At 42.6% G+C, this 52,282-nt stretch overlaps 1 protein-coding gene and 1 long non-coding RNA gene across 5 annotated transcripts; one reads left to right on the plus strand and one right to left on the minus strand.

The window, feature by feature from the left end:
- Positions 1-1,666: 1,666 nt before the first annotated feature.
- Positions 1,667-29,351, plus strand: IMMT (inner membrane mitochondrial protein). Of its 4 annotated transcripts, none has more exons than XM_020796044.3 (15): positions 1,667-1,838; positions 6,808-6,878; positions 8,103-8,292; positions 10,694-10,817; positions 11,078-11,185; positions 13,454-13,561; positions 14,354-14,490; positions 15,908-16,011; positions 17,154-17,289; positions 18,673-18,802; positions 19,607-19,621; positions 22,711-22,934; positions 25,439-25,570; positions 25,778-25,907; positions 27,431-29,351. In XM_020796044.3, the coding sequence occupies exons 1-15, from the start codon at positions 1,797-1,799 to the stop codon at positions 28,036-28,038; spliced, it is 2,259 nt and encodes a 752-aa protein (XP_020651703.3). In that variant the 5' UTR covers positions 1,667-1,796; the 3' UTR covers positions 28,039-29,351. The 4 variants fall into 4 exon arrangements, with proteins under 4 accessions (XP_020651703.3, XP_020651706.3, XP_072860136.2 ...); XM_073004035.2 differs by lacking the exon at positions 1,667-1,838 and adding an exon at positions 2,428-2,568; XM_020796047.3 differs by lacking the exon at positions 19,607-19,621.
- A 12,203-nt stretch (positions 29,352-41,554) lies between these two features.
- On the minus strand, positions 41,555-43,083 carry LOC144583600 (uncharacterized). The gene is made up of 3 exons (XR_013537489.1): positions 42,958-43,083; positions 42,437-42,507; positions 41,555-41,883 (listed from the first exon to the last, which is right to left on the minus strand). It is a non-coding gene; the product is annotated as an uncharacterized LOC144583600 (long non-coding RNA).
- Positions 43,084-52,282: the final 9,199 nt, after the last annotated feature.

The following is a 52,282-nucleotide window of genomic DNA, read 5'->3' on the forward strand; positions in this document are numbered from 1 at the left end:
TATGTAGAAAACTTACTTTCCACTTGTGCAAAATGTATTTTAACCAAGGTACTATGCTTTTGGAGAAAAAGATCACAGGGACCTAATCCAGAACATGCTCCTTATCTTAACTGAGGTTACATACATTTTCTCCATCCCCTGAAAATTCTCCCTAGATATGCTTCGAAGCCAAAGGTAGCATTTGCAGGAAACATGTCTAGGGCCAAAAGCAGCCAGGGAAGTTGTGCAGTTGTTAAGAAATAATGCAAAGTTTGTACATAAGATATTCGTGAAGGCTTTCACGGCTGGGATCTAATGGCTGTTGTGGGTTTTTCGGGCTCTTTGGCTGTGTTCTGAAGGTTGTTCTTCCTAACGTTTCACCAGTCTCTGTGGCCGGCATCTTCAGAGCACAGAGTGCTGTCCTCTGAAGATGCCGGCCACAGAGACTGGTGAAACGTTAGGAAGAACAACCTTCAGAACACAGCCAAAGAGCCTGAAAAACCCACAATAACCATTTGTACATAAGAACTTGAGTTTGCGGTTGTAATCACATACTCTCTAACACGGATGGGAATAAGCTTCGCTGAAGTCATAGGGCATATATTTGGATGGACAGTATACAACTGTGTTTCAAATGAAGACTGGCAGCTGTGTTTGAATCTTTTGTTTAAAATCAAGCATTTTTAGGTAAAATTGTTTTGTTTTTGTTTGTATCAGGAGTTCTGATACAAATAATAATAAACAAAACAAATATGTGGTAGTTTCTGACTTATTTACTGTATTTCTAAAGCCTGCAACGCTAGTTCTTCTTGCTATAGATTTTATTTTTTCTTCTTTAGCACCGTATGTCACTTCAAATTCAAAATTATATGGTTAAAATGGCGAGTGTGAGGTCTAAGAGTGTAGTAGTGCCCGAGGCAGTTCAGGAGAGCATTGTACGCATCAATAACTTATTATAGGCTCCTGCATGGGCAAAAAGCCTTTTCAAAGGCGCGGCACCACAAAATTCAGATACTGTATCTGGTCAAGATCATCTCCTAAACTCTCCTGTTTAGATGAGACGCAGTATGGATGCTGTCCCTATCATTAGTGCTGAAAATTTCACTGCCATCCCTGATCGCTGGATTTGGAAGGGCACAACCTCACGGCAGCAAAACATCTTGAGCCAGTCCCGGTGTGGTATTTGTGGACAAATACTTTGTGTTGGTGGAGTAAGTAGAAAAAGGACAGAATAATTGCGAGCGGACAACCTTTCTATTGGTTCGAGTACAAACAACAATGGGCGACTTCTCAAGCCACACTCAATACTGACGGACACTGAGAAGCCTCTTTTTGAACGGCGAAAGTTGTGAAGCACGTTTTCCACATAAACAAATCTCGAAAGTCAACCTTCCACCGCCATTCAATCTATCGCCTATAATCACTATTCGTTTCTGCTGGCAAAAATCACTTTCTCCGGGGAGGAGGAGGAAGGGAAAAGATGGCGTCACAAGAAGTCTATTTTCTGAGGAGTTCCTCGGGCGGAAACTTAGGAGTGTGTCACTCTTTATTTTTTCCTCTCTCTTTGTTTATTTCCTCCTCTGGGCAGCCGCCAACCGCACTTCTTTTCTATCTGTGCGCGTCCAAGACGGGCGATTATTTGCATGCTCTCTCCCCCCGCCTTCTGATTGGTGGATGTAAGCTCCGCCTCTCACGCAGTCCAGCCCAGGGCGGTTACGAGCTGAGGGGACGAACAGGCGGCATTTCCCCGTGGCGCCTTGTATTATCGCTGTTTGGCCACCACCCTCCTCTTTCTCCTTCGCTCGGAGGCCGGGATCATGCTGCGGGTCTGTCAACGCGCCGGGAGTACAGCAGCTCAGGTAAAAAAGGGGAAGGGGGAACCGAACAGGGTGGGAAAAGGACCGCAGGTAGCGACCTCGGTCCTGGTACTTTCTTCTGGCTGAGGAAGGGAGCCGTGCCGAGTTCGCGGTCAGGCTGGACGCCGTTATTGGTCGCTGTGAGGACGAAAAACACGTGGGAGTGTCTTGGTTATTCACGCATATATATATACAGCCACGCTCCTTGGGCACGCTATATTCTATATATATGTAAGGCCAGTGGAGGAAGAGAGCGGCGAGAAGGGTAGCGGCGAGTAGGCGGGATGAGGACGGTTGGGTTTAAATGAAGCCTACATTTCCCATCGTGCATTGCGGAGCGATGCCTTTTCTTTGAGGTACTTGGCTGGAAACCAGCCCGTTGGTGGCTGGACGACGGGCCGCGCGTGAAAACACAACAGCGTGTGGGGGGGTGGAATGCGTGTGGGAACGCTCCGTCACGTGCAAGGAGGGCTCGCGCTCTCGTGGTTTAGGAGGCGAGGTCCAGGGTCACCGGAAGGAGGGCCGCTGCTGGGACTTGTAGGCCCCTTCGTGTCACCTCTAAGCGGAGGAGGGCCTCCCCCAACCCCACGCGCTCTTCCAGCTGTGCCACGGCTGCGTGGCTGCCGCGCGAAGTCGTTGGGCAGTCGCCAGAGGGGACTTTTTTGGCACCAGCGGCATTCAGATTATTACCACCAGAGGCCCTTCATGTCGCCTCGAAAGGCATGACCTTGCTGTAATTCATCTTTCCTCCGTATAGTTTAATTTTGGGGAAGAAAAGGGTCTGGAGGTCGTGCTGCTACCTCCCTGGAAATGTCTGCCCCTGTTAGGCATGTGTGTAAGGGAGGATGTGATGGTGTAAGAGCATTCTGTACACAGTTTGGAGCATTATTGATTCGATTTTGTATGTGGCATACTCTAACCTTAGTGCTGGAAAGAGTTTCTAAGGGTCACTGTCGTTGCCACAAACAAGGGGGAAAAAGGAAAGTCTCAGCTGCATCGTGTTCTTCAGTTCTTTACATATTTAGTTGTAGAAGAAGTGGCCAGGTTAGTACCTCGGTTTACAAATTTCATGCATTCTCTGGGACGTTTCATAATGTGATAAATTTGTAAACCAAAACACGATTTTCTATAGGAATGCATGCACAGGGGCAGCACTATAAACCTTCCGGGCACAATGCAAACTTGTTTCGTATTGCCAAAAAAATAAAAATAAAATAAAATCGTAAATTGAGGCATTATTTTCAATGGATTTTCGTCCGTAAATCAAAAATTATGTTAACTGAGGCATTTGTAAACTGAGGTACCACTTTATAGCAGTTACTCTTTAAGGTGCCATCATGGTTTTACCTTTTTTATTTGTTTTATTTTGTTTATACCTGTAATGCTTATACAGAAAGAAAGTTTTAGGATCAGTTTTGACTAAGTAAATGGAAAATATAGTATTTGAACTTGGTGATCCCTTGTTCTTTACTGCTCAAAAATTATTTCCTTGTTAATAATCATATTTTCGTTTTCTTCTTTACTACTGTGGGTAAATTACAATAATTGTAAAATACAACTGAAATAAGCTGAGAACCACCTAATTTTATATATGATTAAAGGAAAGCTGTCTAATTGTATACGTCATTTAAGAAGCAGCACAAAAAGAGCTGGTGGGACAGAGATAATTTCAGAGTATGCTGAAAAGTAAGTAGTAGTGGTGACAGGAGAACTTCCCTTCAGAAGGTGTCCTAAATATTGTACATTATAGCAGAATCTATGGCTAGTATCTTGTGCAGCTCTGCTTGCATAATTGGAGTGATGTCACAGGCATTTGTGTCTAATTAGATAATTCCTTTATCTATTTGTGTGTGTGTGTCATTCTATACCATTGTGTATGGGTTGTGCACAACTGAAATTGAAAAAAGAAACTCTTCAATTAGCAGTAGTATGCTGGTGTCATCACTCCTCATTTGCAGGTAGAGTTATGCAACAGGATGATGGCCTAAATGTGTCTATACACCATATTTGATGTATATAAAAATAGAGCAAAAAGGGCAGTCAAAGAAACAGCCATGGCAGTGTTCTTTAAGATTACCGTATGTCCAAAGCTATAGTCCTGTTAAATTGCAAGAGTGTGATCTTTGTGTACTTGATACTGTACAATACTGTACATCTTGTTGAATTCAGTAAAAGTTCTAAGCAAGGCATTCTTGTAGCTGATTCTTCAGTTTGCTGATTTTTCTGAGCTCCTGTACAAAAATGTTCCATCAAAACATTTTTAAGCATCCTGAATAACTTTCACAGGATTTGGTTTGTTGATCTGGAATGTTCAAAAAGAAGAAGAAAGTCATTCTAATGGTAATGGTCATCTTATATGCATGCCCGCATTTTGAAACGAAGACCAGTATCCTGTTCAGTATTTATATGTGCATACTTATCAGTTATGGAAGCTGCTATGCTAGTGCAATTGGATCAGGTGATCAAGCATGTAACTGCACAATATTGGCACCTTGTCAGTTCATTGCACCAGCTTCTGTATGTGGAGTGTGGATATATAAATAATATACAGGATATGGACTTAATTAACAGAGCAATCCTGTACTGTATATTCATAACTGTCACTGTGGTCAGTGGAGCTTATTCCCTGGTAATTGTGTGTATTATATTTGTATGCAGCAGGTATTTGTACATACCACCCTTTTCCAGTTTAGAATGCAGTCTATAGGCCGGCAACCTCAATCCTATTGATTCAAAGGGACAGACATGTTTAAATATGTTGGATTTCAATCCATGCTTTTTAAATCTTAAATTTTGAGTTCTGTATCCTTCATTTTACAAACTTCAGAATATATAAAATGAACTACATTCCTCCTAAATGTACACCAATTTGTCTACTAGATCTTAAAGAAATCTACTGCGTGTTTTAGGCCTTGTACAGGAAAGAAGTCAGATAATAATATACAAGTTTACAGAATGAAAGGGATGGTGAACATAACAGTAAATAATAATCATGTGCTGTCAAGTCAATTCTGACTTATTGTGACCCTTTTCAGGGCTTTCTAGGTAGAAAGAATTCAGAAGTGTTTAGCATTCCCTTCTGGGGGCATCCCGCGACTGTGCAGCTTGCCTAAGACCGCACTGGCTAGCTCTTCCCTCTGGAGACGCAGTGGAGAATCAGACTCCCAACCTCTGGTCCACAGCCAGATTTATAATTCTTTTAATGTACTGTATCGCCATTGAGACTGGAGTTGCAGGGTGGTAACTAAATAGCAGTTTCACAAAATAGCTCTTTCATATGACTGAAACGGTATTGAAACCAGTAGTTATTTGTGTTTTCCTTCATTGTTAAGTCCAGCCTTTAAAAGTAAAAATTCACATTTTAAATTTTAGCCAATCTGGCATTTTCAAGGTTATGTGGTGGAAAATCTGAGTTTGGGATGTGTCACAGAATTGCAGACTTCCTAAATTGTGTCTGAGTTTTACATATGGCTTTAATAAAAGCGTGAGGCATCTCTCTCTCTTGTGGAAAATGGGCAATGTACCAGTACTTCAGAAGGAGGCAAGCCTTCATTTTGAAACTGGCATAAACATCTAGCCATGATTTTTGGAACTCTTGAATTTTTATTGTATAATCCGCAGATAAGTTATGTGTAGCCTGATGAAGGTCCATATGTGTGATTCTTTTAGTGATCTGATAGTAGAGTTATCACCCCCTCCTTGCCTTTAGATTATGTATTAGGACTCCATGGCTTTATATTGGCATAACAACAAAAATATTTGCACAGTCATTCCAAACCTATTTGAATGAAGGTTTATGGTGGAAATATACAGCATTGCAGCATCTTCATGAATGTGAAGAGAAGGCTTGTTTCATTTTGCAGTTGAAGGGTAAAAGTTTTAGAATTATAGTTTCTCTGCTTAACTTTGGTATTGCTTTTAGTATACAGACATCAGCTTTTACATTTGGATATCATTCACTTAAATTAGTAGTAAGTTGCAACTAGAGCAGAGATGTCATACTCAATTTCATATTGGGCTGCATCGGCATTATGGTTGCCCTCAAAGGGCTGGTTGTATCTGTAAGACTATATATAAATGTATCTACTGTACTCTATCATATTGAATATTATCCTCATTCAATTATTACTGGTTTTAGTAATAACGTAAGTAATAACTAGCTCTGAAAGTAAAAGTCTATGATCAAAGTCTAGAAATAATGGCAAGTAGATAAGAACAGGAGTAGGCAATAGCGAGGACTACATTTCCCAAAGTGCTGTACCGCAGCCCAAGCAGCTGCATTGTCTGACTCTTCACTGTTTGGAATGCTGGGATTAGAGGTCCCACGGGGCAGATTCCCAGCATCTTTGTGGAGCATTATGGGTGACTGAGTAAGTGCCTACATGTTGTATGCTGCACAGTAGCAGGCATTAATGCAAGGTGAGCTGGATTCAGCCCACGGGCCATGAGTTTGACGTATGTGAACTAGAGTAAGCCCGCTGAATCAGTGGTGGTTTGGTGAGTCAGCTCTCTGTAAGTTCCATTCATTCAGTGGGCCTGCTCTAGGTGCAACTTACTGCTACATTTCAACCATTGGGTCCCACCTTCTGTGCTGTTTCATATTTTCATAACAGGACTTGAAGAAGCATCTATCCCTTATTCTGTGCATGTGTTTTAATACAGTTTTTTCAGATGTTACATGGTGAACTAAAAATGTTTGCAGTGGACTAGGCACAGAAGCTTTTCTAATTAACAAAATTTAGTTTCTCTTATTTCATGCTACCTGTTTGCCACAAATGATTTATGTGACATACTGATATCTGGTAAGAGGACCAATAACAACATAGTGGGATAGTTATATGAAATATGACTTTAACTGAAAACAAAGGTGTAGAGATAGAATATGGAACAATGGAACAATATGGAATATGAAACAGTGGAATTGTTTTGAATGAAGTCATTATGCTGCATAGCTTAATACTTTCTCTTTCAGAATTGTCTGTGTGGAAGAAGTTCACTCCGTCCATTGCTTTACCGTGGATACACAACTTCTGGAGAATCTGGGTATGTCAATTCATGGCTACTTAAAAAAGCTCATTGAGTTACTCATTTTGTTAGATGGCTCATTTCATTAAAAGGAGCAAAATATTTCTTGTGGTTGTTGTGGGTTTTTCTTCCTAACATTTTGCCAGTCTCTGTGGCCGGCATCTTCAGAGGACAGGAGTCAGGTTAGGAGACCGTTCTGACTCCTGCCCTCTTAAGATGCCACAGAGACTGGCAAAACGTTAGGAAGAACAATCTTCAGAACATGGCCAAAGAGCCCGAAAAACCCACAACAGCCATCAGATCCTGGCCGTGAAAGTCTTCGAGAATACTAAATAGTAAAAATAATAAAAATAATAAAATAAGTTGCAAACTGCATGAGATGCCAAAGTGCCTCCTCTCATGTAATTATGCCTGTCCACTTAGGACAGATGAAAGTTATCTGTATATCCAGACACTGTCTGCCATACCTGTGGAACTCGCTCTTATGGCTTCACTGCTAATGGTGTTTTTACTCTGATGCCTGTCATGTTTCAATTTGTTTAGCCTGGTTCCTTTCTTGTTACTATTTTTTTGTAAGTTACTAAGGTTTTGTTTTAAATTTGAATTTCAAAATGTTGATTTTGAATACCTTTGCTTATAATCAGCATTGAAGAGCAGGGACCCTGGATACTGAATGCCCATATATGCTGCCAGGATATTCTGTGAATGTATTAGTATATAGTGGGTTTCATTAAAAAAAATTAGACTTCAGTTTATTATACATATTTTTCTTAGTAAATTGCAGTATATGAATTTGTGATTTGAAGAGTATTGGATTGTATTAGGAGCTAGTTTTGTGCTACTGCTTCTTTTGCATATTTCTTTCAATTAAGATACACTTTTTAAACGAGAGCTTTCAAGGGCAATTTAAGTTCCATTTGGTGGCTTGGGTTAATTAATACATTATTAAAACATCAGATCTCCTTTCAAGTCAGATTGCTTCCAAGGAAACACAAAGCAGCTTACTGTGAGCACACTTCCTTGTTATTTACATAAATGTTCCAATCACTTGGGTTTTGAACTCATGGTGCCTTGTGTTGTAGCTTAAGTGTTTTTTTCTGCATGCATGCAAACTAGGTTTGAAGGACGTGTGCCATTTATGGTGCTTTCTCTGTTTAGGTAATATAAGTGAGATACTTTTATTACTACAATATTGATATATTTACAAAGCACATTCTCAATATTCATTTTTATTTTAAACAGCATCTCTGCTGGCAAAATTGTTGGTGCCAGTGTCTTGTTTGTTGGTGGAGGAGTAGGTGGCACTGTCTTATATGCTAACTATGACCCACACTTCCGAGAAAATGTGGAGAAGACCATTCCTTATTCCAGCAACTTATTTGAAATGATACTGGGACCTCCTCCATATAGTATTCCATCACCAAAGAAGCCAGTAAGTTAATAACACTCACTTTTTTTCTAATTTAAAATTGTACTTTACTTTTTTTTTGTATTTGATTAAAAATGTGAATGTGATTTCTCATTGTTCAGAAACCTGGATACCTTCAGTTTTTTAGGCCATTGAAACATTAGCTAATAGTTGTGATTTGAGTTTCTATTGTAATAACTACAATTGAGTTTTGATCTGTGGATTATAGAAATATGTGATATTTTGTGAAATGTATTTTAAAAGTGGCATGGCAATAGTAACTGCACATCATGCATTATATTATTTCAGGGATAGAAAACTTAGCAGCTAGATAGAATGTTCGCATAAGATGGATAGCTGTTTGAGTGCACAAGTAAACTTGCTTTCTTTCCAGTTTCCCTCACTCCCACGTTCTCAAAAATCTTCAGTCAGGAGGGGCCAGGACCTAAGGTTAAAACTGTTCAGAAGCTGTAGTATACTTTTGTTCTGAAGTTGTAGTCCCCTGCAGATCTTGTTTAACTGCAATTCTCCATTGGCTGCACTGTCCATGACTTTTGATAGTTACAGACAAACAATATCTGGACAATCAAGTACATCCCTTTTCTGATAAATGGTTGTTGATTCTTGCCATTACTTGGAAGGAACAAAGTAACGTGCCTGTTCTTGCAGCAAATCTTCCTGCAAAGTCATATCTTTTAAAACTGATACAGAGTGTTAAAATAAGGGTTTGGTGAATACCTAGTTCTAATTAGGCTCTTTCTAAAAGGCTGTTAGAGAAAGCAGGTAAGAAAAACAAGGACAGAGAAGCAGGAAATTAAGAAACCCTAAAATAAATGGGGGGGGGGGCAGAATGAAAAAGAATGGCTGAAATCCCATTGATGTAAATATACATACATACACTGGATGATGGAGTGGAAACCTTTAATTTAATTAAATTAAAGGCTCCCCGGAGGTCTCTTTTGCCCTTCGGAAGCCTTTGGGACCCTCAGGATAGGTGGAGAGCCTTTAATATCAGAAAATCACTGCAAGATGAAGATATAATTGAAAGCTCTATTGTAATATGGGGGTTGGACTCAATGGACTTATCAGCCCCTTTGGAAATGGAAAATGAAGATGTGATTGATAAGATCCAGAATAATAGCTAGACCAGCATATTCCTTCATCCCCCTGATGTCAATGTCTGCTCTGATTTACAAATGTTGTATTTGTAGGCCAAAATCTATTTGAAAATCTGTTGATGCTGTGTCTGTTGAGAATGGTCTGTTGGCCTCTGCCATGTGCTTTTTAGCATTTAGGGTTTTTAAAATTTTGTTCCTTACTTTTTTTTATTCTTGGAAAGGAAATTCTGTTACCTAAGGAAATTCTGTTTTTGCGTAGTTGGAAGACTATCTAAATTGAGTTATGCCACATTGGGAAATAGGCAAAGTTAAAAGCCTGTTTCTACCAATGCTCAAGACTCCAAAGCATCTCGAAACAAAAATACGGTAAAATTGACACCAAGAAACCTAGCAACTAGGCCAATTTCCATATAAAGAAACAAACATAATGGGAATTCAGACTTCTGATTTTAAAATGTATATGGAATAATACACAGCACTGTAAAGGTTAATCTCTGTATGCCTGTTTTTTGTTTGATTGTTTGTTTTGTTGTTCATTGGTTTGTCTTACCTACCTCACATGACAGGTACACACTAAAAATACTATCTGACATTGGGATATATTGTTGCTTTGAAATGTTGGTTTGCTGTTAGTCTTGGCCCAGTTGACTGGGTGATATACAGTGGTGCCCCGCATAGCGACAATAATCCATTCCGAAAAAATTGTCGCTATATGGATTCGCCGCTAGGCGGAACAAAAAAGCCCATAGGAATGCATTAAAACACGTTTAATGCGTTCCTATGGGCAAAAAACTCACCGTTCTGCGAAAATCCTCCATGCGGCCGCCATTTTCGCTGTCTGGTAAGCGAGGAAAGGGTGCGAAAACACTGCAGGCGGCCATTTTATTTACCCGGCGGCGGTTTTGGAACCGCCGATCAGCTGTTCTTAAAACATTGCTATGTGAAAATCGGTAAGCGAAATGCTTACCGATCATCGCAAAGCAATGTTTTACCATCTAAAACATTGCAATGCAATTGTAAAAACGATCGCAAAAAACACATCGCTATGCGGATTCGTTGTTAAACGAAGCGCTCATTATGCGGGGCACCACTGTATATGCATTTTTCATTGTTAGCAAATCGCTTTTTATAAACAGCCTTTTCATTTGGAATAGCTGTATTTTTGCAAGTTCTATTTTGTATATAGATTAATGCAAATCTTTCAGAACTTAATTCTGAATGTAATTCTATTGCTGCCAATTCTTGAAGGATTCTATTTCAGTTGTACACTTTTGTGCGTTCATAGTGTGTTTTGGTTTCTCCCACAGATACAGCCAGCTCCACTAAAGATCTCCTCTGTAGCAGATGTAATGAAGGAATCTAAACAGCCTGTATCCAAATCTCCAAAGAGTAAAACAGAAGTTCCTTCAGCAGCTAGCGAAGAAAAAAAAGGTGACCAGAAATAATGGCTGTGGCAATTGCAATAATGAGTGGATGGGTGCTTTATTTATGAAACATTAGTTTTTAAGTGACCTGCTGTTGTTTTAAATTTACTTCAGAGAATCTAATGTTTCTCCATTCAAAGACGTTTGCTGATGGTTGTAGAAAGACTACTTGCATATATGTGGAATGGTGAAATGGGACTGGAAGTGTATACATGTACAGAAGAATTGCATTGCAGAGTTGTAATTTCTGTTTGCCTTTGTTCATAGCATCTTCTGAAGTAGCGCAGATAATCTCGGCAACAGGTGAAGCTGTGTCAGTTCCAGCTCCAGGGATGCAGGAGACTGAACAAACTAAAAGTCACATACATCCTGAAGGTAAACGCAGACCTCCTGATTTAAGTATCGCCTACTTATCTGAAAGCTTCTTGTTTACTTGCAAATTCTGGAATTTTGAAATTCAAAGAATTGTATAAAATAGTGAAAAACTAGAGCCTTCTCTCTATGAGCCTGCCTGGGATTTAAGATAATCAGGGGAGGCCCTTCTCTCAGTTCCGCCACTCTCACGGGTGTGCTTGGTGGGGACATGGGAGAGGGCCTTTTCTGTTGCTGCTCCCAGACTCTGGAATTCTCTCCCATGGGAAGCTAGACTGGCTCCATCATTGCTATCCTTCTTCAAGCAGGCAAAGTCCTTTCTTTTCAGGCAAGGTTTTAATAACTGGTGATCTGAGAGGGTTTTATAAATGAATTTAAGCTTGTTTCAGTATTGATTTTATTACTGTTTTTAATGTAATACTTGTTTAATTTTTTTAAATATTTATATATCTATTGTTTTTAGCTTCTACATACTGTCTTTTTAATTATGTAAGCTGCCTTGGGTTCTTTTTAAGAAGAAAGGAGGGATAAAAATATTTTTTTAAATAAATAAACAAATAAATAGTATGAAACTGTACTTGGACCAAGTTACAGTGGTGCCTCGGCACAACAATGTTAATTGGTTAAAAAAAAAAACGTTCTGTGAAACACCATTTCCCATAGGAATGCATTGAAAACCGGTTAATCCGTTCCAATTGGAACGGATTGCCGTCCTTAAGCAAAAATCCCCATAGGAAACATCGCTGAGGGAAACGCGGTTCCCCAGTTGAAATGCATTGAAGCTGACTCAATGCATTTGAATGGGTTTGCAAAGTCCCTTTTCGCTCCTGTAAAAGTGCCTTAAACTGTTTGAAAAGTGTTTTAAATGCTTGCAATTGTTAGCCCACCTCCTGAAACGTATGCAAACTTAATTTGGTGTTGTTCTGAGTCTTCATTAATTTTTGGTGAATTTTTGTTTTCTCCATTGAAAGCCATTGGACGGACCATCCAATGGCTTTCATTGGAGAAAACAAAAAATCAACAAAAATTAACGAAGACTCAGAACAACACCAAATTAAGTTTGCATACGTTTCACAAGCTGGACTATCGATGCCAAGCATTTAAAACAGGTTTCAAACAGTTTAAGGCACTTTTACAGGAGCGAAAAGGGACATAGTTGTGCGAAAATTTCCCATAGGAAACATCGTTGTGTGAGGCGGCAAATTTTTCAGGAAAAGCCATCGTTGTGTGAATTTATCGTTGTGTGAGGCACTCGTTGTGCAAGGCACCACTGTACTTTGTAAAGCAACCATCCTTTAAATTTTAAACTCACTACAGTATAATAGTCTCTTTGTGGGCTGTATTCTGATAATAGTTGTTCATTTTGAAGTCTTCCATGTGCTTGAGTTGAGAAGGGGAAGTCCCGTCAGTCTCACTGCTTCCTGGGAGTCATCCCAGTGCTCAATGGGAAGGCTAGTTCAGTGAGAGGCTCCTTCATAGAGTCTAGTGGGTGGCACGTCTACTCTTTCCATGGAGTGCTTGGGTGACTTCCTTTCTTCTTCCCACCTCAAATTCATGGAGTGAAACAGAAAATGGACATAGGGAGGCATCCCCCTCTGCCTTCTGGTTTCTCCTCCTCCAATCTCAGAATTCTGTCTGGAGGATTCTAGGTAAATTCTGGAATTGGAAGTCCTAGAAATACAAAAGTATGCCTAGTGAGCAAAGGCTCATATTGGCACTGGATGGGCACAGTACTGTACTCTGAATACCTTGACTGCCCACCACCACCATCACCAAAACAGCCATCCTTAGTTTTCTGTTCTGGAGCCAAATGAAATCCCACAACCAAAATGCAAGCATCTTTCTCTTACCATGAAAAGAGGGAGTGAGGATTTCCCATGTTGTTGTGCTGAATTCTACAAATCAGTGCTGAGGTAGGTGTGTATTGCCAAAGCTCAGACAGAAAAGCTTGGACTCCTCTTAATCAGACTATCAGATGATGAGCTGAAATGTGGATCCCTACCCTTGTCCATCATTCTCTCTCTGACCTTTGTGTGTAATAGCCTGACAGCACTGTCACTTAAAGCACTGTTCGTAATTGTGAAGCTCTTAGCACTGGGTAGTCTGTTTTAATTAGACCGTATGAAGAGGTCATTCTATGTGGCAAATTATGCTTCTAGCAGCTGTTGCCTACTGACATGGAAATAGCTATTCAAACAAGCTTGTGTTGAATTTGATTTTGCTTTGAGCATTTTACTTACCTGTTTGTTTTTTAAAACCCTTCTATATTAGCTAAAGAACACAGTCACAGCGACATGAGTGCAGCAAAAGAAAGGTCACCTGAGGAAGTTGCAGCTCGTCTTGCACAACAAGAGAAAGAAGAACAAGAGAGAATTGCAGGTATTTTGGCAAAATTATAGTTAGGCACTGAAAATTATAGGTAGTTTATAGCTGGAAGAACAAGGAACCTGGCTTTTTAAAGCATTGCACTACTGTATTATAAAATTGAATCTGTACTCAGCCCCCAAAATAAAGGTAGTTTGTCCCATCAACATGTAGCTTGACTCTTTAAGGTGAAATATAAAAATATCCAGTGAAATATAATTAGTCTTTTATGAAAAATGCCTGAGCTACAACATTTCAAATGTTTTGCTTTGCATGTTGGGATTATTCATTAATTAGCCAGTTTGCCTGGGATGTTGGCAAGTCTTTGGGTCCAAGTCTCAAGCCCCACGTCCGAGTTCCTATTAAAAAAAATCCCCCCAGAAAAAAGGGAGGGGTGGGTGGGTTCTGAGTTCCAAGCTGAGTCTGAGTTGCATTGCATCACCAGTGCAACATAAGTCCTATTTCACGAGTCTTATGACTTGAGACCCTGTCCCTGCATTTTACTACCCACCCCAAACATGTTTATAATGACATTTTTCCTTCCTTGCTTGCTTGCTTGCTTGCTTGCTTGCTTGCTTGCTTGCTTGCTTGCTTGCTTGCTTGCTTGGCAGTTGATACTGTATACAGTATAGGGAAAAAATTTAAATGTTGAGGGATCCATCATCTTTGCAGTGTGATGAAAATCTGTTGTGCATTTCTTAAGATACAGAATGATAGCATTTTAATTTCAATTTAAGAACTGAGGGCAGAAATGGGAGGGAGAAGTGCCGTCAGAGCCATCTGAGTTTTACCGTCTTTCCTCCACAGCACTTGCAGCAACTTTAGAAAGTGCTCTGAGCAGCACTGCTCGAGTCACTTTGCAAGCAATTACACTCCAGGAGGCTGCTGTCCAGGCTGTTAATCTCCACACTCAGAAAGTAAAAGAAGCTATGGATAATTCTGAGGTGGGTATCGTTCAGTTATTTTTTTCATTTGTGTTATGTTTCTGGACATTTTATTTTTAATTCATGTCTGTTTTTTAGTGTCCTACTGTTGAAGGGGAGTTGCAACTTGCTTTACTAACATCAACTTCAAAAGGTAGGGATACAAATTCTAGTCTGCTTTGCATAATGTAACAGTAGAAAACAAAGTGGAAGAAACTCTGCCATGACTTAAATGCAAAAGACTTTGTGTTACAAATACCTTGTTTGAAGTTGATGTGAAACCCCTGGTAGAGTCATCCAGAGTTTCAACATTGGTATGATGGAATATACCTCTTGTTTTTTTCATGTTATACAGTAATGGATGCCCTAAACAGATTCTTGTAGTGACTTTTAGGCTTGACAAGTGCTGCCATCTCTTTCTTATATTGCTCACATCGGACCTGACATTTTGTCTTGCTTGTCACTCCCCTTCATTGGGGACAGGTATCTGGAATATCAGGAAGGCTGTCTTTCTTGTATCAAGCCAAGCTCAGGACATAACCATTTTTTGCTACTATTTGAAAGCTGCTCTGTGGACAACTTGTCAGTAACTAAGCTAGAAATGGAAGGACAATACTTACTCTATCTCTGAATATACCCTGTTTCCCAGAAAATAAGCCCTAGTATGGTTTTTCAAGATGGTCATAACATAAGCCCTACCTCAAAAATAAGACCTAGTTAAGGGAAACCCTGCCCTCCACCATTGTGCAGCAACCAGAAGATGACATGACCGTAAAATAAAACAGAGAAAATGGAGGCAAATTCCACCCAGGCAGATTAATGTGATATTATTGAACTCATCACTACATTCCTTCTCCGAGAGATAATCTTAAATGGTAGTTTGTTACTGTAGCGAAATGCCAACAGGTAACGTCATTCCTGCATGTCCATCACAGAAGCTCAAGGGGAGGGGCCAAGGGTAGGGCAGGAGGGGCGGAGTTAGACAGTTGGAGATGTGGAATGGCAGTTAGAGTTGAGAAGAGAGAAGAAGAGGGTTAAAGAATTGAGCTGAGAGTGTTAAGAGAGGGAATTGAGAAGGTTAAACAATATTGAATAAGCAGGAATGAAATTAAAAGTACATAGTAGTTTGGAATAAAAGTGATTGCATACATAATCCAATCCGTGTTAATACCTGATACAGTTCTTACGCGATTTACCTTTATGATTTACTTGACAATCAAAGAATAATTGTTAATTAAGCCTCTGTTTCCTAAGTTCAATAACCCTTAGTTTTGGCAGCACACGTGTATAACATCATTGTTATTAGGAGAATACCTGGTGGCAGCGTGAAGGAAAAAGGGCGTGATCCTTTGTAAGGGCCATATAAACAGGGGCTACAAGGTTGATTGCCACAGTTGCCTTTATCTGGATGACTTGAAAGCACTGTATGTTTGTTTAGATTCCAAGTGACAAAAAGGCAGCTCAGTGGCGGACACTGGAGGAAACATTGGAGGGTCGTAGGAAAGCTGTTGATGAAGCTGCCGATGTCCTTTTAAAAGCCAAGTAAGTTGACTTGCCTTTAGCATTAAAATCTGGTAGAAAATTGTAATAGGAGTCTGTTTTATTAGAAATATAAAAAGGAACAGGATTGTGTAAATCTGTGAAAGAAATTCAACCCAATACAGTGGTGCCTCGCATAGCATAGTTAATCCATTCCGGATTAACCCTTGCTATGTGAAAACATCGCTGTAAGGAACGGGGAAAGCCATTGGAACGCATTAAACTTAGTTTAATGCGTTCCAATAGGCTCCAAAACTCACAGTTCAGTGAAGTTTTCCCATAGCCGGCAGCCATTTTCGCGCCCTCGGTAGGAGAGGGCGCGAAAACGCTGCGCGCGGCCATTTCGGGGCTTCCGGCAGCCATTTTGGAGCCGCCGAACAGATGATCGTCAGGCGTCGCAAAGCGAAGATCGGTAAGCGAAACGCTTACCGATCTTCGCTATGCGAGTTTCGCCCATAGGGGCCATCGGTTTGCGATCGCAAAGCCCTAATCGCTATGCGATTTCGCCGTTATACGGTGCGCTCGTTAAGCGAGGCACCACTGTACTGGGTTATGTAGATATAATTTTATGCTGATTCTTGCTGATTCAGTTCAACCTTCATCCCAAGTTAATGCCAAAGAGTCATATCTGAAGCCACTTTTATAGTCAGAGGAAAATTATATATCAGAGGAAAATGATAGTTTCTGTATCTTTGAATGACATTTGTATATGACTTGCAAATCATAGTGGCAAATATTTTGCTAGTTTTTAATATAATTATTCAGGTACTCATTTTTGTCTTGGCTTTTACTTTTCATTCGTGTATCTAGTGTACATAGACTAAGCAAACTATATGTATCTTTATTTTTAATCTTTTGCGCTTTGTGAGAAAGCTTGCTGTATGTTGATGAAGCAAACTGTTTTCTTTACAATTCAGTCTCTGTTGTAACATTTTCAATTTTGCATATAATCCTTTTTGAAATGTTGCCCTGGAGTGTTGGTGTCAGGTTTGTCAAACAGTTGGCAGAAAATCCTTCTGTGTTATTTCTTGCATCATACTGATTACAGAAATGAGTGACATACTGACATTTTTATTTTTTCGGTCTTCATGCTGAAGCAGTAGGGAATATTGGGATAGCTAATGTATGGCTTTTGGTTTGTTTAGAGAAGAACTGGAGAAAATGAAAGGAGTGATAGATGATGCCAAGAAGTCTCAGATTCCTGGGGCCAAACCACATGTTCTGGCTGCAGAAGACAATCTTCATCATATGATAGGTGACTTGGATACAGTAGTCAAAAAGGTAAACTTAGTTGAAATTCTTCTTTATTGCTTTTTATTTATAAAAAGGGAAAGAAGCAAACATTCAGGTTCTTTAGCATGTATGTAACTCTTTATATATCTGGATGTGCAATTAGGGGACCTTATTAGAGGCAAATGATCCTGCTCCTTATTTCTGCTGTCTGCAAAAGGGGACCAAGAAATCTTATTACTCTGTTTTCCATTGACATGCGACTCTTCTGTTCTTCTTTTATTTATACTGTTAAATTCTGGATGCAGTACAAATACTATTGTGGTGCTCAACATTTATTTATTTACATTTATTTGAAATATTTTTATCCCACCTTTCTCCTTGAAAAGGACCCAAGGCAGCTTACAACATTGAAAGACAATATTTGAAGTTGAAAACAATGAATATACAGTGGTGGATAACATTATTAAAAGAAAATATTTAAAGCTAAGAACAATGAGTAAAGAGACATATTAGCACTAAGAACAATACATATACTATTTAAAAAAAAATGCCACTCTGAGAAATGGAAAATACAATAATGGAAAACAGAAGGAGTATTAAACATCCAATCAAAGCAGTAATGCATAACCATCCATCTAAAAATCAGACACAAGTGGCTAGTTACAGTGGAAAGGCTTGCCTTGAAGCGAAAGATCTTTGCCTGCTTTTGGAAGGACAGCAAAGATGGGGCCAGTTTGACCTATTGTGGAAGGGAGTTCCAAAGTCTGGGAGCAGCAACAGAGAAGGCTCTCTCCTGTGTTGCCATCAGACACACCTGTGAAGATGGTGGGACCAAGAGAAAAGCCTCTCCTGATGATCTTATCACCTGATCTGGCTCATAATGGGAGATACCATCTTTGAGATAGCTTGGACTCGGGTCATTTAGGGTGTTATAGGCTAAAACCAACACTTTGAATTGTGCCCAGAAGCTGATTGGGAGCCAGTGAAGCTGCTGTAACGGGGTTATGTGACCCCCTGTAACCAGACCCAGTCAGCAATCTGGTTGCTGCATTTGGACCCATTGAAGTTTCCTGACACTTTCCATCAGCAGCCCCACATAGAGCGTGTTACAGTAATCCATCTGAGAAGTATCTAGGGTAGGTGTCACAGTGGCCAGACCAGATCTCTCAAGAAATGGACATAGCTGGCACACCAGTTTTAATTGTGCAAGCTGAGAGGCTACAACCTGCTCTAGCACTTTCCCTAAGAATGGGATATTAGATGCTCATTGGTAATTATTCAGTATTATGGGTTCCAAAGAGGGCTTTTAAAACAGTGGTCTTACTATTCCCTCCTTTAAGCGTGTTCCTGCCACGTTGCAAGGAGGTTATGCATTGTTGTAAGTGAAGGACTTAACACCTGCCTTGATACCTTGCCCGTTATATTCTTTAGGTGCAAGCTGCCCAGTCAGAAGCTAAAATTGTAACTCAATACCATGAACTTGTATCCAAGGCAAGAGAAGAATTTCGGAAAGAGCTGGATAGTATTACTCCCGAAGTTCAGCCTGGATGGAAAGGGCTAAGTAAGTAGGATGATTATTTTTGTTAACATTTAGTCTTTCCTTGATCGGTACGATTTATAGTATTAAATGAGATCGCACCCTTTTGATCCTGAGGCAGCCATGAAAGGTCTTCAGGATCAAAGGGTTGCGAGTGTGCCACACTTTCACGGCTGTTTACCCACTTTCTAAGCCCCTGTGGGACTTAGGAAGTAGGTAATGCAGTCATGAAAGGGTGGCAGGATTGCACCCCTTTGATCCTAAAGCAGCCATGAAAGGGCTTCAAGACCAAAGGGGTGTGATCGTTCAAATTTTTTAATTTGGGGGTTAGAAAAGTGGGGGTCATCTTATACATTGGGTCGTCTTATAAACAGAAAAATACGGTATATTGAGATTAAGAATTGAAGACTCCATGATCAAAGAATGTCAGCTGCTACATTTTTGTGAATTTAGAGAGATTGAGATACTGTAGGTTCTCTTACAAGGAGGTACAACACCTTTTCCCCCCTCTTACGGAAAGTGCTAATGTGTACACTTCAAAAAAAAATAATTCTGATCGAGGAATGTCTTGTGAACAGAGAAGACATTTCTTCAGAGAGGAAAGTGCTTGGAAGTCTGGCCATAACTGAGTTTAGACCTTCCTGAGTCTCTAAATATGTGCATGCTTCTAGACTTCAGAGGTGACCCATTCCATTCTACACTTTCAGTTCTCTTAATATGCATGCTGCCTACTTATATCTACGCTCTTGCAGTCCTCAGTGCTTTTAACAACTTACAGATCTGCTTCTGAAAGTTTCTTTAACTTTTCCAAATCATTTTCCCTTACAGAGATAACAGATTTAGGTAAGTTCTTCTCTTTCTTTCCATAACTGCTGTGTATCTGTAGTAACTTGTTTGCAAGTTGGTGTGCAATTTCCTTTGTTGTTTTTTGTTATAAAAGTCATAATGGTTATAAAGTCTAAACATGCTACTAACAGAAAATGATCTTAATGTTATTAAATAGAAAATAATCACATAGCTTTGACTATAAATAATAACCGTATATAATTATATTTGAAAAGTATATCAGCATTTTCCAGAACTGTCTGCAGAGGATAGTTCTGCAGATGGCTGAACATAGAACAGAATTTCATAAATGGTTACAGTTAGGCCTAAGTTTTCTCTTCTTTCTTCCTGTCTTTTCATTTCTTCTGAGAAAATCTATTGCACCAATTAAAACATCACAAAAACATTATTTCTGTTTGTGTTCAAGCCCATTACTAGTTAAGGACTTTGGCTTTCTGGAGTAAAGGAGGATGTTATTGATTATAATATTTCCAAATGTGGGGTAAATGTATTCCAGTCTTAGATGTAAAAGTTGGTCAACTCTCCCCATGATAAATGATCATTCAAAACCTGATGACTTAAAAGACATAAGACATAAGAAATTTATTTGTCATTGCGCTCACAAGTGGGTGCAACGAAATGAGGTGCTCTTCCCCAAGGTAAAACTGGACAACACTACAAAAAAAAGTTAAAATATACACAACTTTCACCATCCAAATATAGATACCCCGTTTTCTCTCAGCAATTAAAATTCCACCAAAAACCTATGGCCCCGCATTTAAACTCAATACTGCACTTGGGTAAAAACTGTTCTTGAATCTGCTTGTCCTTGCTTTCAATACCCTGAATCTCCTTCCTGATGGTAATAGTTTAAAGAGCTGATATCCCGGATGAGAGGAGTCTTTCAGTATGTTAGATATCTACCTCTTACATCTGTTCTTATACAATTCTTCCAAAGAGAGAAGTGAACAGCCAATGATGTTTTGGGCCGTCTTAATCACCCTTTGAATTGCCTTTTTCTCTGCCACTGTGCAGCTCGTGAACCATACACAGAGACAGTAGGATAATATGCTCTCAATCGAACTCCGATAGAAGGTGATTAACAAACTCTCAGTCAATTGTTGGAATCCCAGGAATCCCTGGCTCAAAAGTTGTATTGAATCAAAGACGTACATGCCTCCGTTGGTTTGTGGTTTTCACAGTTAAGTCTCATTTATCTGTGGTCAGAAAGGGCACTACATAAGGTAACATAATGACAGACTATGGGCAATTCAGCAGTGGTCTCAAATGTGTCATCTATGAGGACACCACCTGCACTATCCTTCTGGCCCACCACTGCTTTGCTTAATAGTTTGGCAGGAAGAATGAAAAGAATTAACCAATTTGAAAGAGAATGTGTGAGTATAGGAAAGTGTCATGTATTTTACTGTGTTATGACTGCTTGTAGGTAAGTGTAATATATGGAAAATATTTATTTTTAATAACAACAATTGTGTGCTGTCAAGTCGATTCCAACTTACCTTTCCAGAATTTTCTAAGTAGAGAATATACAGAAGCGTTTGTCTGTTCTCTTCTTCTGTGGGTGCCCTAGGATTGTGCAGCAGGCTGCTGCTTCTCCCAGAAGGCACAGTGGGAAATTGAACTCCCAGTGTCTGGCTTTGCAGATTTATGTACTTTTATATGTAACAGCCTCCTTCCACCTCACAAAGTAAGGTTGCTACATCACCACACCTCTACACTTCCGGTAGTCTGCCACCAACCATTCCCTGAATTGAGTCACACAGACTGGAATGGATTTAAAAATAAAAGAACTAAATGTTTATTGATTGGTACACATGGATTGGTAAAACACACATATCATGTAATTAGGTAAAGAAAGGCTCAAGCTTATACAGACTCTCCACACGTGTTCACACAGAACCCAACTCCTCCTCTCACCCCCGACATCAAACTCTCACTTTCTATATATACAACACAGCTCCTCCCCCACTTTATCATGTAACAACCTCCTTCTCTATTTCACCAAAGAGGCCTGTTACACTATATCAACACTCTCTCACACTTCAGGTAGACTGCCAACAACCATTCCCTATAATGAGTCACACAGACAGGAATGGATTTCAAAAACAAGAGAACTAAAATTTATTGATTGGTACACACTTGGATTGGTAAACAAATAAAACAAGAGACTACATAAATCACCGAGATGTCCAGCCAGCATCTATTTATAATGCCCCTTTATATAAAATTTGATTCCCACCATGGGCTGTATTAAAATATTTAAAATATATGAGTTATGTAATGGCATGCAAACATTTTTATGATACAGTGGTTAGGCATGAGAGTTTCAGATTTTTTTTTCACTACAACTACCACAAGTCACCAGGGATTCCCACAGCCAGAATTCTGGCAGGTGTGGCCAAATAATCCAAGTCCTCAAAGAGTTTTAGTACACACACCTGAGGCCTGAGCCCTTGCAAAGGGAGAGAGTGGGTGTGTCTTTTTAAGCTCCATGGGAACTGTAAAAGGTTATGGGATTGGTGGTCTCTCTCTGCTCATTAGGCTCTATACATAGTGATTCTCAACAAGCTACCAATTCTATAACCCCATTTTCCATAGTTCTTTTGCCTGGGGATGGAGGCACACAGAAATGTGACAAATTCCATGTCAAAGAAATTGGGATGAAATTTAGTCTATACGCTAAATAAGTCCATTAACATTAGAACACAGTCACCTCTTTGAAAATTTATTTTGTTTAATGTTGCTTGGTGCATATTCTGAAAGTTATCCTGAAATTTTAGCTGCAACCCAGATGGATTCCCTATCCTAGTCATTAGAAGGCACTATAGTAAGAAAAGTTTTGTTTGATACTTTTCTTTTTGTATATGGACAGGACCTTTCTTAGCCTTTGGATCTGGCAGCTCTCTTTTGGATGAACAATATTACTTTATCACTGCACTGTATTTTGAGTGCACAAATATGCAGTTGTATGACAAATCAATGTAATATAAAATATTCTAAATCATGTGGCTTTGCTTATCTAGAAAAATATGTTCTAAGGTTCTGATGTCTATTGTAAACTTCTGGTATCTGTTTCCTCTCTTTAGCTGGGCAGTTGACAACAGATGACTTGAACTCTCTCATTGCCCATGCTCATCGACGCATAGATCAGCTCACTAAGGAACTGGTGGAACTGAGAGTTCGAGAACAGCAACACATTGAAGCTGCCTTGGAAAAACAGAAACTAGAAGACAAAAAGGCTTTTGAGTCAGCTGTTGTGAAGGCACTAGAACATCATAAGCGTGAAGTCCAAATTGAACAGGAGAAGAAGGTAACTATTTTAATTTCATAGCATTTTGTTCATCAGTCTTTGTACATATGTGCAGTATCTCTCAGTGATGTATGGGAAAAGAAAATCTAATAGTATTCAATCTGCTTACTTAATATGACCAGATCTCAGTAGTTTTGACTAGATACTTTCCGTTTCTCCAATTGTATTGTTTCGGAATCCACCCTAGAAACAAGCTCCAGGGCTGAATTAACAAGTTGGGCTTTGTCAGTGGAGATGGCTTTATGGTTGTCCTGGAGATGCAGACATTGTGGTCTAGAAGTTCTCTTGGTGACCTGTAACTCTCAAAAACATGGAAAAAATTAACTGCTGAGCTGGTCAAGAAACATTCAGAAGCAGGCAACAGCCCTTGGCTGATTAGAGCAAGGAATTTTTTCCTCTGGAGATGAGGCTGGCACAGAGTCATAGTGCCCCATTTGTTGTTTGACTCACAAATGCACACAAGCTGAATATGCCAGTGCATGTGATTAAACCAGTTGGACACAGGTTGGAAATCTGTTGCATATCCAGGCCAGAAACCAGTGCCTAATTCTGACAAGAAGCAGTGGTCAGATCTGGTAATTTGAGGTCATTGTTGCTATATTTATGGAAGTGAAACTAGGTAGGTGGGTGGAATAATGAATGCTTTAATAAATATGGCTTAGCTTTCAGTAGAGTTCCATGGGCCTTCACTTAGCCATATTTTGTGGCAACAGGAAATCTGCCAGATTTTTGCAAGGTCATGCTGTATTTTCTTCAGTAATTTCATTTTTGCAAGAGTGGATTTGATTTAAATCAAATAGATTTAAATTGTTATTTAAATCATTACTAAGAAACACACACACACACAGAGCTGCTTTTTGTAACCTTAATATAATGACCTTTATTCATTGACCTCCTGCCAACCTAGCAGTTTGAAAGCATATGAAAATGTGAGTAGATAAATAGGTACTACTACAGTGGGAAGGTAACAGCATTCCGTGTCTAGTCGCGCTGGCCATGTGACCATGGAAACTGTGTACAGATAAACGCTGGCTCTGTGGCTTGGAAATGGGGATGAGCACCACCCCCTAGAGTTAGACACAGCTGGACAATTTGTCAAGGGGAACCTTTACCTCTTTATTTATTGACACTTTCAAAAAGTCAAGTAAAGGCATGACTTTTATAGAAAGATAGAGTAACAATAGTTAAGTTTGCAACGTTAAAGGAATTAACACATATCAAAGAACTATTGAAATAAATCCTTAAGATTTCAGTAGGGCTTCCAAGAATATCGAGCTTTATTGCATGCTGGAAGAAAGGAAAACTCCAGGAATAATTTAATCAGAACTGGAAAAAATAGGGCAAAGTGGATCTGTTATTTCTTACCTCCTTGTATTATTGTTAATAAGTAGGTAACTCTGAAATCACAAACCCAGTCTGCTAGAACTGCAGAATTTTCTAATAGTATCTTCTGAACTGAGTACTCAACTATGTATTTGGAGGAAAAGAAAGATTAGCCTAAATAATCTATACGGAAGCCTGTGGAACCTAGAAAAAAAAATCAAAAACTGTTGGATCCTACTGACTAATATACATTGTTGCATGATACAGAGTTAGAAGTTAAATTCTTATGCCATAATGAGCACATTTTAAATTAAAGGTATAATCGCATAAGGTTTCTTAAAATATTGGGCATTTGAACAATTAAAATAAATAAAATACACTTTTAATTACAATTTTAAAATGTTTCTCTAAATCACTGGTCTTTATTAACATTGCTAATGCATTTTCAAATTGTGCTTTACAACTGCAAGAAACAAAGGCAAAAGTATCATTAAAGCATAAGCATGAACACTTCTAAAAATTAACTTAATGACCTATTCGCTTAACAGTGTATCTTCTAAAACCCTGAAAAAGCTGTTCCTTTAAACAAGTATGGCTAATGTAGTTTATTGTGAAGAATTCTTACATTTTCCTTTTTATACTGCCTTTTATCTCCTCAGTTCATTCTTGTAGTGAAACACTCTATGCGAGACTATTCCATCAAGGGAAGGTGCACAGACCTAGCTACAAACAGGATTTAAAAATAGCTTTCTTTCAAGTAAGCATATAACAAAGAGGTGGACTCCAACATTTGCAAATAGCAATGTAAAACCTCTTTTGGACAGCACTTTCATAAACCTAGTTGTAGTGAAGAAGTAGACACAGTAGTAACATACAGTATTGCTTAAATGCCATTCCTCACTGGCTAAAATGATGTTAATAAGAGTACCAAAGCTACTAAACAGAGGGGTGTCTAGTCTTGTACAGTAAAATATGTGTACAGTTTTAGTGAGATATGAGCTACAAACGCATATAGCTTTTAGGCATGTGGCTGCAGAGCCAGTTTGGGAGTTTGGTTCCCCATTGTGCCTCTTTGACAAGGGCTGGATTCAAAGATCCATAGAGTTTCTGCTCTACAGTTCTAAGATGGCGATGGTGGTGGTGATGACGATGGTTACTACTACTACTTGTCTTTCTGGAAGGTTGAAGAAGCTCAAGCAGTTATGGAGAGTGAAATGAGAACTCAGCTCCGCCGGCAAGCTGCTGCACATGCAGATCATCTAAGAGATGTTCTCAAGATTCAGGAGCAGGAACTCAAGCTGCAGTTTGACCAGGTGGGAATTTGCATTAATATCTGAAGGAACCATTCTTTTTTCAGTGAGTAGTTCGCGTTACTGGCTGGTAAAATAGTCATGCATAAGTAAAGCCAGCTGATCTCAATATAATCCTACTTATGCATATGAATACTTAAGATTATCTCTTAATTTTTGGATTTATGTGCTTTTCCTGATATTCTGTTGAGAGCCAGTGTTGTGTTTCAGAACTTGTCAGAAAAACTCAGTGAACAGGAAATGCAATACAAGCGACTCACTCAGGAACAGCTGGATAACTTCACTTTGGACATCAACACAGCATATGCCAGGTTGAGAGGAATTGAGCAGGCAGTTGAAAGTGAGTATGAGAAATGGGACTAAAGGATGTTGCACCTGGTTAGGGCTGGAGGGCTAACTGAGTTTGCCAAACCAATGATCCCAGCCCACCAATCCAGTTCTGTGCAACTAATTCCACCCTGGATTGCACTATGCCTGCGCTGGAATGGGAAGGTATTTTAACTGGTCCTTCTTGTGCATAAACAAGTGCTGGCTGCCATTGGGTGTACCTGTAGAAACTGTTAAGATGACTCTAATCCCCCTTAGATTCCAGCCAGAATGGATTCTCTCTCCGTTCTTTGATGGTGCTCCTCATGAGAGCAACAATTATGGTCCTGTTATGTATTAGACAGGAATCGAAGTTGATTTGCCACGGTCAATGACACTGTCAGTTTGGATCCCTCTACAGCTTATTAATACTGTATGACACTTAGGGGATGATGTAAAGGGCTGGCAATTGCATTCTAGTTCAGCATGTTTTAGGCTAATTTCTAATCCTTTATGGCGGAAGCAACACTTATATTTCTTTTACTTCTCAGAAGAGGCTTATACTTCCAACCCTTCTTGTTCCTCTGTAAAGCAAGGCTACATTCTTGAAAGATTTCTCTCTCACCTTTTACAGAAGGTGGTAGGATGGGACTGATAAGCAAATGGTCCAGCTTAAAAGTTCTTGTTATTTCAGGAAAGCATAATTTTGGAAAGGTTTTGCTTAGTCTATCTTGCATAATGGTCTAAGGCAATCCATATCTTTAGCTTTCAAGTCAAGTTACAAAAATTGTGTGAAAAGCAACCTGTCCATAGGCTACCCTGCTATGGTTTTATACAAAGATTGTTACAGGAAGGCTGTTGCACAGTGGTGGGCATGTGTTTGTAGGTTCAGAGGATGCCTGGTTCAGATTCCATGGCATTTCCAGGTAGATCTGGGAAAACTCTCCTGTCTGAAACCCCAAGGAGCTATCGTCTATTGGTGTGTACAACACACAGTACTGTCTAGAGAAAGTATAGTTCTGGGTCTGTTTCAGTGTAGCTTCTTATATTCCTTAACATATTGTTATCCTTCAGCAGAAATGTGCTGCATATTACTTAATGTGAGAGATCAGTTCAGCTGATGGCCAACTAGTTATTCTGCAGTACAGTACCCCACCCCCTCCAGCAGGAGCCAATTCAGAGGTAACGCCTGATGCTGGGACACTGCTTCCAAGTGAGCTGTGTGCCAAACCATGGAACACCTTGTCGACTGTTGGCCGAACCAGTGGTTGATACCCATTTCTAGCTTTAAATATACAGAATCTCTCCGTAGACATGTATAGTATCCAGGCTACACAGTTGAGCTGAATTGTTACTAGTTAAGGTCTCAGTGCTTTTAAACCATCATGCCTTACTTACCGTAATACAGAAATCCTTCTGTTGCCCTGCCACATTACAGGATTGCTGTTAACTGTTCTTAAGAATGTATATGAAATCCTTTAAAATATTTACTGTGTTTAAATAGGAAGTGGCTTTGGATCATTTTCCTGTTTAACTTTGGGATGTTTTATGTAACAGGCCATGCCGTTGCTGAGGAAGAAGCCAGGAAGGCCCATCAGTTATGGCTATCAGTTGAAGCTCTAAAGCAAAGCATGAATACTGCTTCTGGAGATGGCCCCACTGAACCTTTGGAGGGTGCAGTAGAAGCCATCCAAGCAAGCTGTTCCGGCAACGCCTTCACCCAAGCCTTAACGGCAGCACTTCCCCCAGAATCACTTAGCCGTGGAGTCTATACAGAAGAGGCACTGAGGGCACGCTTCCACACTGTCCAAAAGCTGGCTAAGAGGGTGGCCTTGATAGATGAGACAAGAAACAGCTTATATCAGTACTTCTTGTCATACTTGCAGTCCCTTCTCTTGATGCATCCTCAGCAATTGAAGCCACCTTCTGAGCTTGGCCCTGAAGACCTGGACACATTTAAATTGCTTTCTTATGCAACTTACTGCATTGAACGGGGAGATCTGGAGCTGGCAGCTAAATTTGTCAATCAGCTGAAAGGAGAATCCAGGAGAGTGGCTCAGGACTGGCTAAATGAAGCTCGGATGACCCTAGAGACGAAACAAGTGGTGGATATCCTTACAACTTATGCCAGTGCTGTGGGGTTGGGGACAACTCAGGTGGACTAATGTAGGTCAGCTATGCAAGATAATTATGTCTCCGAGATGAATCAAAATAAAGTGCAAGGTTTATAGCAGTGCTGGAATGGAAATCAGAGACATTTCCAAACCCATACCAGAGTCTTGATGTTGTTGGACAAGAACTGGTGTTCTGTCTCTTAGTACACTTCTAAAAATTAGCACTTGTTGCATTTGTATGCCCTTTTCCCTTCTTCAGTCATTTATCATGTCTGGAATGTGGTTTACTATTTTGGGACTTGCATAACAAAATTTAAGATTCCAGGAATTACTGATCAGGCTTGTCAGCCAACCAAAAATAATGTTTATAACCTCTATTACTGATTTGCCACTTCGTGCAGTTAAATAAACAATGTTTAAAAAAGGGCTTGGTTTTTCATGGCTGTTTAGATAAACAAAGAACAATTGCAACTATCATTTGAGTGGATCCACACTGGACTGCTAGTGATTCAGAAAGGTGAGATTTGTTAACTGGAGATGATTTGAAACTATACGAGTAGATAGTAGATGCAACTGAGGAAATACTGCCTCAGCCAGAAGATTATTTCCCTTTTCTCTGTCCCTTCATTTTAGGTAACAAGATTAGAGGGCTGCATAAATCCACAGTGCTCCAGGACTGCAGAGGAAAGAGTGTTCTAACTAGCAAATCAGTTTCTGGAGATCTCATTGCTTCCATTTTTAAAGTGTCTCTTATGTGTGAAAACTTCATAAACCAGAGAGGTAGCTAAGCAGAATTTCTAGTACAGGCAAGGCCTGAAGTTAAGGTACAGTTTCTTGCCACTTCCAATGACTCCAAAACTAGATGAAAAATTGATTCCTGAGGAAGAGATGATAGAAGTAGTGTAGCATTTTTTTCAGAAGCTTATGTGACAAAAACTGAATACTTTTAAAAACTATGTTCATTACATTTGAGCACTTGTAAGGACTTCTAAGGCTGCTTGGAGTTAAAATTTGAATACAATAAAATGTAAAGGCAAACAAGATCAGTGAAACCATTACTTATGGGAATCAGCAGATAAAAATAACGAAAAAATGTCCACTGACTAAATAGTTGGTGAAGGTATAGTTTTAATAGTAAACATAAACATAAGATTAGTCTGTTCTGGTGACTTTCTAAAACAGAGTTCTGTAAAAGTGCTTGTATCCCCACCAACTGTATCTTCAAAGATACTGAATGCAGTGAGTGAGTAAATTTATATGGGAGAAAATTATCAATCTGATATCCTAATTCTACCTGCTCAGAACCTTTATCAGGATCTTAAATGAATTGCTGTTGGAAATAAACTTGAATCATGTACACATAATTTTAAAAAACCTACACAAGGTGTTCCAGTGACATTTTGCATCAGTTTCCAGACACTTTTCAAAAGTAATCTTGAAATTGCATTACAGAAGTCTAATCTTGAAGTAAGTTTGGACAGATTTAGTTTATCCAGGCAAGGTTGTAGCTGGTACACCTACCAAAGGTGCCCAGAAGCCTTCATGACCACAGTTACTACCTAACCTTCCTGGAGCATGCCAAATCCATGACTCTAATTCTTCAAGAGAGTATTGCACTGTCCAGAATACTCCTAATAAATTATTGAGCAATAGCATCTCTTTCTGGATTAAGCTCCAAACACATCTCTCATCACTGTGCCCAGACAATAGTTCATGACCTGCAGCCCCACTGTTAATGAAAAATAGAGCTGAGTCCTCTCAGCATGGAAGTAATTGCAATCTCATCATGATATACTCTAGTCATTTCCAATGAATTTTTAACAATATAGGGACAAAAAACCTTGTGATTAAGAGATGGGGATGAATATAAAAAGGGATCAGGTTTTTTTGACGAAAATAGCCGATTTGTTAAATATTCATCAATCCGTATTTGTCAGATTTTAAGCCCTGACAAATACGGCTTGACAAATACTTCCCCATTTTATTCCTCCTTCATAATTAAGAAAAAAACATTCTGCCTACAGGCTGCTGATAGGCAACCACCCACCTCCACAGCCTACCCCCACCCCCTTCCTCTCCCTACCGTAGCCCCACCCCCGCCGACACCCCCTTACTGTAATCGACAGTGCTGCTGTCACCATCTGGCCTCTGCAGCCACAGTATGTAAAAAGGGAGACTGGCTGGCCTTTGCAAAGATGGCAGCTGCAGCTTTCCTACCCTAAATGAAGCCACAGCCACCATCTTTGCAAAGGGCAGCCAGTTTCCCTTTTTACACGCCATGGCTGTGGAGGCCCGATGGAGACCTTGGCAGTGGATGCAACAATTATGGTAAGGGGCACTGGTGGCGTGGGTGTTTTTTTAATAACCCCCCCCCCCCATGAATCAAATAACTTTGTTATTCGTTGCTTCATGGAGCCAACTTTGTGCTTCATGAGTCGTCAACTTCTGATGACTCATGAAGCAGAACGACTTCCCAAAATGGTAACTCATCCCCATCTCTACTTGTGATCCTTGCAGACCGACCAAATGCAGTGATAGGCAGTACTTTTGTTGTGTACCATCAAGGTGAAAGTGACTTATAGAAACCCTAATAAGGCTTGAGATAAGGTAAGTGAGATATTTTAGGAGTGGTTTTACCAGGTCCACACACCAATGAGCTTCTATTGCTGAGTGGAGATTTGAACCCAGGTGTGAAGGAAAGTTGGAGGAAAGTGAGCCATCCTCGACAAGAGGAAAGGGAGTTGTAGGACGGAGACATCAGGGGAAAAAGAAATCTTAATAAAGAAGAAAAGATAGAGGAGGTGAAGAGGAAAGTAGAGGTCTGCCTAGTAGAAGAGGGAGAGAAAGGAAAAAGGGAGGAGCTTGAGATGTCAGTTTGGGAGGAGAGTATAAATGTTCAGGGGGAGAGGAGGTTCGTTAGCCGGTTTGAAGACGAGGGAAGGAGGAGGAAGGAGGAGCGAGATAAGGAGACGGAGACGAGTTATGAAAAGACGCAAGGACTTCTAAAAGATTTCCCAAACCTAAAAGTTGGAGGATTATTGCCTGATCCTGAGCCAAAGAGAGAGGGAGAGACTGTGTACGATACCCAAGAGTGATGCTAATCATCTTCCCACGGGGACAAGGATGAAGCAGGAAAGTGATAAGACCTGATTCAACCTATAACACACCACCTAAAGAAGGAGACTGGGCGCAACACCCATGTTGTGGCACCATCTGTGCAGTGAGGACTGCCCCTCTACGGAGCCCCACTGATCGCGAGCATTTTGACCCAGCACCCCAATGAGCTATCCAGACTTTCAAGGAGAGTTGACCTCATCTAGTTACGGCCCTTTGCCTGACTTATCATGTTTTGACCCGGTTGAAATAATTGTTGAGAAACCTAAGATCAATAAAGCTGAAGTTATGAATACCACAGAGATGTGTTATTTCCTGCCAAAAATGAAGAACTGCCACAACATTCCGATGAACCCCATAAAAATGAGCATCCTCAGCCCCAGTCTTGTCATTCTTTCCACTATACCACCTTGGGTATGCCATTTCTTATATTAAAACCACATTTCAAAATAAGGGCTGCAGACTCAGGTTAGAAATGCAGGTTTCAAATTTTGTCTCCAATGGTGACTGGAATGTCTCCCAATCTAAATAGACAAACCTGTAACCTTTACACATGCTCATCATCCTCATGAGCTGGGATACAAGCTACAATGAAATAGAAAGGTTACCTACCTGTAACCATGGTTCTTCTAGTGGAGACGTGAGCAAAATGCGGCCCTCCAGATGTTGCTGAACTGCAACTCCCAGTAATCCTCATTATTGATTGTGTGGGCTATGGTTGCTGGGAGTTGCAATTCAGCAACATCTGGAGGGCCGCATTTTGCCCTGGTCTGTTCTAGTAGACCTCTGTGAAATTCACACAAGTGGGTTTCTGCACCTGTGCAGGACATTTTGGAACTTCCTGGAGCTTAGAAAAAAATTTGACAGTGAGACCTCCCCCCTTGGGGCGCAAGCTCCACCCTCCAATCTTCCCCTCAGTTCCTTATATAGTCTGCCACTGTCAAATAGTATATGTGTAAAGCTCTTACAAAGAATACACAATGCTGGCTGGTGCTCTTCCCCCAGGCAGAAGAAACAACTTGTTGCTGAAGAAAGAATAAGGGAGGTCAAAAGAAAGGAAAGATAAGGAATAGAATTGTTTTTCAATTGTGAAGTTCCCAACAAAGCTACTGCTACAGCGGAGGTCGAAAAAAGAACTGAGGCACTAGGTGCTGGGGGCAGAGATATACAGCCAGTGTAGGGGAGGTCCCGGCACCAAGTGCTTAAAGCTATAGGAGCTTCCGAGGATGCTCTGCTCAGGCACAGATTAACCTATTAGCACGTATTCACAGAGACCACAAAGGAGAAACATAGTTACAGGTAGGTAACCTTTCTTCTTCGTGGCCTCTGTGAATGCACACAAGTGGGTGACGGCAAGCTCACTTAACGGATGGTGGACGTCACGGTAGGAAGGATGCCAATCCAAATGTGCCAAATCCAGTATCATTGTGTGCTCTCACATCTAGGCGGTAATGCCTGACAAAGGCCAATGGGGTAGACCATGTTGCAGCACAACAGATGTCAGGAATCTCAATTCCATGCTGGAAAGCAGATGATGTTGACAGCACTCTAGTGAAATGTGCATTCAAATGATCAGAAGGTGGTTTGCCTGATAGTTCCTATGCCAGAGAAATAGTTTGGACTATCCATCTGGAAATGGATAATGATGAGGTTGGGCCTTCCTTGTGAGGTCCATGGAAACATATGAAAAGTAAGTTTTTCTGAAAGCGTTAGTTCTATCAATATAAAATGCAAGAGAGCGTCTTATGTCTAGCATGTGGAGCATGCACTCTAGAGAGATTGATGGTAATGGGAAAAATGATGTTAATATAATTGGTTGATATAGATGGAATTCTGATACAATCTTGGGCAGAAAAGACATATCAAAATACAAAGTCACCTTGTCTGGATGAAATTGGATAAAGGGTGGATTAGATCAAAGAGCAACAAGCTCACTGGCTCTTTTAGCAGATGTTATAGCCACCAGAAAAGATGTCTTTAGAGAAAGCAACCTAAGATTTGAAGAGGCCATTGGTTCCAATGGTGGGCGCATGAGAGCATTAAGGACAATTTGTAGTGACTATTGGGGAATAATATGTTGACATGGTGGATGGATGTTATTGAGTCCTTTGAGGAATTTTTTAACCGTAGGGTGAGATAAAACTTTTGCTGACGTGGAGTTATCTGGTTGATGGGCAACAATGGCTGATATATGGACTTTTAAAGTGGAATGAGAGAGTACAAATTCAAAGAGATGGAGTAAGAAGGTAAGTAGTGTCTTCAAGGAAACTGGTTTTGCAGGTTATTTATTTATTTCTGTATAATTAAAGAAGGCTTTCCACTTATTTGCATATAGAAGCTGAGTTGATGGTATTCACACTCGATCCAAGATGTGCTTCAAGGCAGGAGTATTCTCCAAGCTGTCAAGTTCAATGATGGATGGTCTGGATGGTAGACCATCCCCGTTGTTCTGAGTTAGGAGGCCAGGAACTGGAGAGAGTCTAAATGAGTCCGTCGACATTGATCTGAGGCGAGTGAACCACAGTTGCCTTGGCCACCAGGGAGCAAAGAGGCCTATCACTGGGTTGAACAGTGGCAAGTACCACAATTGGAGCAAACTTATTTTGAGTCGGGCATGCTGAATTACCGATGTGGCTGCCATGAGCCAGAGGAGGTGTTGAACATGATGGGTTGGAACAGAAGTTTGAGATTGAAAGGGCCAAATTTCCTTCTTTAACCTTGTAACTCGTTCCAGGGGGATAAAGGCCCTGGCTTGCATGGAGTCGAAGAGGGCTCCAATATAGGTGACTGTGCTGGTTCGAGATGAGCTTTTGTAGTTTGAGTCCGAGGTTCTGAAGTGTGTTGAGAGTGATGGTTGTAGCTCTCATGGCGTTTTGGTACAATGTCGTAACTATCAGCCAGTCGTCTATGTATGGGTAGATGTTTATACCCTGAAGACGGAGATGCGCTGTGACTGCTGCCATGAACTTCGTGAAAGTCCTCCACGTCGTGGAAAGTCCAAATGGTAGGAAATAGAATTAGTACATCATGTTGTCGAATTGGAATCTGAGAAATTTTTGATGAGATGGATGGATTGAAATTTAGAAGCAAGCATCCTGTAGACCGATCACAACAAACCATTCTCCCCTTTATCGAGGGTTTTTGAAAAGGCTGGCGTCTATGGGACTGATATTGATTCTAAAAGGATGATGTTGATGGTGGTGGACCTTGAAAGGATCTGTCAACTGGTTGTGACCTGAATTGTTGATATGGCTGGAATCTCTGATACAATTGTTGTTGAAATGATTGTGAATAGAATTGAGTCTGTCTGTATTGAAGTCATTGGTATCAAAAGGATTGTTGGTTGGTGTATGATTTTGCAGTTTCCTGTATTTTATAAAGGTTTTCCATAGTTGGCACTGATAAGCGCCCATCGCTGTTTGATAGTTGGTGACCCTAAGTGAAAAGGATTGGAGCGAATAAATTCTTCTACCAATGATGTCAATTTTCTGACCCTCTGTTTAGTAGGGGCCACTGAAGACTTATTTCTGGCTCTGGACTGGTTGGACTCAACAATTATAGAATTGGGAGTAGGATGTTTGGCCAAATCCTCGGTGTCCGTTCCATGCGTCTTGTACAGGTTTTCAGTCCATCTTGAGAATTGTAGTGTAGATAGTGGTTTGTCCCATGCTTCCTTGAAATAGGCTAAGTAAGGGACTTGGGATTTGGGACTTTTCTTTTTAAAAAAATTATATCTTGGAATCAAAGCCAGCTGAGGACTTGAACTGGCACAGGGCAACAGACCTAAAATCCACATTAAACTTGTCTAAAGAGATAATATGGCAACCCTAAAAGAGAATGGCTCACATGCCTGCCCGTGTCCTGAGGTTTTTCGAGAGGAGGCCCTTCCCTTGGCCCCACAATTCTGGGGGCCCCTTTGTTCAAAAGTGCCCCCCCTCTCAATGCCTCCTCCAGTGGCGAGTGGGTAGGCTGCCCCCCCCCTTCCTGCTCTCCCTCTGTGGGCAGGCAAAGAACACTTTATCCACATTGGCTTACTCACCTCAGCTCCTTCTCGCCTTTTTAGCAGTTCTTTGCTTCCTGACTTTGTCTTTGCTCTTCATCTGTGGCCTGGCCTGCCTTCTGTTGGAGTTTTTGCAATCTGGCACACTGCCTTTAGTAGGTTTTGGCTGGGAGGGAGGTTCCTGGGCTGGGGAGACTGTCTGTCTATCCAGCACTATCCAGTAGTTCCTGCCCCCACCTCTGAATCCAAGGGAACCCCTTATCTCCGTATGTGAATTCCCCCCCCCCCCGGTCATCTCCGTCTTTGAATCCCCCCGCCCACTCTAGAGTCTCTTGAGGTCTGTTGCTGAAAGGAGTCATTTTTTGGTCAGTTTGTTGTCTGATCTGTTCAATTATAAGCAATAATATTAATATCCTATTAATATCTCAGAATGAGTTTCTGAGACTAAAAGCCCATTAATGAGAAAAGGGGTGGACTTCCTGGGGAAATTGAGGCTATTCTGGGCGGTGAATCCATGCACTTTTGCTACACAACTAGAAGAATTTAACCCAAAACTCAAAACTCTGCAAGAAACCCTGCAGCTGAAATGAAATTCTTTTTGATCTCTAGCCACACATTCCCTATTCATGCTTTCAGTGTGATTTTCAAAGTGTTAACACATCCTGGTAGTCTTTGGATTTACCATAATTCCAAGGTGTTGCTTGTATGTACAGCAGAGCCAGAGGAGAAAGGAAGTGCGTGCAAAATATGTGAACATTCCAGTTATATGCAGATTGGGGGGGGGGGGAGGTAAGCAGAAAAAATTAATGTCTCAGGAGAAAAAAACCCTTAAAAAGTCTAGTTTAATTATTAGAAACATTTTCAGTATATGATGTTGCTGCAAACAGAATGGATAGTTTGTGTTTGTGTGTTTGTTTGTGTCTTTCTCTGTGTGGGTACGTGCGCGTGTGTATTTGAAAGAGAGAGAGCTGCAGTTACAGAAACTTCAGGGGATTTCACACAAGTCTTCAACGTTTCTTTCACTTCATCCTCTCGATGATGCTTTTGAAGAGGGTTCTTTTCTCCATTACAGTATTTAAATTCCTAGTATGATCTCTTCAGCTCAAGAATCCATCAGAACGGTAGACATTTTGCAGGGTATGTAGGAAACTAAAAACACGTATGACACTGGGGCTGCTCCTGTCCACATCATCATGCTGCAAAAACCGCCAATGATCTATTCACACAGGACAAGCAGGACCCTTAGTTACATTCACAGGATCTGTATCAACTATGGCATCCATCTCAGAGCGGATCCGAGCAGTTTTGTCTGCTACAATGACGGAAATACAGTGAAGGTGACATATGTGATTTCTATCTCCTGTTTATAAGGGTTTAAGTAATCTTTTCAAATATTCTTCATTTCTAAGCCATGCCCATTCATTGTACCTCAATGAAAATCAAATACAAAAGGTGGGTAGGTTTAAGTGGCAAGTGCATCATTTATTTTGTACCAGTAACAAATCACATAACAAGCATTAATAATATTACAAATACAAAAAGGGCAATTACCATAACAACAAAGTCAATACAGATCTTTAAAAAAATTCTTTGCCATTTAGTAACATCTGCAGGAGCAGAGTATGGATCAAAATAACATCTCCATCAATGAGGAAGGCAGGAAGATTTTCTACAGTAGAGACTTCCGGGACTCCAATGTAGAGAGGAAGTACTACACAACTGACAAAAGAGACTGAACCCTAGAAAAGTCTAGCCCCCAGTCACATAGGGGATGGGCTTCCTTGGAAGTTGCTTTATAGGCGATGGAGTGGAGTTGGTAGAACCAAGATGAACCTAAGAAAATTGGGGGGTTGCAAATCTTTGCAAGTGTAGAGAAAAACAGACGTCAGACCTGTATCAGGGTACATGCCCCTCAACACCTGTCATGAACGACTTCATGTCAGCAGTTCCAAATGCTCTTGATGTAGCCCATTGTTGGGTGGGAATTATCCTATATGTTTAGTAATGGTGCTGTGGTGCTACTGGTGCATCACCTCTGATGATGATGGAGATCACAAGAGCAGCGGGAAAGGCCTTCCGTGACACAGCAGAGAGAAGAAGGGCCAGTTGCAGGCATTGTTGGGTGGAAACGAGATGGTTAGCACTGCTCTCACTTCCATCTTGCACAAGGCATCTCCTAGGCTGGCCTGGCTCTGTCCCTTTCCAGATGACCTCCTTGCTGCTGCTGGTCAGGCCGGCCTTCCAGTCCTTAGACCTGTCTTTTCACATCTGTTTTTCCACAGCACGTTTCTAAACATCCCACTTAGTGTTCTTAGTATGCAATCCCATGTCTTCCCGCACCTGCAGCCTTGAACACCAGCCTAACATCAGTACAGCACAGTGAGGACCCTGTTATGTTCTCAGCAGATTCCATCTCTTCCTCCGCTGTTCCCACAGGTAGCTGAACCTCGGTCTCTCATCCTGGCTGACCTAAGGCTTTCTCAAGATGTGGATAATTTATGACCCCGGGGACAATTTATGCCTCTGAGCTCTGGAATCCCCCAATCTGGAATGTCAATGGGATGCCTCTTTGACTGGCACCCCCATTCCGAATGGCCCCCTTCCCCCATGTGGCCCCTCCATCCCACTCACACATGCTGAACTGCCTCCGGCTCTGGCTGCAGCAGGGAGGGGCAGGGAGACCTCCCCCTCTACGTCCCTGCCCCCCATCCTCAGGCACAGGCAAGGTTGCTATGGCTGCTACCTTTCCCAGGGTCCCCGGAGCCTTGAGCTCCAACATGGGGGAGCCTGGGAAAGGTAGGGGATCAGGTGTTGCTGAGCTTCTTTATTTCCCTGTTCAGACTGTGCTGCAGCCCAGGATGGGAAGAGAAGAAAACACTCCCAACTAAAAGGCGAATCTCCCCATTTCTAGGCTTCGGGTAAGGCTTGGACCAAAGTAGGACAAGCAAGGCAAGGGACTCTCCCCCCCCCCCCCCGAGAAACCCTTGTCTGGAGACCCTTTCTCTTTTTGTGCTATCCTATGAAGGGGGGGGTTCTTGTTAAAAGAACAAAACAGTCATAGAAATAGAATTAAATGAGGAGAAAGCATCCCACAGTCAGAAAAAGTGGAAAAGGTTTTTCAGTCAAGACAATGCTTGTCCTGGTTCACGGTGAACTTTCTTCATTAAGGTAACCACTAAGTGATATGTGATGGCTACACTGTGGATTCAACATCCACCCTTTGTGCAGGTAGACAATGCCAGGAGCAATCATTGTCACCTGATCCCCTCAGCCTTTCCCCCTGTAAGAACCCAAAGTGAATCCCAGATCTAGGAGGCAACAGGTTTGAAAAATAAAATGGAAGAGAAGCAGCTAAACACAGAAATAATGAAGGAAGGCTAAGGTCTATTCTATCCCATTTTCATCTTGATGAGGCAGTTTTAGGATGTCCTTCTACTCCCATGCTGAGCCCTGGAAATACAGCACCTTCTGTCTTGAGATGATCAGAAGCAGAATTGTTGTGGGGGGCAAAGATATCAAAGGTGGTGAAAAACTGTAAGTAAATAGAAGCTACAGGGACAGGAAGACAAAATGTCAATCACCTAACTGGTGTGTGTGTTGGATTTCCTGCTCAGAAAGCAAAACAAGAATAGAAATAGTTTTTTAAAAGAATATAGAAACAAGAATCTAGAGAAGCCTCCCAAGGCTGTTGAGTCTAGCAGAGTGAGGAAAATGCTTGCCCTGTTTTGTTGTGGAATCACGTGAATAAAATGGACTCTGAATGACAGGAGCTCCGGTGTGGAGACCACATGTCTATGTCCTGACAGTTAACAAGTGTAGTGGGGGACAAAAGAAGAGATTCCTGGGCTTACAAAGGGCCGTGAAGGTGTGCAGATAAGTGAGGTATGGATATGAGAGGCAACAGGTAGATTCAGGTTCCAAAAAGACATTGGGGGAGGAGCAACGAAAATCATGAATAGGGGATCGGGGACATAATATCTCGTTTTCATTCAGTTTGAATGAGGATTAAAATAAATGTAATAAAGGGAGCTGATAATTTTGACCGATTTAACATTGTAAGGTGTAACCTACAACCTATAAGCCACATACACGGAAAAAGCAAGGTTAAAAACACCCCCCTCAAAAAAGAACAACCACCCACCCGAATGTTTGAAATTGTTAAAATGTCATTTTGTTCCTTAGCTGAGCCATGGAAATACAGCACCCTGCCAGTTGCAAACCCAAAGAATTGTTGGGTGTCTGCATGGGGCCTCCACTGCGGATGGTCTGAACCAGAAACAAGTCAATGGCAAAAGAGACCAAGGGGATCTAGTGGGGCAGCCCAGAAAACCAAACCTTCCAAGTGAGGAAGAAAAAGGATAGAGAGGCAACATAGTCACAGAGGAAAACAGCAAATGATGGTTTGACAGAAGGAAAGGAGATGTCTTGGATGGCAGGGAGGGGAAAACATGCTTTGGAATCACAGCAGGATGATGAAAAACCTGATGTTTCTAGGCTATTTAGCAAATAATTGACAAAATCCTGTTGGTGCACTTCTGCCAGTGGATGTAACTTCCTGGCACCTTCAATTCTAGTGATGCCCCCAAACCGGGTTCTTTCAAGGGAAACAGATGTGGAGGCATTCAGCAAATGGGGAAAGTCAAGAGCAGGAAGACACAAGAGGAATGACACCCAGGACCCTGGTGCTAAAATCCATGATGGCTTGAAAGCTTGGAAATTGGTTCTCCGGGTTAGATGTCTCCCTTCAATGTAAAGGAACCTCCTGCACTTTACCCTTTTGGTGTATCAGCCCTGAAATATGGTCCATCAGGCAGAACCATCCATTCAGGGAAGCAGAAGCTTTCCCTTCGGGAATAGAAGAGAGGATGATCAGTTCTAAACAGAAGTGTCATGGGGCATGGAAAAATCCTAATAAAGATTGCAAAGGGAACTTTTTGTGAGCTAAGTCTCTGAAGAGTCAAACCCAAGGAGCTTCTGGACGACTCGGAAAAGTCCAAGACTATACAAGAAGGGAGAGAGTGATTGCCCATGGTGAGATCAAGGATGGTCAAGGATGTCTCATAACCCTGCAAGGTCAGCACAGCACAGGAAGAGACTGGAGTCCTCCATTTTCTGCCCACACAGGACAGAGAGCATTTCCCTTCAGCCAAAGAGTTACCCTCTTCTCCGCCCATCCCCTCCCCTCCTCTCCCCTCTGGAGCTTCTGGCTGCAGCAACCGTGATGGCAAGGAGGAAGGGAGGACCACATCCTGCTCTATCTTCTGCCATTCCAGCCTCATCCCCCTCCCTCTTTCCTACATCAGGGAGCCTGCAAAACCACCTCCCCTTCTAGTTGTGGCTAGCATTTGGCACATGTCCCTAGATCCTGGTTTCTCCTCTGCCTCCCTCTCTGCCTCCCACCCCTTTTCCCTGCCCTTCCTCCTTGGCCATAGCAGCGTTTCAAGTGCCAGGGAACGTAAAGACCTGCTGAACCTCCTACTTCCCTGCTTCGGGAGCAGGCTTGTGGTGCGCTCGTACTTGGCGCCCATCTCGCCATCCGAGCCAGAGGACAGTTGGGAGGGCAGTGGGCTGCTCCTCCCTCCCACTCACTTACCCGACTTTGGCTGTGCTGTGCAGATGACGGTGCCAAGGTGCCAAGCTTTCTCATGGCTTGGCTCAGATCACAAAGATAGTGCATCGTAATCTTCACCTCAAATATGAGGGAAGCTTTACGACCCCCCCAGAGTTCTTCCCTGGCTGGGATATCCATGCGAACCATGGAAGAACTCAATTCCCCGGTCCCCTCTCTTGAGTCTCCAAGGCTTCCCCTCCTCCCTCCGTTCCTCCCGAGAGCAGTGAGCCCTTTGCTTCTTCCTGGCACACTCTGAGCCCCCTCCCTTCCATCCAGCAGCCCTCTGATCCACCTCATTTGGGAAAAACATTTGGAGACTCAAGGAAGGGCTGGGTGAAGCCTCTCAGAGTTTGGTGCCCGCACTGGGGGACAACTCAATCCAATCGGAGTCCAATTTGCTTGGAAAAAGCCAAGCCATGGTCTTTGATTCAGCCCAAATGGGGATAAATGGGGGGGGGGGAGAGGCACACATCACTAGATGGCAGAAAAGGAAGGAAGAGCAATGGCTTCCCTCCCTCCCTTCCTCTCTCCCACTCCTCCTCCACTCCCTCCCCATCTCCCCTTCCTCCCTTTTCCCTTCCTTTTCCTCCTCTGCGCCTCTGACCTTGCCAAGGCTACCCTAAGAGCATTGGAAGAGCCAGAGAGGAACGGAGGAGGAAAAGGAAGAGAGGCAGAAAGAAGGGAAGCCAAGAAACGTGGGGGGGGGAGGAGGAAGGGGAGAGAACCCTCCTTCCTGCTCTGCCATTGCCTCAGGCACTCTGTAGCCCAGCAGCTACAGCCGTCAGGTAAGGGTGTCTGGGGGTCCACAGGTGGGGGGTTCGGATGAGGCCCACAGGGGGAATATGGGGGCTGGGGGAGGGCTCAGAGAGATCTGCCAATCTAGATCATTGCATCCGGGGGCTTTTCCCTCTGATCTCCCCATTTCCAATAGGGGCTCCGGTTCCAGGTGTTTGGAAGGACAGGCGCCCTTGGAGCCAGGTCAAGTCAGACTGGTGGGGAGGGAGGCAGGGACAGAGAGAGGGAGGCATCTGTTGAGAGTGAACAGGATCCTGGAACAGAATGAGAAAGAGATTGCAATCCTGATGCAAAGAGTTCCTGATGTTCCTTTCCTTCTTTCCAGCAGGTCTGCCCTGGCTGGTGCCCAAGAGAACTCCCATAGTTCTTCAGAGACCTATTTTGGATGGGAAAAAAAAGACCAAGTTGTGAAAGACATCTACACTTTGTTAGTCAATGGGTAGAAATTACTGCAGCCCCTCCAAGTGGCGGGACTTTGAAAATCTGGAGCGTTCCTTAAGTTCTGAATGGATTTTTAGACCAAGTTGTTAAGTAGAAAGTGAACTGAAGTTATTTAAACCTGTTCCAACCATCATTGTCTCACTTCTTCTGCAGAATGTATTTTGATGCTTAGCCTATGCCGGTCCGATGGCCAGATCAGGGCCACAATTAATGGAATTAATGCATCTTTCCCGTACATCTTGGCTACACATTCACCAAGCAACTCACTGCATGTCGAGTCCCCATGTCAAAGTTATACGGCTTCTTTCTCGCTTTGAAGGAGGGGCTTTACCAGGGCCACCCCTCAGTTTCTCTGGTCACTCAGGAGTTGGAATTGGAAGTCTCTCAAGTCCTAGTTCTCACTGTGGCTGCTATGCCTGGTTCTTGCCCCTTTCCGCTTTCAGAAACTAGCATGGTGGCACCTTACTTGTGTAAAGGAGGTTCCTTACTGAGGTTCTTAGTGTGGGCATCCTCACATCATCTGTGGATTGTTGGTAAGCACCTGGTGTTTGGAGGACAGCTGTACAAGATTTAAAAGAGGAGAGATGCAAATAAATTATGCAATTGGATTATTTGTGTTTCTGTTTGGGTGTGAGAGAGGGAATGTCCTCTCCTATACAGCAACTTTCTGAAATGAGTAACATAAGAGAACTCACAGCCCAACCAAAATATTCAACTATTCAAAGAAGAGCACGAGAATCAAATTAGCACCCCAACGACTGCTGTTCCCTGAGATGAAGAGCTCCTCTCCCAAATGAAGATAGGCTTGAATATTAACAGAAATGGTTTTAAGACAGGGTGCTTGAAAATTACACAAACAATCCTACTGATACTGTGAGAGGTTTTTTCTCTGACAATTTAATGTTTCTCTACCAATTCATTCTGTCCACTACACCCCGGTTCTTGCACCCTCATCACCTTTCCGAAACTAGCAAGGCTGCACGTTAATTGTAGAAAACAGATTCCTTACTTAGGCTCTCAGCGTGGGCTTCTTCACACCATCTACAGCCTGTTCAAACTTTCACACAGCCTTAGATAGTACCGATTGTCCTTTTTCGTTGGCCATGGTTATATGTACATACCATCTTGTTCCTCCTTCAAATATGTGGAAAATAATATTTGTTAGTGCTTATGCATTGAAGCTCTACAGCAAAAGATGGAGTGAAATTGCAGACTAAAGGTCACCTGGATGTCTGATTTCTGCTTCTTCAACAAGGTCTTGCCTTCTCCTGATGTCTGGCACTTGTTATGACCATCTATTTGCAATCAGACAAGACAGGAAGATGTTGACCTGCCTCCATAGGCATGGTCATCTGGTTACTCAGTCTCATGGTTAGAAGCAGAGCTTGGAAAACTTTCTTTTTTCTTCCATTTCCCAGCCGTCCCCGGTGGAATGGACACTGGCCATCATGACCCAAGGATTCTAGGAGCTGTGGTCCAAAAACTAGTTTTGAGAGCTGTTATTCAAACAAGTTCTGAGCAAAACACGCTCTGTGAAGCAGACATGTTAGTTGCAATACGTAGCATCCATTTCCCTTACAAAATGGGTAGGAAAGCACTCAGAAAACCTTCTCACAAATCCTTCTAATAGTTTTCCCTACCTTTGAAAGGACAATGTTATTGTCCTTTGGCAAGTCATTTTCAGCTTCTGGCGACCCTGACAGGGTTTGTGAAGTACATAAAATGTCTCAAGAGGGATTCACGATTGTTACTCTCTAGAAAGATTTGAAGGGCGAGGAGGGATTGGAATCGAGGTCTCCTGAGCCATAGTGCAATATTCTATCTACTTTACCATAGTAAGACTGAAAAATTAATTCAACTTGCCCCCAACCCAATCTTTCCACTTCCCCGTCATGAAGATCCATCCTGACCATGTTAAGGCTGAGCCTGACTGATAACGGTCACTTGGTTTGCAGAGAAACAAGAACTCTCCTGATTGTTACCTCACTCTGACATCAGAGAATTCTATTTCTCTTTGGCCTGAGCTGTATCCATGCCAACTGTAAGAACCCATCAATCTTTGTGATTACAGAACCATCAATCGGAGTCTTTTGAAAACATCAGAGTGTTGGTCTTATAGTGGACTGGAGGAACAGTCTATAGTGACACATTCACCAAACAACCCACTGGATACTGAGTCCCCATGTCTATGGGGCCTGAGGGGATTCTGGGTGCTGTAGTCCGACACCAGAAAGAGTTTTCAGTCTTGGCTTGGAATGTTTTTAGGAGCCACCATGTTGCCTCTGACTTAGAGTAACCTTATGGATGAGTGACTTCCAGCATGTTGTCAACTGCCCAGAGAGTGTTCTAGCATTATAGGGCAGTATAGAAGTCAAAAGATGAACATCAGCATGTCCTGTCCCTGACACAGAGTCTCTGGTGTTACTGATTGTCCTTATGAAAAGTTGGTCAGCAAGAGTAGCTCATTTTTAAGCATCAGGTGTTTGGGGAGAAGGTCTGTTGAATTAAACAGACATTGGAATACCAATAAATCATATGATTGTAGTTTGTTTCATGACGATATCCTGTCCAACACAGTTCTTTCCATAAATGACTAAAATGGAAAAAGAAAAAAGGGGCAAAGAAACATATTTAACTCTTAAAATGAGGGGGAGTGAACAAAATTCATATTGGATTTTGCTTTTTTTCCCCAGTTGTCAGCTGGTTGGATAGCTCAGTGGTTTGCATATCTGGCTGTGGAGCCAGAGGCTGGGAATTCAATTGCAAACTGTGCCTCCTGCAAGTAGAGGCAAAAGCAAAAAAGCAAAGCGTGCTGTTTGTATCCTGCCCCATAGCGCTTAAAACGCTATCCCGCAGCAAACTGGGTATTCATTTTATGAACCTGGGAAGGACAGAAGGCTGAGTTAACCTTGAACTGGCTACCTGTGATCGAACCCTGGGTGGTGAGCACAGTCCTGGCTGCAGTACAGCAGTTTAGCCGCTACACCAGGAGGCCAGCCTGTGTGACCGTGGGCAAGCTGCACAATCCCAGGATACCCCCAGAAGAAAGGAATGGGAAACCCCTTCTGAGTTTTCTCAACCTGCCAAATAGGCTAAGGAAGGGCTTGGGACTTTTCTTTTTCAAATAATTATATCTTGGAATCCAAGCCAGCTGATGGCTTGAACTGGCACAGGGCGACAGACCTAAAATCCAAATTAAACGTGTCTAAAGAGATAGGGATGTAGTGGCACTGCGGGCTAAACCGCAGAAGCCTGTGCTGCAGGGTCAGAAGACCAAGCAGTCGTAAGATCAAATCCACACGACGGAGTGAGCGCCCGTCGCTTTTCCCAGCTCCCGTCAACCTAGCGGTTCGAAAGCATGCAAATGCAAGTAGATAAATACGGACCACTTCGGTGGGAAGGTAACAGCGTTCCGTGTCTAAGTCGCACTGGCTATGTGACCACGGAAGATTGTCTTCGGACAAACGCTGGCTCTATGGCTTGGAAACGGGGATGAGCACCGCCTCCTAGAGTCGAACACGACTGGACAAAAATTGTCAAGGGAAACCTTTACCTAACCGTTACCTTTAAAGAGATAATATGGCAACCCTAAAAGAGAATGGCTCACATGCCTGCCCGTGTCCTGAGGTTTTTTGAGAGGAGGCCCTTCCCTTGGCCCCACAATTCTGGCGGCCCCAAAAGTGCCCCCCTCTCAATGCCTCATCCAGTGGCGAGTGGGTAGGCTGCCCCCCCTTCCTGCTCTCCCTCTGTGGGCAGGCAAAGAACACTTTATCCAGATTGGCTTACTCACCTCAGCTCCTTCTCACCTTTTTAGCAGTCCTTTACTACCTGACTTTGTCTTTGCTCTTCATCTGTGGCGTGGCTTGCCTTCTGTTGGAGTTTTTGCAATCTGGCACACTGCCTTTAGTAGGTTTTGGCTGGGAGGGAGGTTTCTGGACTGGGGAGACTGTCTGTCTATCCAGCACTATCCAGTAGTTCCTGCCCCCTGTCTGAATCCATGGGATCTCCTCATCTCCATATGTGAATTCCCCCCCTCCCGTCATCTCCGTCTTTGAATCCCCCCCGCCCACTCTAGAGTCTCTTGAGGTCTGTTGCTGAAAGGAGTCATGTTTTGGTCAGTTTGTTGTCTGATCTGTTCAATTGTAAGCAATGAAACCTTTTATTGTTTCTCCTGTTCATATCTCAGAGTGAGTTTCTGAGACTAGAAGCCCATTAATGAGAAAAGGGGTGGACTTCCTGGGGAAATTGATGCTATTCTGGGCCATGAATCCATGCACTTTTGCTACACAACTAGAAGAATTTAACCCAAAATTCAAAACTCTGCAGGAAACCCTGCAGCTGAAATGAAATTCTTTTTGATCTCTAGCCACACATTCCCTATTCATGCCTTCAGTGTGATTTTCAAAGTGTTCACACATCCTGGTAGTCTTTGGATTTACCATATTTCCAAGGTGTTGCTTGTATGTGCAGCAGAGCCAGAGGAGAAAGGAAGTGCGTGTAAAATATGTGAACATTCCTGTTATATACAGATTGGGGGGGGGGGGGGAGGTAAGCAGAAAAAATTAATGTCTCAGGAGAAAAAACCCTTCAAAAATCTAGTTTAATTATTAGAAACATTTTCAGTATATGATGTTGCTGCAAACAGAATGGATAGTTTGTGTTTGTGTGTTTGTGTCTTTCTGTGTGTGTGTGTACGTGCTCGTGTGTATTTGAAAGAGAGAGAGCTGCAGTTACGAAACTTCAGGGGATTTCACACAAGCCTTCAACTTTTCTTTCACTTCATCCTCTCGATGATGCTTTTCAAGAGGGTTCTTCTCTCCATTACAGTATTTAAATTCCCAGTATGATCTCTTCAGCTCAAGAATCCATCAGAACGGTAGACATTTTGCAGGGTATGTAGGAAACTAAAAACACCTATGACACTGGGGCTGCTCCTGTCCACATCATCAGGCTGCAAAAACTGCCAATGATCTATTCACACAGGACAAGCAGGACCCTTAAAATATTCTTCATTTCTAAGCCATACCCATGCATTGTACCTCACTGAAAATCAAATACAACAGGTGGGTAGGTTTAAGTGCCAAGTGCATCATTTATTTTGTACCAGTAACAAATCACATAACAAGCATTAATAATATTACAAATACACAAAGGGCAATTACCATAACAACAAAGTCAATACAGATCTTTAAAAAAATTCTTTGGCATATAGTAACATCTGCAGGAGCAGAGTAGGGATCAAAATAACATCTCCATCAATGAGGAAGGCAGGAAGATTTTCTACAGTAGAGAATGCCAGGACTCCAATGTAGAGAGGAAGTACTACACAACTGACAAAAGAGAATGAACCCTAGAAAAGTCTAGCCCCCAGTGACATAGAGGATGGGCTTCCTTGGAAGTTGCTTTATAGGTGATGGAGTGGAGTTGGTAGAACCAAGATGAACCTAAGAAAATTGGGGGTTTGCAAATCTTTCCAAGTGTAGAGAAAAACAGACGTCAGACCTGTATCAGGGTACATGCCCCTCAACACCTGTCATGAACGACTTCATGTCAGCAGTTCCAAATGCTCCTGATGTAGCCCATTGTTGGGTGAGAATTATCCTATATGTTTAGTAATGGTGCTGTGGTGCTACTGGTTCATCCCCTCTGATGATGATGGAGAACACAAGAGCAGTGGGAAAGGCCTTCCATGACACAGCAGAGAGAAGCAGGGCCAGTTGCAGGCATTGTTGGGTGGAAACGAGATGGTTAGCACTGCTCTCACTTCCATCTTGCACAAGGCATCTCCTAGGCTGGCCTGGCTCTGCCCCTTTCCAGATGACCTCCTTGCTGCTGCTGGTCAGGCCGGCCTTCCAGTCCTTAGACCTGTCTTTTCACATCTGTTTTTCCACAGGACGTTTCTAAACATCCCACTTAGTGTTCTTAGTATGCAATCCCATGTCTTCCTGCACCTGCAGCCTTGAACACCAGCCCAACATCAGTACGGCACAGTGAGGACCCTGTTATGTTCTCAGCAGAATCCATCTCTTCCTCCACTGCTCCCACAGGTAGCTGAACCTCGGTCTCTCATCCTGGCTGACCTAACGCTTTCTCAAGATGGGGATAATTTATGACCCCTGGGGAAAATTTATGCCTCTGAGCTCTGGAATCCCCCAATCCGGAATGTCAATGGGATGCCTCGTGGACTGGCACCCCCATTCCGAATGGCCCCCTTCCCCCATGTGGCCCCTCCCTCCCACTCACACCTGCTGAACTGCCTCTGGCTCTGGCTGCAGCAGGGAGGGGCAGGGAGGCCTCCCCCTCTACGTCCCTGCCCCCCATCCTCAGGCACAGGCAAGGTTGCTATGGCAGCTACCTTTCCCAGGGTCCCCGGAGCCTTGAGCTCCAACATGGGGGAGCCTGGGAAAGGTAGGGGATCAGGTGTTGCTGAGCTTCTGTATTTCCCTGTTCAGACTGTGCTGCAGCCCAGGATGGGAAGAGGAGAAAACACTCCCAACTAAAAGGCGAATCTCCCCAATTCTAGGCTTCGGGTAAGGCTTGGACCAAAGTAGGTCAAGCAAGGCAAGGGACTCTCTCCCCCCCACCCCGATAAACTCTTGTCTGGAGACTCTTTCTCTTTTTGTGCTATCCTGTGAAGGGGGGGGTTCTTGTTAAAAGAACAAAACAGTCATAGAAATAGAATTAAATGAGGAGAAAGCATCCCACAGTCAAAAGGAGTGGAAAAGGTTTTGGAGTCAAGACAATGCTTGTCCTGGTTCATTGTGAACTTCCTTCATTAAGGTATCCACTAAGTGGTATGTGAAGGCTACACTGTGGATTCAACATCTATCCTTTGTGTAGGTAGACAATGCCAGGAGCAATCATTGACACCTGATCCCCTCAGCCTTTCCCCCTGTAAGAACCCAAAATGAATTCCAGATCTAGGAGGCAACAGGTTTGAAAAATAAAATGGAAGAGAAGCAACTAAACACAGAAGAAATGAAGGAAGGATAAGGTCTATTCTATCCCACTTTCATCTTGATGTGGCAGTTTTAGGATGTCCTTCTACTCCCATGCTGAGCCCTCGAAATGCAGCACCTTCTGTCTTGAGATGATCAGAAGCAGTATTGTTGTGGGGGGCAAAGATATCAAAGGTGGTAAAAAACTGTAAGTAAATGAGAGAAGTCATTGATAATAGAAGCTACAGGGACAGGAAGACAAAATGTCCTTCACCTAACTGGGGTGTGTGTAGGATTTCCTGCTCAGAAAGCAAAACAAGAATAGAAATAGATTTTTAAAAGACTATAGAAACAAGAATCGAGAGAAGCCACCCAAGGCTGTAAAGTCTAGCAGAGTGAGGAAAATGCTTGCCCTGTTTTGTTGTGGAATCACGTGAATAAAATGGACTCTGAATGACAGGAGCTCCGGCGTGGAGACCACATGTCTATGTCCTGACAGTTAACAAGGGGAGTGGGGGACAAAAGAAGAGATTCCTGGGCTTACAAAGGGCCGTGAAGGTGTGCAGATAAGTAAAGTACGGATATGAGAGGCAACAGGTAGTTTCAGGTTCCAAAAAGACATTGGGGGAGGAGCAACCAAAGTCATGAATGGGGGATCGGGTACATAATATCTGGCTTACTTTCAGTTTGAATGAGGATTAAAATAAATGTAATAAAGGGAGCTGATAATTTTGACCGATTTACCATTGTAAGGTGTAACCTACAACCTATAAGCCACATACACGGAGAAAGCAAGGTTAAAAACACCCCCCTCAAAAAAGAACAACCCCCCACCTGAATCTTTGAAATTGTTAAAATGTCATTTTGTTCCTTAGCTGAGCCATGGAAATACAGCACCCTGCCAGTTGCAATGTATGGAGCCAGAATTCTTGGGTGTCTGCATGGGGCCTCCACTGCGGATGGTCTGAACCAAAAACAAGTCAATGGCAGAAGAGACCAAGGGGATCTAGTGGGGCAGCCCAGAAAACCAAACCTTCCAAGTGAGGAAGAAAAAGGATAGAGAGGCAACATAGTCACAGAGGAAAACAGCAAATGATGGTTTGACAGAAGGAAAGGAGATGTTTTGGATGGCAGGGAGGGGAAAACATGCTTTGGAATCACAGCAGGATGATGAAAAACCTGATTTTTCTAGGATGTTTAGCAAATAATCGACAAAATCCTGTTGGTGCACTTCTCCCAGTGGATGTAACTTCCTGGCACCTTCAATTCTAGTGATGCCCCCAAACCGGGTTCTTTCAAGGGAAACAGATGTGGAGACATTCAGCAAATGGGGAAAGTCAAGAGCAGGAAGACACAAGAGGAATGACACCCAGGGCCCTGGGGCTAAAATCCATGAAGGCTTGAAAGCTTGGAAATTGGTTCGCCAGGTTAGATGTTTCCTTTCAATGTAAAGGAACCTCCTGCTCTTTACCCTTTTGGTGTATCAGCCCTGAAATATGGTCCACCAGGCAGAATCATCCATTCAGGGAAGCAAAAGCTTTCCCTTCAGGAATAGAAGAGAGGATGATCAGTTCTAAGCAGAACTGTCATGAAGCATGAAAAAAACCTAATAAAGATTGCAAAGGGAACTTTTTGTGAGCTAAGTCTCTGAAGAGTCAAACCCAAGGAGCTTCTGGACGACTAGGAAAAGTCCAAGACTATACAAGAAGGGAAAGAGTGATTGCCCATGGTGAGATCAAGGATGGTCAAGGATGTCTCATAACCCTGCAAGGTCAGCACAGCACAGGAAGAGACTGGAGTCCTCCATTTTCTGCCCACAGAGGACAGAGAGCAGTTCCCTTCGGCCAAAGTGTTACCCTCTTCTCCCCCCATCCCCTCCCCTCCCCTCCCCTCTGGAGCTTCTGGCTGCAGCAACCGTGATGACAAGGAGGAAGGGAGGACCACATCCTGCTCTATCTTTTGCCACTCCAGCCTCGTCCCCCTCCCTCTTTCCTACATCAGGGAGCCTGCAAAACCACCTCCCCTTCTAGTTGTGGCACATGTCCCTAGATCCTGGTTTCTCCTCTGCCTCCCTCTCTGCCTCCCACCCCTCTTCCCTGCCCTTCCTCCTTGGCCATAGCAGTGTTTCAAGTGCCAGGGAAAGTAAAGACCTGCCGAATTTCCTGCTTCCCTGCTTTGGGAGCAGGCTTGTGGTGCGCTCGTACTTGGCGCCCATCTCGCCATCCGAGCCAGAGGACAGTTGGGACGGCAGTGGGCTGCTCCTCCCTCCCACTCACACTCACTTACCCAACTTTGGCTGCGCTGTGCAGATGATGGTGCCAAGGTGCCAAGCTTTCTCATGGCTTGGCTCAGATCACAAAGATGGTGCATCGTAATCTTCACCTCAAATTTGAGGGAAGCTTTACGACCCCCCCAGAGTTCTTCCCTGGCTGGGATACCCATCCGAACCGTGGAAGAACTCAACTCCCCGGTCCCCTCTCTTGAGTCTCCAAGGTTTCCCCTCCTCCCTCCGTTCCTCCCGAGAGCAGTGAGCCCTTTGCTTCTTCCTGACACACTCTGAGCCCCCTCCCTTCCATCCAGCAGCCCTCTGCACCACCTCATTTGGGAAAAACATTTGGAGACTCAAGGAAGGGCTGGGGGAAGCCTCTCAGAGTTTGGTGCCCCCACTGGGGAACAACTAAATCCAATTGGAGTCCAATTTGCTTGGAAAAAGCCAAGCCATGGTCTTTGATTCAGCCCAAATGGGGATAAATGGGGGGTGGGGGGAGAGGCACACATCACTAGATGGCAGAAAAGGAAGGAAGGGCAATGGCTTCCCTCCCTCCCTTCCTCTCTCCCACTCCTCCTCCACTCCCTCCCCATCTCCCCTTCCTCCCTCTTCCCTTCCTTTTCCTCCTCTGCCCCTCTGACCTTGCCAAGGCTACCCTAAGAGCATTGGAAGAGCCAGAGGGGAACGGAGGAGGAAAAGGAAGAGAGGCAGAGAGAAGGGAAGCCAAGAAACGTGGGGGGGGGGGGGAGGAGGAAGGGGAGAGAACCTTCCTTCCTGCTCTGCCATTGCCTCAGGCACTCTGTAGCCCAGCAGCTACAGCCGTCGGGTAAGGGTGTCTGGGGGTCCACAAGTGGGGGGATGGGATGGGGCTCCCAGGGGGGGAATATGGGGGCTGGGGGAGGGCTCAGAGAGATCTGCCAATCTGGATCATTGCATCCCGGGGCTTTTCCCTCTGATCTCCCCATTTCCAATAGGGGCTCCGGTTCCAGGTGTTTGGAAGGACAGGCGCCCTTGGGGCCAGGTCAAGTCAGACTGGTGGGGAGGGAGGCAGGGACAGAGAGAGGGAGGGATGTGTTGAGAGTGAACAGGACCCTGGAACAGAATGAGAAGGAGATTGCAATCCTAAT

This window comes from Pogona vitticeps, chromosome 6, assembly GCF_051106095.1.
Source record: "Pogona vitticeps strain Pit_001003342236 chromosome 6, PviZW2.1, whole genome shotgun sequence".
Taxonomy (NCBI): Eukaryota; Metazoa; Chordata; class Lepidosauria; order Squamata; family Agamidae; genus Pogona; species Pogona vitticeps.

What these genes read in the sequence shown, in the direction of transcription:
- IMMT (XM_020796044.3), top strand. Translation starts at nt 1,797, where the DNA reads ATGCTGCGGGTCTGTCAACGCGCCGGGAGTACAGCAGCTCAG. An exon ending in CCGGGAGTACAGCAGCTCAG is followed by an intron (nt 1,839 to 6,807) that starts GTAAAAAAGGGG and finishes TTTCTCTTTCAG; the next exon opens with AATTGTCTGTGTGGAAGAAG. An exon ending in AAGCTATGGATAATTCTGAG is followed by an intron (nt 14,491 to 15,907) that starts GTGGGTATCGTT and finishes ATGTTTGTTTAG; the next exon opens with ATTCCAAGTGACAAAAAGGC.